The 72,089-nt window shown below is 32.5% G+C and overlaps 1 protein-coding gene across 2 annotated transcripts; it reads right to left on the bottom strand.

The window, feature by feature from the left end:
* Positions 1-19,790: 19,790 nt before the first annotated feature.
* LOC107909664 (nucleobase-ascorbate transporter 7) lies at positions 19,791-35,606 on the bottom strand. 2 transcript variants are annotated; one of them, XM_041088953.1, is made up of 14 exons: positions 34,538-35,606; positions 34,239-34,336; positions 33,940-34,116; positions 33,745-33,845; positions 33,532-33,607; positions 33,390-33,449; positions 33,063-33,247; positions 21,671-21,767; positions 21,303-21,389; positions 21,103-21,161; positions 20,933-21,024; positions 20,772-20,849; positions 20,522-20,682; positions 19,791-20,445 (listed from the first exon to the last, which is right to left on the bottom strand). In XM_041088953.1, exons 1-14 carry the CDS (start codon positions 34,692-34,694, stop codon positions 20,395-20,397), a joined length of 1,479 nt encoding a protein of 492 aa, XP_040944887.1. In that variant the 5' UTR covers positions 34,695-35,606; the 3' UTR covers positions 19,791-20,394. The 2 variants fall into 2 exon arrangements, with proteins under 2 accessions (XP_040944887.1, XP_016692769.1); XM_016837280.2 differs by having other exon boundaries at positions 19,791-20,407.
* Between the last annotated feature and the right edge of the window lie 36,483 nt (positions 35,607-72,089).

Below are 72,089 nucleotides of genomic sequence, written 5' to 3'. Positions count from 1 at the left end.
CCAAATGGGGTACACGCCCTCTTATTGCAAGGCTTGGATAGCTAAGCAGAAGGCGTTGGAGAAGATGCATAGTGGGTAGGACGCTTCATATAATGAAATATGGCAGTGGTGTTAAGTGCTAGAAAGATACATCCTTGGTTGCATAACAGACCTTGAAACAAAACATACGTACTATAACGACCGATTGCTCTGTGGATGCCAAGTGTTCAAACGTCTGTTCTGGACCTTTAAGCAATGCCGAGACACATTTTTATACTGCAAGTCATTGGTACAAATTGACAGTACCTTTATGCTTGGTAGATATACCCATCGGCTATTGCTAGCAGTGGCACAGGATAACAGTGAGAGAATTCTTCCAATTGCGTTTGTAATAACACCGGGGGAGTTAGCTAATGACTGAGATTTCTTTCTATCTAGGTTAATGAGGCATGTGTGCCCCCAACCTGATATCTGCGTTATTTCGGATCAGGGCACCGGAATACTAGCTGCAATTGAGCGACAAGGAAGCCTATGGTAGCGCACACACTATCGGTATTACCTAAGGCACATTGCTTCCAACTACTACAGGTAATATCCATCTAAAAGTGAACGACGACAAGTGACCAACATGGGTATTTAGTCTCTATTAATATAATTTCATTTGTCATTTTGAATTTATTACAAACGAAAGAGTGGTATGTAATATTAGAAATAACAAAATATATTCAAAAGTTATATTGTTAAGATATTCTCACAATAAGAAACAAAAGTCTGAGATGGCAGATTCTGCAACTGATTCTGCTGAAATATTTTCATCATATTTTGAAGCTGTAGCTAGAGTTCGTAATATTTTCTTATTGCCTCTGTTGCCCTTGTTGCTGCCTCTGCTTCCCTCGATGCTGCCTTTGCTTTAAGTTGAGCAATTTGCTCTACTGTGCTCGCTTGCATCTGAGCCATCTGGTCTTTTAACCTCTGAACTTCAGCTTGAGCCTGATTCGTCGAAGGCATGTATTGCTGCGAGCTGGATTGAAAATATTGGGTGGGGCTAACGAAAGATCCTTGAAATCGAACCCAACCATACCTTTCAGGACCCAAAACTTCAGTAATAAATTAGTTATCAATGTTGTCCAGATTAACAGAACTATCACTTGAAGCCATAGCTTCATATTCCGCCCTTTTATCCTTTAGTTTCTCCTAATAAATCAATTAAGGAGTTAGAAACGAAATATATAATCAAGCAAATGCAACATAACTTGGCATTATTTGCATTACAAACGACAAATTAAACCATTATAATTAAACATGATAAATATTTAAAATAATTCAAATTTTATTAAGTAAATATACCATAATTTTTGCAGCTTCAGTAGTCATAGGAGATCCATCTTTCTTTCTGTGTGTAATGTCAAAAAGCTGAAGGCATCTAACTTTTTGACCAGACGACAATTCGTACAATATAGTAGGAAAGATGTTATTTAGTAAAAGGTAATTAATATTTGACACAATTAATAAATTCAAAATACCTCATCATCAGCTACACAAGCAAAATTTTTCGACCCAGTAATGTGCGTGAATTTTTATTTTTGCCTACTTGTAGTTCCAACTCGCTCATGGTCCTACATTATTATTATGTATATAATAGATACTATAAACCGGAATAATTATAAGAGTTTGGAAGTACGTAATACCTCTTCTTTTTTTGAATTCTAAAATCTAACTGCATCTTCCCATTGGTACCTTAGCATTCCTGGCGGGACATTTCACAATTTCTCTTCGAAGCTTATATTTTTCTTAAAATATTCTTTTTTTAAAGTACTTGTATGGTCTCTTCAAATATTTGCTAATGCTTTCTTCACATAATTATCCAAGAGCTCTAAAGCAAATCTCTCTTGCAAATAACACAAGTTTAGAAAGTAAATATAAATGAAAATTAAGTCAAAGTATTATAAATTACATTCACATTATTACCTTAATATAATCCAGAGCATAATTTTTGTTACTATCAGGCATATGATGCCATGATTCGTAGTTGATTGGCAACAGATTGGCATTTCGTGCTATAATGTCCAAGTATCCTACTAAAACTCGAGCTTCAGATCTAATAGGTTGACCATGACTGTTTTGAGATACTTTGACATGCTCCACAGAATTTACATTGTATAAATCCTTTAATGGCGTACGTCCTCAAGTTTTGCGCGTCCCACCATTTTCAGCTAAAAAAATTGAATATGATAATATAAGAATTTGAAACAAAAATCAATAATAAAAGTCAACATACATGTAAATTAAAGTTAACATTACTTTGAATTTCTATAGGTTCGTCAACTGTATTCGGAACATCCGAAGATCCAATAGCAGTCTGTTGATCACTATTTGTTTCTTCCGAATTTGGAGGAATTTGAATAATATTTAGATATAGCAATCTTCTTCTAGGCATATTTTCTATAATACACATAAAATAGTTGAAATATTAGTAACTAATTACAACATTAATAGTAATGGATATATTTAACAAGATTAAGATTTAAATTATAACATTACATATAATTAAAAAATGTAATATCTTACTACATCATGATTCGTAAATATCTTCATCCATATCCTGGCGAACCCATTGAAATTGTGTACTAGTATTAGGAATAGTTTCATTTAAGTTTTGTTCTCGAAAAGACAAAGTTTTTGATCTTTTGTCGATGTCATTTTTACTTCCATTGCCCATATCAAACAAGTCTCTAGGGATGTTACGGAGTACAATGTACTAACCCACATTAGTTGGATCTTTCGAGTAAAAAACTTGTTTGACTTGAGAAGAAAATACATACGACTCGTCTATCAATTGTTGTCTAGTGTGAATTAATCGAGAGAAGTTCACCATTGTAAAACCAAATTGATCTTTTTTAACTCCGTGAGCAGTATTAACATCAGCCTAATCACATCTAAATAAGGCAACCTTCCATTTTCCATAGTAATCCAACTCAATAATGTCTGTAAAAAGTCCGTAATGCTCCACTTTTCCCTCAACAGGATTATTGTCTCTAGCACTAACATAACTTGTAATTGAAGAATTAACAACTATTCCACAATTTTGAGTCCTCCTCAATCTTTCGCGAGATTTTTTGTATGAAATCTTAATCCATTAATGAGGAAGACTGAATCAATTATTGAAGAAGACATTATATCTTTTTACTACTCTATTTGGACCTTGGGAAAGCCATTTAACTTTTTCATTGACGTCATTTCCACTCCAAACCTATTGAATTGAAAGTAAATTGATTAATTATAATGTTATACGAAAATATTATTATTTGTCATTGAAAGCTTCAGTTGCATACCGTTTTTCTTAACCATTCATTAAAAGATTCTGTGAATAACTTATAAATCTCTTGATGTTGTAATCTTTAGGAGCGTGAACGAGATCTCAAGACTTGTTTAAACTCGCTATGTTAAAAAATGGATTACTTGGTTAGAAAATAAACAAATGAAAAATATGAATATTTATCAAATTCTAAAACTTACTTGCCTAATGGTTCAATTGAATCGTGCTGAAAAAGAACATATCGATGTGTTTGTACCTAAGATCTATCATCTAAGTGTGCAATTTCAACTTTGCCGATTGGTTGTCCATAACTTCGAAATAGATAAGTTTTAGCTAAGTTATGATTAGTGAGCTCGACATTTCTACTTGGTCTATTCAGTCTTGTTTCAACATCTTCTAAATATCTAGAGCAGAAAGTCATACACTCCTCTACTAAGTAACCTTCAGCAATTGATCCTTCTAGATAATGCTTATTATTAAAATAAGACTTCAATTTGCATAGGAACCTAAACACGATATACAACATTATAAAAAGTTGTAATTAAAAGTATATTCATGAATGAATGAAAGCTTTGCTAATAAATTAGCACCTCTTTATAGGATACATCCACCAATAGAAAATCAGTCCACCAAGTTTTGCTTCATGAGGGAGATGGATTAGCAAGTGCATCATAATTGTGAAGAACGACGGTGGAAAGATCTTCTCTAAGTTGCATAAAGTCAAGGCGTCTCGATCTTGTACTTTCTCGAGTTCTTCAACAATCAAAACTTTGCCAGAAATAACTTCTATTATATTGGATAGTTCAATTATACAAGACGTCACCTTTTTTGACATACAATAACGTAAAGCAAATGGCAATAAATCTTGCATCAAGATGTGACAATCATGTGATTTTAGGGAATATAGTCTTCGATCTTTAAGAATCACACATCGAGATACATTTGATGCATACGCATCTGGAACCTTTATATCTTTCAACATCGAGTATAACACTTCTTTTTCTTTCTTTGATATTGCAAAAATAGGATGTGGCAACCAAGATTTTTCATTCGAAAGTAATTGGGGATGAAGATCACGTCGAATTCTCATGCCAACTAGATCAAGTTGACCCTTAAGATTGTCTTTCGATTTTCTATCGATATTGAGAATTGTCTCAATGATGTTCTCGCAAACAGTCTTTCCAATATGCATGACATCAAGATTGTGTCACAAAATGTGATGCTCCCTATAAGGCAACTCAAAAAAAATATTTTTTCCATAATTCCGCCTCATTAGGATTATCCTCTTCATCAGATTCATCATCACTCTACCAGTCAACATCGCCAATATACGCCTCCCTCGGTCTTTCTTTTTTTGCATGTTGAGTGGTTGATTCATCTTCCCATAACTGAAATTAATATCTTTTAACATAAACAAGATTTCAGATCCAATAGTCTGCTCATGAGCTTCTCTAAGCTCTTTAGTACCATCAAATAGAGTCATTGAAATCTAGATTTATGATTTCTATCTAACCACCGACGATACCCATATAAGAGAACTTTTTCCCATTATATAACCACTTCGAACATGTTTGCGCAACACAACAAGGACAAGCATAGCGTAAATAAATTGGCCTAAGCTGGGAAATCATTAATAGTCTATAATAAAGCTGTATGTAAAAAAAGTTCTCCTTTCTCAAAATATCATATGTTTCAACACCCGCCCATAACTGTTTCAACTCTTCAATAAGTGGTTGCATATAAATGTCAATATCATTCTCGAGACCTTTTTCTCCAAGGATAATCATAGATAAGATAAAAAAAGATTATTTCATGCAAATTCACGAAGGCAAATTGTAAGTAACAAGCACTATAGGCCAAGTATTGTACGAAGTATTCATGATTTTAAAATGACTAAATCCATCAGATGCTAGCCCAAGCCTCGCATTCCGAGGATCGCTTGCAAAGCTTGGAAATTTTCTGTCAAATGATTTCCAAGCTACAGAATCAGCAAGATGCCTCAATAATCCATCATTGATTCGTTCATCATGATGCCACCTCATAGACTCGGTTGTATTTGGCGACATGAAAAGCCTTTGAAGCTTTGGTATTAGTGAAAAATATCGTAAAATTTTACTAGCTTCTTTCTTGGTTGTGCCTCACCTTCATCTTTATTCACATCTTTTGCATTCCTATTCATCCAAAGAGATTTACTGCAAACATGACAAGATTGTTGGTTTTTCCGATCACCCCAATACAACATGCAGTCATTTAGGAAACTATGAATTTTGTCATACCCAAGGCTTAAATCCTTTATTAGTTTCTTCATATCTTTGCATGAATGAGGGATTTTTGCAAACAGAAACATAACTCTCAAAAACTCTAACAGTAGCGCAAAAGAGTTTCAGGTCCACCCTCCCAAACATTTTAAGTGAACAAGACAAATGTAGAAAGATAATTTTGAAAATTTCGATCCCTCATAAAATTCTTCATTCATTTCATTAACTTGTAGAACTTCGTCGCTTCTCTATTTGGCTCTTGATCAGGTGCACTTTTTCCCGTTTCGGTAACAGCATTTCCACCAGTATCACAATCATCAGATGCAATAATTTCAAGTGGAAACAATTGCAAACCATAACTGTGCATATTAAATGCATCCCGCAACATACCTTCCATGTCACATTCTCTAACAGACTAATGGTGAACATTATGAGGAAAAGCTGGATTAATCATTGAAGAGGTTCTATGAAGTGTACACTCTCCAATTAAAATCTATTTTTTATACCCCCGAATAAAGCCATCAACAATTAAATGTTCGTAGACAACTTCACTAATATGCCAATTGATGTTGCCACACTTTTACACGGGTAAAGAATTATATTCTCTTGGCTTGCATTTTGAAAATTTAGAAAAAGTTTGTACTCCATTTCGGTAGTCGTTGCTTACCCTTGATAAATCCATCCAGCTCTTATCCATTTCATAGTTCTTGAAGTCTAAAGTTGGCAATAAATTACTGTTACTTAAGTGTTCTAAATAGATTTAAATAAGTCATTGTACTACAATAGGTAATATATACCAAGTATCTAATTCGGTTGTTTTCTAATTCTCTTTTTCTAATTAAAACATATAAGTAATAAATTTACCACAACCAAATCAAATAAACAAGCAATTTAAAATTTTAATTCAATTAAATTAAAACATGTAAGTAATAAGAGGTACTTACAAATACAATTAAGGAGAGCTTAAAATGGAGTTGTTTGATTAGGCAATTCAAATGAGCCTATCGAATACTTCTTTTGTAGGGATCCAATTCACTGTTTCAATAAAAAAATAATAAATAAATGGAGTTGTCTTTAAGTCTCTGCCTCTATGTCTCTTTCCCAAATACAGACACAATCTTTATATGAAACTAAGACAGACTAGAAACACTAATAAAGATCCTCATTATAGGTTGAAAATGCAGGTTTAATCGAGGGGAATCTCATCCAAAATTCATGGAAGCTTTGCTAATCAAATAAAAACTCTCACAAAGGAAATACTAATTATGATTAAATAAAAAATAAAATAAAATCAACAAATCACAGTCCAAATCTTAAACATAAATTATAAAACAAATCACCACATAAAATTCCAACTAACTAGGTTATGTTTGCGTCTAAAAGATCTAACACTAATCAGTCATACAACAAAACAGCAATATACACCAACGCCAAAACAATAAAGAAAACAACTACTAACAAACGCTAAGGCAGCAGCATAACCGACTCCAAACAACACTGAAACAATAACCCAAAAACACGAAAAATAGCTGCTAAACCGACGTACGGCATAGCAGGAAACCAAAATGCATAGAGATTTCTAATAATTTTCAATTAAATTATAGAGTTAAAATTCAAATGTGTTAAAAATACTGACCTCATTTGTTGAAACCCGAACAAATCAAGTAGCGATGAACGGAGTAGAGGACTGTCAAGCTTCGAAACAAGAGTCAGACGAGCAAAGGACTGTTTAGCAACGATGGATAAAGTAGAGTTGACGAAGGAGATGGAGATCCATGGCAAATGTACTATCGACGGTGATGCAGCAGACGGATGACCGCACAGACGACCAACAGCAGACGGATGGGAAAAAAAAACTAAGTTAGAGATTTGGGGAAAACAATTTGAGGGAATAAGGGTTGGAGGTCAGCTATCAAAACAATGATGTTTCAATAAAAATTAAAAAATATTCGTGGTGTTTATGGGCGAAACGCCGTTATTGCTTTACCTTTAGCGGTGTTTATGAGAAAAATGTCGCTATCGTTTTTAACCTTTTGTGGTGTTTATGCAAAAAAGTTGCTATTGCTTTACCTTTTGTAGCATTTATGGGGAAAATGTCATTATTCTTGTTATACCTTTAGCGGCGTTTAGGGGAAAACGCCGCTATTTTTTTACCTTTCGTAACGTTTATGGGAAAAACGCCGCTAACACTGCTTCTATTTGGTGTACCTTTACGATGTGTAGCATAAAACGCTGCTAAATATGTATTATTTGCAGCACTATTTCCACAAACGCCATTACAGAACGACTTATTGTGGCATTTTTTTTTGTTAGCACCACTAATGGTATATATTTGTGGCGTTTTTCAATACAAACGCCGTTAAAAGTTTAACCTTTGCGGCGTTTTCAATCCAAAAGCCACTAAAAACGCCGTTAAAAGCTTAATTTGCTGTAGTGTCAATATAAAAAATTTCTAAAGATTAGTAAATTGTCAAATGTTATAAACATTATATATATAAAAAGGAACCCACTTCTCAATTGCATTTTTTCTTCCTATCATTCTTATATTTTTGTTATACTTACAATAGTGTTACGATATGTGGTAAGTTTAGAGGACACTTGAATAGTAAACCTATCACAGGAAAGCCAAGAGATCAATTTTGAAATCATCCTCCCGAGAAGACTACCACCTAGACAACGGATGGACTAGTCTTCATTAGGAACATGAAGTAATTTGGTCACCAAGCATCAAATGGGTTCAATTGCTTTATCCCATCAAAGTTAGAATGAACGATAGGATCTGTCTTATCACAAACATCCTCGTCCAATCGAAGACATCCCTTTCACGCATTCTGTAATGATGGCTAGATGGCAAGTCCAACACGTTAATACCATATTACACGGGACCCTTGTTTATAAATATCTCCAAGAACGATGAAGAGAAGATCAAATATAGAAGGATAGTAAGCCTACACACTCTCCATACTCAACCTTCTAACTCTCTCCACCTCCATTCTCCATAACCTCTAGCTCCCTACCCTGACCGGGTGAACCAACCTTCTCAGCAACCGTTCTTTTCTTTTCTGTACTCTCCCATTGTTGAACATAATATCAACAATTGGTGCATGAGCCTAGACAGCATGACTTCTCAATCACCCCAGTTGATCAAGCCAACCAAATCAACAACTTAGCTGACCAAGTCAACTCTTCCATTCCACTCAACACCTCCATACCACCTATCTCAGGTGTGTTTATTGGCTTGAACTCTACATAAACTCCTCCTTTTGGCTCCATTTTTATTGGAGCTCAATTGCATTATGCAAGTGTTCTTCTTCCCACATTAAAACAATTGGTAAAGGCCCTGAAAGCCCCTCTAGCCTCTAACTTTACCACTCTAATCTTCCTAGCAGGTACGACGCATTAGTCATAGCTTAGTGTAACTCCTTCTAGAGCTTTTGATCAGATAGCCCGTTACTTACAAGAAATTGTAACTTGTCTCACAATCACATCCCCTCTACCAACAATAACTTCTATTCTATTAGACTAGGTTTCCCATCAATAGGCATCAAGACTTTAGCCTCACGACTCAAAGACCCAAGAGAATTTGCGACACCTGAAAGAGCAGTCTTCTCAGCAAGAACACTACTTCAAGGAGAAATAAGAGCATTAGTGTATCCTTGATCAAAGGAACACTTAGATAGAAAATCTTATTGTGGAGTTGAAAGTTGCCCGAGGAGAAAAAACCTAGAGCATCGAGAGGAGGAAGCTTAATCTGCGTTCCACAAGAGGAGGTAACGGGCGTGATAATTTGGAAGGCCTTCACAGGCGCAGTGTTAACCTCCTAGTAGCATTACAACATTCTCAAGGAAACAAGAGTATCTCTGTGAAAGAATAGCTCAAGGCTTTCAAGGCAGATCTAATGCAAGAAGTAAAATGAGAAAGATCTGACGAACCTATTTAGAACTACTCCAATGAACAGTTGGCACCTAGAGTTCTAGAAAACCACATCTCCAATTCCTTCAAGTTCCCAAATTGATGACATCTCAATCTACTTAAAGCTTTCCTCTAAGGTTTGCAAAATTCACTCAACTAAATAACCATAGCAAGAATTAATTGCTATAAAGCACAATCTAACTGGTAATCAAAATACATCTAGATCTAGTGTTAAACTAAGTCTTATTGGACAATATGTTTTGATATAACAAATTAAAGTGTTTTTGAATAAAAGTAAAGTTGAACAATTTCATAAAATCAAGTTGAAATTATTTCAATTTGGTCAAACATTTTCAAATATGTTTTAATAATTTTCAAACAAGTTAGCATTGCTCCAGGACAAAAAGTATCGATACTTTTTGTCTAAGTATCGATATTCTATAAGATACCGATACCCCTATGTTAATTTATACCAATTTGGCATTCTGGAATTTGTAACCTAGCAGATATCTCTACTCCAACGGTCATTAAAATCAGCATTAATTACAAAAAATATTGATACCCTTTTAGTAGGTATCAATACTCATTGTTGTAGGTGAAGTTAATGACCTGGTATTTCATCCCCAACAGTTATATTCACTTCTGCAAACAATCACAATGGTTGGAAATCAATTAGAAGGTACAAATACCATCTTCTAAAGGTTTAGCAATAACAAAAGCAATGTGCAAAGCTTAAAGATAAATCAAAACAACCTAGAGCTTGTAAGGATTATTTCTTTGTTTGCTTATTTGTTTCTCTTTGAGAGAGGGTTAATTAAGGGAGATTGTAATGTTAAACCTTGTCCTCAAAGCTTGCCAAATTAGTGAATTTGGGAAAATCTTTAGTTGTGGTAAGCTAAGGTAGAGGAGTAGGCAATTGATAACCTATAAAAGTAACATATTTTAATCTCATTCTTAATGCGTTTTTGGATGATTAATTATGCAAATTAGTGAAATTGATGCTCCTAATCTTTTAAATTCATGTTTCTATACTTATGAGAGCATTTGGGAGCGAAAGGAGCGAAAAACGAGCCAAAATCGGAGAAATAGAGTTTTTTTCAGAAGCCACACGACCTGGGCATTTCTACACGGGCTGGACACACGCCCATGTGCCAGCCCGTGTCGATTTCACACGCTACTTTCAAAATACACGGAAAAACTCAATTTTTAGGCTTTCTGAGTATTTTAAAGTTTATAAATACCAATTAGAAGAAGACATAAAAGGGGTATCAGAGAAGATCGAAGAACACCATTGGAATTAACTCAAAAACAGATCCCCATCAAGATCGAATATATCCTTTTAATTTCTTTCGAAGTTTTATTGAGTTTCTTTATGTCTTTTAGTTATTCTAACTTTGAGATGTTTTTATTCAGGATTATGAACTAATTCTCTAGATACCTAGGGAGGATGAAACCTATGATGAATCCTTTTATTTAATTTATGTTTTTACGCGATAAATACATTATTCTTGTTCTCAATTATGTATATTATTTCTTGTTTTAATATTTTCGGGACATTAATTCATGTCCAATGTGCTTGTTTTAGTGGAGAAAAAGTCTCTCTTTAAGAGTAGATCTAACATAATTGAATGGAGTTGTATGCAATACTAGAAATAGGACGACATAAATCTACCGGATTAGAGTCAAATCTAATAAGAGAAACCATAGATCGAGTTAATGTGACAATAAGGGTTTTAATTAGAAAGAAATTTCAATTAATCAACCTAGAGTTAGTTGTTTTTACTCTCAAAAGAGATATTAACATAATTTAGGGATTTCTACGGATCAAGACACAAGTGAATAGATCGTTTAATTAGATTCATAATAATAGGTTAAGTCTAGGTGGATTCTTTCCTGGGTATTTTCTATCTCATTAGTAAATATTCGATTATTTCCTTGATTCATTATTTGTTGTGTTCTTAGTTAAATTAGTTTAGTAAATTTAGATTAAAACACATCACTCCAATTTTTCAGTTAAATAATAGAAAAACGGTAATTACTAATACTTTTAGTCCTCGTGGATACGATATTCTTTACTCACTATAGCTATACTATTGTTCGATAGGTGCGCTTGCCTGAACCACTATAAATCATTATGTTCTTTGTTGCACAATTTTTATTGCTTCCACCACAACATCTCAAAGGCCAATTCAACTTCCCTATCGGTGTTCTCGAGTTGGTCCTTCTGAGTTAACATCCAAATAGAATGAATTTTTACAAAGCCCACACATGGTGGGACATAAATCAAAATAAATATGAATTGAGAACTCATACATAGTTTACACAAAGTGAAACTCAAAGCTGGAATCTTAAAGTTTTAAAGTATTGACCTTACCATTAAGCTAAAGCCTCCTTAGTTGTAGAAAAAACTATTATAAATTATAATTATATTTTTGTCTTCATTTTTAATTTTCAATTTTTAAAATATATTTTTATAAAAATACGCATTAAATATTTAAAACATAATTCTAATTTAATTATATATATTAACTTTGTTATGAATTCATTTTTTTCCGTTTCTTTTCTTTTTTTAAAAATAAATTACATTTTAATCATTTTTTCATTAAAACCTTCTAAATAATGATAATTAATTTTATATAAAAAATTATTTAATGAATTCATTTCAAGGTTAATATATAACCGGATTAAATAAAATTTAAAATATTTAATTTTAATTGAAGTCAAATATAATCATTTTATAAATTAAATCAAATATATTTAATTTTATAGTATTTTAATATGTAGTCAAATCTTCATTATTTTGTAATTAAAATTGGGGAATGATTAACACAAACAGAAAATACATAGATAAATAATAAGGGTATATTTTTATTTTTATTTTTATTTTAATTGGCATAGTAAATAGATCTGAAGGGGGTATTTGAGAATTTTTTTTTGAAACCTGAAGGGTAGGTAGATATTCTTCAAGTTAGAGGGGTAGATGTATTTAAGCTCATAATGTTTATTCATATTCTCATTTTGGCATTAATTCTTTTTTTTTGTCCCTTAATTTTTAAAATTTATTCAAAGTGTTTTTTAACCAAAATAAATAATTGGATTGTTAAAGCTTTAATGACATTAATATGATAGCTCAGGTGGCAGTTAACGCGCACTTCATTAAAAATTCAAAAATGTTCATAAAAATTTTAAAAACTATTTATATCAACAATGAAATACATGTGGATTGGCACACAACCTACCATATTAATGCAATTAAAATTTTAATAGTTCAATCTTTTGTTTGTAATGAACAACTTGACTAAAATTTAAAAATTAAAAACCAAAATAATTAAAAAGAAATCAAAATAACAAAAGCCTAAATTTATTATTACAATTTCTTTAACCTTTTCCTTCTGTTTACAAAATTCGTTTGACATTTTTAAAAAAAAAAATCGTTTAAAGTTTAGGGTTTAGGGTTTAGAGTTCATCCATATATATTTGTAGGGCATAATAGTTTGTGCTAAATGCTAAGATTTTGGTATTTTAAGCTAACATATAAATTTGTCTTAATCATTTTTGTTCTTTTATATTTACAATTGTTAAATTAAATTATTTTTAAATTTCATATTTACATCTTAATAATTTATACATATATAATTGAGTTACATTTAATATATATTTTATAAAAAGTTAAATTTTAAACTAGAAATATATATAACATGAATAATAATTAATAAAAACACATCAAAACAATTAACAAGTGTTTAGAAAAAGTGAAAGTGAATTTCTTCCACAAGTATTTGGATTAAGTTCAAATTTTGAAGTCGACATTGTTGAGAGAATTTTACCTGAATACTATCTCCAACCTATAAAAGATTAGACTCAACCATAAAACAGACAAAGATATCTGATTTTATAAGAAAACACATCAATTCTATTAAATATTAATATAATAAAAATGATTTACTACCAACCTAATATATTTTAAAAAAAAAACACCTTAGTCTGTACCCAGGGGCACAATGACACAAGGACAATGCAGATGAAGAAACAAATTTGAGGTACATTCCCAACTAGTTAATGGAGTATCTTGAATTGATGTTTCCTACATTTAAGATAATGCAGAATCTTGGCAGCTCGGAAAACAAGCTTATAATTATTTATAATTACTAATTATTATAATTAAATCGATTGAGTCTTGATTGACGTGTATATTATTATCAATATAAGAGGATAAGGGTTTGAATGCGTGAAAATGTATTAATTTTTTATTTTAAAAAAAATTAAATATAATCAGAAGCTATAATAAAATTATTCAAACATAGGTATTAAATTAAATGTAATTTAATTATACTTTTCAATTCTTAAGCGTAAAAATTATTTATAATTATGTTAATAATTATAAATAATTATATTTAAATTTAATTATCCTATAACTTTTCAAATATAAGAATAACTTAAGTTTAAGAAGTTATTTGACACTACTATTTATAATTTTGAATATATATTGTTTTTAAATATAATTATATTTTATTTTGTTAATCTCGTTTAATAATTAGATAATTTTATTGTCAGGAGATAATTTTCTGTTTTTTTTACCTTTAAATAATTAAGTAAATTACATAATATTTATACAAAAGTTAATTAAACTGTTTAATTATTTATATTTGATTTAGGGTATATGTTTAATGTTAGAGAGATAATAATCTAACAAATATGGATAAAATTACATATGATGTTTATTTTTCTTGCTAATTCTATTAGTAATTAGATTGTCGAATACTTCCTCTAACTAATGTATTATATACCATGATTTGATTTTAAGTATTGTTATTAACTTGGAGAAAAGTTTTTTCAAGTATTATTAATAATTTTCATAAAAATTACTCTTTTTTTAAGTTTAAAATTATGTAATTAGAATTTATGTTTGATATAGAAACACCATAGTAAAAAACCTTTTTAACTTTGTATACCCATGGGTGTATGTGTTATGGAATGAAACCAAAAAAACTAAATATGTAACCAAACGAATGTCAATAGAGAATAGTGGAACTAATTAACAAAAAGGAAATCTATTCATCGCTTTCTTATAAATAAAGAAGTAAATAGGCATAGAGTTTATATAGTTGAAGATGTATTAAATTAAGGAAATAATCGGGATTTTAGCATTAAATTAAATAAAATGTGGGAATAAAATCTTATAATGTCATTAAAAATACTTATTATAGTTTTATTGTATATTTCTAGCAAAATATGACTCATTTATGCATTTCTGGACTCCAAATCGGAGCATTTTAGAAACGTTGAAATATGGAAATTCCTTAATTGATGCAAACTTTTTACACTTAAATAGAATTACATTCAACAACTTTATTTAATTTTTTTTCTTTTTTTAGAAGTTTCATCAGTTTACTGTGAACGTGGCAAATGGCGAACAAAGAAGTAATCCAACAATCTTAATTTCTCTTTTTGGGTTTAAACCATTATTATTACGCTAAAATACATCCCATATTCATACTTAATGTTTTCATTTTCCATCCATTACTATGTTACTTTTTTTTACCACATAGCAATTTATGACTGTGTCACGTCGCAATGATAATAGCGGTGTAAACATTTTAAATATATATTCTATATATCTAAAAAAAATTTACCAACATATTTTTAAATACAATTATAAATAAAACCTATCAATGAAAAACTTTATTACAACACGCAAGCATGTTGATGTGTCACACATAACATATCCACTTTTACAACCACAACTCATCATTAATTAAACTTGTTTATTCGTCTAAGTTTAAAAGTTTTTCTAAAATTTAAGAGGGTTTAACAAAAATAATAAGTTTAGAAATTGTCATGGATAAAATAATTAGGCCCATTTAAAATATAGGTCGGGTTTAGACTTGAACATTCAAGGTCTAATTCCCGCTTGGCTAGGCTTGTTTTTAAGTTTGTAATGTTTTATATCATGTTCTTTTTATATATTATATAATTTTTAACACATAAAAAATAAAAAAAATATTTATTTATAATGTAAACATTAAAAATATTAATATAGCTATATATAAAATTATTAACTATTAAATTAAAAATAATATAAATATATTTTTTTACTTTTTTTTTAAATAATATGGGCAAGTTTAAAATGAATTTAAGTTAGCCATTTACAAATATAAATGAACTTGGGCAAAATTTTAAACTCATATTTCTGGTCGGGTTTGGACAAGCATAAAATATGTTAATATATAGGCCTGACCAAAACCCAGCTCAACATGACCAATGGACACATCAATCACCAACTATAAGTTTCTTAAAAATACTCTTCTACCTTGCTTTATTTATAAATGTATATATATGGAGGGATTTACTTACATCAGTGTAGAACTTAAAATGTTTTACGCCTTTCTGTAACTTTTTATACAACTAATAGTTTAATAATCAAATCGTTGAACTTATTGATATATTTGTACTTGTTATACATGTAAAATTTTGATTCGATCCAATATTTTTATCATATTAATCTAAAATATTGTCTATAGTGATATATATATTTAATGGTTGGAATTTTTTTACATAAAACGAATAATTAGAAAATTTTAATTTATGATAAACTTGACATGCATGATCTACATGAATGGAGCATGAAATATGAAAATTAAATTGTTAAAATATTAATCGTATAAAAAATAAAAAATACTGTAAAATTATTTAATTTTTACACCAATATAAATAAATCATTCCAATGCATATTCATACAAAATAGAGACACTATAAATTCATATTGCAACAATTGATGGACCTCCTTGATTCACATGTCAACATTTTATAATATTAAAATAATAATTAAAACCCACTATTAATCACAATAAAAAAATGTTTTTGTCTGTTTTTGGAATTAATTTAATTTAATTATTTAATTTGGTAATAAAATCTTTTTAATTTTGGAATCATTTCTGCTAGGGTTTTTTTTCTTTTACATTATTATATTTAAATGAAAATCGTTCTAATATCAATGATCAAAAATTTAAAATTAAACATATATATTGTTGTATTTTAATTCTTAATTATATTAAAAGTTAAAAAAAAGTAATATATTTATGATATAAGATTTAATGCAATAAAAAAAATTTTGAAAATCAAACTCTTATGACAAGTGGCAAGTACGCTAATTATTTGGCCATGCAATATCAATTGTACAAAATTTTTTAAGCATAGTAGAACTAAAGTATAATCATTTAGGTTCAGCAGTAAAGAGTTAATGTTTGAGGTTTGAATTTGGTGGAAGAGTTTTATCCCTGTTTACAACTCACTCTGAATTTAATCAAACCCCACTTAGTTTTAAACTATAAATCTATACTAATGATTTAAATTTATGTCAATGAGTCAACTTAATCAATAAAATTACTCAAAAACTATATTTAAAAAAGTAATGAATATTAATATAGTGATGTTTTTGTCTCTTTTTTTTTTAATTTCTATATAAAACATTTAAATATCAAATGTCTAAAGATTCAACCCGAGATTGTTAAAATTTAGATAATAAGTAATTTATCACTTTAACTAAGATTCAATTGTTAAATAAATCTTTTATAAATATATTTTGGCATAAATATTGTTAAAAAGTCCTTGTTAAATAATTAAAAATAGGATTCAAGTGTTAAATAAATATTTTATAAATTTATTTTAACATAAATGCTAAAAATTTCTTGTAAAATAATTAAAAAAATTAATTCTCCAATAAAAACTGCACTCAATTGGGTTTTAATCAAAGTTAGGAAATATATTAAACCCTTAAAATTAATATTTTTTGGTCAAAACCCTTTACGATCCGTTAAAAAACAATTAAGAAATCAAATTAGTGCTGAAAACCATACTCATCTACCTTGTCACCATTTTCCACCTTAGTTGCACTTCAACAAGACAAATAATTTTAATGGCTTAATTGATTGTTAATTTTTTTTTATTTGAGTGTGATTTTCAATTAAAAATTAATTATTTTAGGAGATCTTTATTTTAACATTTAATCCATATTTTTAATATTAAGTTTTTCTTTTTATTAAATAGTTATTCAAGTTTTAACACGTTCTTATTCCAGCCAACAAATTATTTTTATTAATTTAGTCACTCCCATTAAGTCAATTTCACATTCTTGTCACTCCACCATAAAAATGTGTTTGGTCACTAAATGGAATAAAAAATTTAACCCTCAATATTGATCCATTTTGTGTAATTTAGTCCTAATTAAAAAAAAAATCAACAAATTTAATCTTCAATGTTTAGACATCCTATCAATTTGATCATATTCTAAAAATTAAAAGAAATATATAATTCAATATATTTGCATATACTCATACACAAACCCATCATATTTATATGAAAAATCTAAACAACAACAGTAATGTTAGATATATATGCATGATTAAAATTGATATCAACATTCCGTTGGACACATTTTTCTACACGTTATCTTAACCAATACCATTAAACACCGGCTAATTAAATTATTATTTTTACTGCAAAATTAATCTAGGGTTGTAGCCGGTATCTACTAGCAGCACCTCTGGATTTGTCTGGACACGAGCAAGAACTATAACTGCTGTCACAAAGTGAAACACCATAATAAAATTTCAACAACATTGATATTAACTCCATAATTGTGACATTATATAATATATGTGATTGAAAACAATGAAAGGTTTAAGGTTAGTCATTTACTTTTTTTGCTTTTGCTTTTCCGCTATTGCAACACCACCACCACCATTTTGTCTCTTAACTTTTATTGTTTTCCCCCAAACAAAGAAACACACATTCGATTGACGTTAACACCCAAATTCATGCATGTTCGAAAAAGATATCTTCATGCACCTTATTTATTTATTAATTAATTTCTTTTCAACATCCCCTTTTTGATGACTGATGATTGCCCTTGTTCCTTTGCATGCATTTGGAATTAGGAATATGAATTATTGAAATTGTTAGGCTAAGTGGCTAACCACAAAATGCCGACTGTGAAGAGAAATCAGGAATTGACACAACAGGATACATGGTGGTCTGCTTGTCACCTTCTTCTTCTTAATTGCATCAAATCAAACAATGCAGGTTGTCCCCTTTTTTTATAAAACACAAATAAATTATTATACGAGATAATCTATCTATTTCTTTTTTTTTTCATTTGAATTACAAAAAAGAAGAAGGAACAAAATAGCTTTTCTTTTATTAAATTAAATTAAACATATTGATGTGAGAAAAATCAGTTACATATAACCATGCTTAAACAATAATAATTATAAATATAATTAAAAGAACAAATTAAATCTCTATAAACTAAATGGTTTTTTTTAGAATAAAAAATACAGTGGCTTATAATTAAATAAAAAATCGAACGCAGAATGAGTTCTTTTCTTATGATTTGGAATTTGCTAGTAAAAAGTTTGTACATTATGTTGATCAAAGTGAGTACAACATGTCAACTAGCTCAAAAGAGTGTCGGAAAAAAAATTAGTGCCTTAGCGAAACATTGCAAGTAATCATTAAATTTACACAATAGTTGGCCGGACAAAAACAAAAAAAAAAAAAAAACAACTAGATAAATCTGGTCCTACCATGCAAAACATCCATACAAATGACTTTTTTTTTTCTTTTTTCTTTTTAATATAGTTTAAGAAAAACAATCTTTGATGGAGTATTAACTCAAATGGCAATCTTTTTATTATAATAATTAGGAAGACGGGATTTGAGCACGACTAAGTGCATAATTTTTTCAAAATTGTTAGATGTGCTAAAATTTAGGCTTAGTTGTTTCTTTAATAACTGGGAAAAGGGAATCTGAAATCTGAAACCATGTAGCCAGTACATATGAGATTGTTTTAGCATGATTTTTGGAAAGTTTTTTCCCCACATGAGAATTGTTATTACTTGTTAGGATCTGAATGCAGCTAAAAAGTTTGACAGTCTACCAATATCAATAAACAAATTGAGAAATTGGGTTTTGAATTTAATGTAGGCAAGAGACTAGAGATTAAGGCAACCGGAGAAATTATTGGAGCTTTAATTGTGTTTATACTTTATGGTACCATGGATGAATGACCTTATATTCTTTGGCCAAATGAGCAGTTCCTAGAATTGTGGGGGAACAATGGTCCTCACCCTTCTGTCTTTCCCACTTGTATCCTGTTAATAGTCTGTCAGAAAAAGACTGGGATCGCATCTTCAAATAATCCAATCTGCTCATCCTACAATCTCAACTTTTTCTTAAGCATTCGTATCTGTTCTGTTTGTATCAGATATGACTACACTCCATATAGATGCATAGGCAAGCTATGTTGGCGACAAGATGATGCGAATGGAAAAAACCAAACATCAAATATTGACCCGCAGGAGAAAACTACAAATAAATTTGAACCCAATAATCTGAAGGACGGTAGAGTTTGGAGATGGTTCATTGGGCCTTTATAAAAGTCCAATAATGGACATACGCACTATGTTATGTAAGATGTCCTAAATAATCTGCTTGTGAGTTGTAATGTAATAGCATTCACCATTTTGGATTTAAGGCGATATGGAAGTACCACTGAATGTACATATTTGTTTGCAGCACTACTTTGCACCAGCGTATGTTTGTTTTTCATCATGGAGTCGGGAATTGGTGAAAATGGGCAAAGATGGAGTTTCTAGTGATGGAAGCGTAGTATTGAGGTTGCATGCATGGCTTGAGCATCAAGCTTATAAGCTGTGTCCAACTTCACACTGATGGGAAGAACTTGTTGAGATTGAAAGGCAAGGCATAGAACTCCTCACTTCTTGCATCTTTTTTAAATGATTTGAACTTCTCCCACAAGTGCATGCCACGTTCCCTCTTAGTCGCATTTTCTTTCCCGTGCAACGTCACATCGAGAAACATCGCCAATGAACCCGCAACAAATGCTTCGGATGAGAACGGCACATTTATCATGTCGTTGAACTGCAAAATGAGAACAGCACATTTATCATGTCGTTGAACTGCAAAAAAGAGCAGGAATAACTATGTTTTCTGCTAGAGTTGTAAAAAGGGGGTAAAAGGGAAACAGATAGTTACCCATCTGGCGCCGGTGTGAACTGGACCGAAACCGTTAATTGCTGTGTACTCGTTGAAGTACTGCGGTATTGATAGTCCCATGAAAACAGAGAAACCTAATATGAACTTTATTTTGAAGTTGTTTAAGTTACAGAATTGAAGCAAGCTGAGACCCCCTGAACCTGAACCATGCAATTAGCACAAATTGTTGAATTATGGAAATCTTGAATGGAACAGTAATGGTATATAGCTTGATTCCAACCGAACTTACCAACGTATCCAAAGAAAAGACAATATAAAGCTGCAATGATTGGAGCTGGAATTGAAGCGAAAACAGCTCCGAATTTTCCTGATTTGCAGTGCATGTATACAAATATGATTAAGTGAGAGACAGATCAGAGAAAGACAGAGAGATTGGCATTTGAAACTGACCAAGGATGGAGAAGAAGATCATGAACCCTGCAGATATTTGGACAACTCTTCTACTTCCGACACGTGTCATTGCCAACAAACCGCCATTCTCGCTGCCACAGTTCACAAAGGAGTTAGATGAACAAATATTGTTTTACTTGTGTGCCACTAGTTTCAGGAAAGAATCTTACACTGAAACGGATGACCCATTCCCAGTTCCAAATATCCCAGAAAAGAGAATGCCAATACCCTAGGATTGAAGCAAAACAAGCCAAATTAAAAGGGGGATCGCAAAGAGATTAATACTGTACTCGTCATGTTAAAAAGTCCACCAAGCAAATTGATTTAAGTCCTAGCAATTTGCACAGAAATTTTATCAGTTTATCTTTACCTGCCAACCGATACCACGGCTAAGAATGGAAGGGGGCATTGGAGTTGCACTTGCATATCTTGCAACAGCAAGGAAGGTACCAGTAGACTGTTTAATCATAAGAGCATTACAGAAATGAACACTTCACACTAAACGATTATATGCAGTAGCTAAGAAAATGAAATCTTTCAAATTTAGCAGACAGTATCATCTTATACACCCAGATTGCATTGAGGTTTAAGATAGTAGCAGAAGCAATCCAAATTTCTGCCTATTCAATTAAATTATCATAGAATATTTACTATACAAACTGTAATCGTATGGTGCAACTGTACCAGGCATAAGATAAACATGATTAACAAACATGATTATAAACATGAGAAGCAAACCTCTACTAAAGCAACAAATGAAGCTGCCATCATAGCAAAAGCTTCTCCAGCATCGAATGTGGGAGCTCCCCATTGAAAAGGATATGGAACTCTTATCCTGTTCATGAAATGTAGTACAGTAAGATAGGGAAATAATCAATTAAATAAGCATTATCATTCTTATAAAGACAGTGAATCAACGAACTCAAGTATATTGACTAGCAAAACCAACTCATGGTCATCATTTGGTCAAGTATATTCTATTGCACATATATTTTAAATAAATTTTTAGTGGTTATTGTTGGGCCAAATTTAACTCTCTAAACAATTGAAAATGTAAGGAATCCCACACAGGAACAAGCAGATTTTTGCCTATATAATCAATTCTATTGCACAAATAAAATTTCTTAGAGGTCATTTTGGTCTTATTTTTTCTACTCAAAATGTAGTGAATCATACATTTCTAAGTTGTGCCAAGGGTTAACGGGCAAGAGAAAAGTTAAACTTGGTTCAATAACTACCAATAACAAAACAAATTATTTAAATTTACTGTGCAAAATGATAGTGTTGCTATGTCAACACACTCTCCTAAGACCAGCTTCCGTTTTATTCATCATGCCGAGGCGAGCCACCAAGAGTTTGTTGACACACAAGCCTCTTATGAAAATGATTATAACTCGATCTTCTTTCTTAATATGTTTCAACTTATTTTTTTCTTGCAAGATTTTTTCTTTTTTAAAATGCCAATGCACCTTCATATTTTTAGTTCTTTAATAAAAAAACTAAATTCTCTGCCAAATGTATTGTTAACAAGATATCAGGAATTGGAAACTCCGCTAGCTGAAGCAAGTCCTCAAATAGTTGCAAAAGCCAAGTGCTCTCTTGAGCTGCCATCATCGTTGCATGGTACTTTGCTTTTGTGGTTGACATAGACACTACTAGTTGTTTTTTGCTACACGAAGAAATTGTTCCAGAACAAAGCATAAATACGTATCCAGTGGGGTATCACGTGCACCTACAATAGTTAGTATCTCAATAGCCAACTAACTTGCAATCTCCACTTGTTTTTGTACATAATATTGTTCAAATTTCATTGAACTGCTTTCAAATGAGGTTTCTTTGGATTTTGCATGACAACTACAACAAAAAAAAATTCATCTTGTTATAGTTAAGTAGATAAGACTGCTTATCAATTGGCAATACATCATAGCATTTTGTAAATCTTTCCCTTCATTAGCACACACTTTTGGCATTTGATTCTATCGTCATAGAAATTGTCTTGCACTGGAGCATTCCAAACTTTTTTAATAAATGCTTCAAATGCTTTTGTTGGCGGAGAAAGAAAATCCCTTTTTAGTGCAATCAACCTTTAGACTAAGGAGTGTTTGAATTGTCCAAGTTCTTTCATATGTAAGCGAATTGATAAATTTATCTTAGTTTGAAGAATTTTTTCCTCATAATTTCCTAGGTTAAATTTTGCTATTAGTTCCTATACTTTTCAAATTTAAAATTTCAGTCCTCACCAAATTATAATCGTTAAATTCATTCAACTATGTTATTTTCAAAATGTGATACGACAAACATATTATCATATATATGTTATGCCATGTTAACTTGTTATTTCCACATATTACTCACTAAAAATCTAATTAATGGATTAACGCCCGTTATTTGCATCATGAGTGAAATTTCAAATTTTGAAAAGTATAGGGACTTAGAATGATACAATTGGAGAATATGGGCTAAATCTACAACTACACACATAGTACATGACTAGTATTTGAATTTTAATTGAACGGATTTAACTGTCACTATTTGGGTTAATACTAAATGTTCAAATTTTGAAAAGTACAGGGACTAAAATTGCTCAAATTAAAATACATGGGCTAAATCCATAACTTTTGCAAAGTACAAGGACTAATAACAAAATTTAACTTAATTTCCTATGATGATTAAATCATCTCATAGACTAGCACGATAGTTAGTTTTTCTCTATTCACTTTGCCGAACAAATTATATGCTACATGTGGCAGTAAATAACCATAATAACTAAAAAAAATTAACAATCTTGTCATACCAGACAAGTGGCACGCTAAGAAAATGGAAGATAAAACCAAGCAAGAAAATGTTTGCTTTAAAGACAATAATTGAGAAAGATGTGCTCTATATGGCAAAACCTTGAAGAAAGCTTGGGATACATTCACCAAGCTATTCTCTAAAATGGACCATATGAAGCTCCAACTTCTAGAGAGTGAGTTGCTGTGAGTGACACCATGCTTTCATAAAGTAAAGTCATTATGTCAAGAGGTTTTTAAGTTGGATCCAAAAGCTCCTATTGTTGATACTATGATGAGACGAATCATAATACATAGTCTGAAGCCAAAGTTTAGGAGTTCTGTTGTCGTTGTACAAGGATGACAAAAGTAGTCATCACTTGTATAATTCGAAAAATTGTTAGCCGATCAAGAATGCTTAGCTCAAGAAATGAGATGAGTCCCACTAAAGAATAAAAAGAGGCACTCTAAGCCGGTAGGGGGAATTTCAAGCAGTGTGACAATGGTGGGTTCAAGAAAAATGGTGACAATCTAAAAGGTTATGAAGGTGAAAGGAGACCTAGCGAAGGGGGAGGTTTGAAAAACCATAACAATTACAAGTGTGAAGGGAAGTGTTGTAATTGTGAGAAAAAAGGGTCGCATGACAAAAGCTTGCTAGTGGAAGAAAAAGTTTATAATGTTGTTACTTTTAATAATGAAGAATGAATGAGATGACAAACTTGTGGCATATGCGACTAAGCCACGTTAGCTATTCTAAGCTAGATGTGATGAATGGACTTTTAGAACTTGAAGTGAGAATAAACACAAAATGTGCAAGTTGTAAGTATGGAAAAGCATACCAATTATTGTACAAAAAGTCCAAATTTTAAATCAAAAGAACCATTAGAGTTAATGCACTCTAATGTGTTTTGGGTAGGTTAAACAAGCTTCCATTGGTGGGATGAAGTGCATAATGACCTTTATTGTTGATTTTTCAAATATTTGTGAGTTTATTTTGTGAAGGAAAGATTTGTGTGGTTCTTTCAAAGTTGAAAGAGTTTAAAGGGATTAGGAAACAAAGGTTAGTTAAAGGGCCTATTATCTACACATTGATAACAAGAGAGAGTATATTTCAAACGAAACTTCCTTCAAGAATGTCAATTCACATGTACTAGCACTCCACGGCAAATCGGCGTTCGTGGTGAAAAGGTAGGCACCTGATAGAAATACTCCAAAGTTTATGCTTCATGCAATGAATATTTCGACTAGTTTTTGGGTTGATGCAATGAAAACTATGACTTTCGTTATTAATAAGCTTCATCAACAAAGGTTATGCCTTCTTTGTCTTTTGAAAAATTGTGGAACATGAAACCTACCATTAGCTAATTTCAAGTATTTGGATGTGTATGCTATGTATTTACACCTGATCACTTACGTAGCAAAATGAACACAAAATTTGTTAAATTGTATTTTTGTAAGATATGATAGTCAAATAAAAGGGTGGAGATGTTGTGATCTTACAACTAAAAAATGATATATGACCCGAAATGTGGTGTTTAATGAAGCATCTTAATGGTGGTTATAAGACAAGAAATTATTGCCACACACAAATCCTCTCAAAGATGAATTGCAGTCTTTTTAATCCAGTTGAGTCTAGGAGAAACTGAAATTACAAATAATGGTGGAGATGTTGAAGGGGGAACTGTTGTTCACCACTGATCAATCAAAGATAGCAAATTAGAAGCACCAAATCCACTTAGAAGATCAAGAAGAGTTAGGAAGTCAAATATCAAATATGGTAATGTTGTCATAGTAGAAGAGGGAGATATGAAAGAACCAATGACATTTGAAGACACATTCTAGAAGTGAAAGTGGATTGAAGCAATAATAAAAGAGGTTGTTGCACTTGAAAGAAATCAGATGATCTGGGAGCTCGATATACCAAATCTAAGAAATGTGGAACTTATTTCTTACAAATGGATTTACGAGATGAAAAGTCACATTGATAGATGAATTGAGAAGCACAAGGCTCAGTTGGTAGCTTGAGTATTCTCTCAACAATATGGACTACCACTAACAACTAGCTAGGATTGGAACTTGTGGCAATTGGATGTGAAAAATGCATTTTTGTATAGGGAGCTAGGTTGGGAGATCTGCATAGACTAGTCCATGGGTTTTTAGAGTCGAGATCATCTTGAGTATGTGTCTGAGCTTCAAAAGGTGCTCTATGGATTAAAGCAAGCAACAAGTGCTAAGGATGGCAAGATTGTTGAATTTCTTACTCATAGTGGTTATTCAGTGACACCAGTAGGCTATAGTTTGTTTGTAAAAATGAATGGAGGAAAATTAACTGTTATGCTAGTATATGTAGATGACTTAAGGAGATTCTGAGGAAGAAATTCTTTGAATTAAAAAGAATTTATTAATTTGTTTTCATATTAAATAACTTGAACAACTCGAGCGCTTCCTTGGCTTAGAGGTTGATTACACTGAAGAAGACATTTTTCTCCACTCATAAAGTATATCCAAGCATTTATTAATAATTTTATAATGCTCAAGTGCAAGACAATTTCTACGCTGATATAACTAAATGCCAAAATGTGTGCTAATGAAGGAAAAATATTCAGAAGATGCTACCATGTATCAACAGTTGGTAAGTAGTGTTCCCTATTTAACTTTAACAAGACCATGTATTTCTTTTTGTTGAAGTTGGCCAGCATGCAGCAAACACTCGACAGCAAGCATGCCATGGAGATCAAGCTCTGCTGGAACTGATGCAAGAGCTGCTGAAACAAGCTTATTTTGTTCATTTTGTTATTTTTAGTTAATGAAATGTATCTTAGTTCATTTCTAACTAAGTTCGGCCTATGATTAATGTAATTAGCTAGAGTGTGAGCTGTAAACACAGCTTTGTACAAGCTTACAAGTTTAAGTTTCAAGTTTCTATGTAATTAGTGGAGGTAGGTAATGTTTAGGTGATTACTTGCTGTTTTTGACAAGCTTAGTGCTTGGTTTTATGTATTGGCATTATGCCATTATTCACTCATGAATGAAATTAGATTTTTTTGCATCAAACTATCTCCATTTTTCTTTAGCTTTTCTTTTTTTCTTCTTGCTCGAATCTGATTGTTTGCTTAGCAAGCATCGAGGCTTGTTGCACAAGACACAAGCTGAGCTTGTCTGTTTCTGCTCTAACACCAACAATTGGTATCTAGAGCCTGTTTCTTAAGGGGCCTGTTGTTTAAAGAATAACTTCATCAAACTTTTCACCAGCTGCACCACAAGTCTTCAATGGAGAAGGCTATCACATATGGGTGGTCAAAATGAAGACCTACCTGAAGGCTTTCAATCTGTGGGAGGTGGTCAACTCAGATGTTAAACCAGAGCCACTTAGAGCCAATCCAACAGTGGCTCAGATCAGGCAACATGCTGATGTGATTTTCAGCATCCAGAACTCAGTGTCAGATGTGATTTTCACAAGTATTATGGCCTGTGAATCACCAAAGCAGGCCTGGGGCAAATTGAAAGAGGAGTTTCAAGGGACAGAGAGAACAAGGCAGCAACAATTGTTGAATTTGAGGAGAGAATTTGAGAATTTAAAGATGAAGGAAGAAGAAATTATAAAGCAATACTCTGACAGGATTATGGCAGTGGTTAACAGCATTAGGCTCCTTGGTGAGCAGTTTAATGAAGCTAGGATAGTGGAGAAGGTTATTTCAACTTTGCCTGAAAGGTATGAGGCAAAAATCTCATCCCTACAAGACTCAAGCGACCTGTCCAGCATCTCTTTGACAGAGCTGATCAATGCTCTATATGCTCAAGAGCAGATGAGAGCTAGCAAACTAGAAGAGCACCAAGAAGGTGCCTTTTAGGCAAGAACAAATACTGCCTATAAAGGCAAGAAGGCCTGGAGAGATAAGCTAAGGTATGATGCTGCAAGAAAAAAGGGTCAGACTTGCAAGCGTTGCAAAAGGGCTGGTCATCTAGAAGAAAAATGTTGGTTTAGACCCGATGCTTTGTGTCAACATTGCAAAAAGAAGGGTCATGTTAAGAGAGCCTGTAAAAGCAAGGGTAAGCCAAGGCAGAACCATTCTCAACAAATGAAGGCTAAGGCTGGAGTAGCCAAGGAAGACAGTGACCAAGAGGAGCAAGTCTTTGCTGTGTCATGCTCAGCTGCTCAACAAAGAATCTCATCTGGTTGGCTCCTAGACAGTGGATGCACCAACCACATGACACCTGATGCTACTATCTTCAAGTCCTTAGACAAAAGTCAAGATAGGTAATGGCCACTTTATAAAAGCTGAAGGTAAGGGTGATGTGCTGATATGCACTCCCACAGGTGCCAAAGTGATTTCAAATGTGCTTTTGGTGCCTGAAATTGACAAAAATCTGCTCAACATAGCTCAATTGATGGAGAAAGGTTATTCTATTGTGTTCAAAGACAACCAGTGTCAAATCAGTGATCCAAATGGATCCAAGCTGATGGTAGTTCCTATGGCTGATAAAAGTTTTGTGGTTGACTAGACAAAGGAGTCAGACACTGCCTACACAGCTACAACAGATGAATCCAAGCTTTGGCATCAAAGACTTGGTCATGCCAACTTCAAATCGATGAAGCACATGTGCAGGAGTGGTTTGGCTGAAAATTTCATAAGCTCAGTTCAAAACCAGGAAGTATGTCAGCTAGACAAGCAGGCCAGACTTTTATTTCCCTCGAATCAAGCCTGGAGAGCCTCTAAAAGACTGCAACTGGTGCACACTGATGTGTGTGGCCCCATGAAGACTGAGTCATTAAGTGGAAACAGGTATTTCATACTGTTCATTGATGATTTCTCGAGATATTGTTGGCTTTACTTCTTAAAACAGAAATCAGAGGGGGCCTTTGTGTTTTGGAAATTCAAGACTACTGCTGAGACTGAAACATGTTGCAAGCTGAAGACCATAAGGTCTGATAATGGGACTGAGTACACCTCAGCTCAGTTCCAAGCCTTCTGTGATAAGGCAGGCATCAAACATCAGCGTACCAACACTTATACAACTCAGCAAAATGGTGTGAGTGAAAGAAAAAACAGGAGCCTGATGGACATGGCCAGGTGCTTGATGATTCAGAAGAATCTGCTTAAAGCTCTGTGGGCAGAGGCAGTTAACACTGCAGCCTACATTCAGAACAGGCTTCCAACCAAGACTTTAGCTCAGAATACTCCATTTGAGGCATAATTTGGATTCAAGCCATCACTGGCACACTTGAAGGTCTTTGGATGCATTTGATATGCACATGTACCTGCTGTTAAAAGGGACAAGTTGTCTAAAAGGGCTCGACCTGGTGTTCTGGTGGGCTACAGCACTGTCAAGAAGGGCTATAGGATCTTGGATCCTTCAACAAATAAGGTGTCAGTCAGCAGGGATATGGTGTTCGATGAAAAATCATGTTGGAACTGGGAAAGAAATGAACCAGAAGAAGTTTCTAAAGATCTTGCAACAAATCAAGCTGAGCCAGATCAGAATGGTCCTGAAATAGACATTGATGATGAACCAGTCAGGGGAACTAGACCATTGGCTGAGATTTATGAAAGGACTCATGTAGCTATAGCTAAACCAAGCAACTTTGAAGAAACTGAAGCTCAGCAAGGGTGGAAGCAAGCAATGGCTAAGGAGATCAGCATGATTGAGAAGAACTAGACTTGGGAATTGGTTGAAAGACCAGTTAAAAGGAAGGTTATTGGAGTGAAATGGGTGTACAAAGCCAACCAAAACGCTGATGGAAGCTTAAACAAACTGCAAGCAAGGTTAGTTGTCAAGGGATTCAGTTAGAAATATGGCCTAGACTACCTGGAGACCTTTGCACTAGTGGCCAAGCTCGATACCATCAGACTGCTGATTGCCTTAGCAGCACAGCTTGAATGGAAAATCCATCAACTCGATGTGAAGTTAGCTTTTCTCAATGGATTCCTTGATGAAGACATCTATGTTGAACAACCACAAGGGTTTGAAATAGCTGGAAAAGAGCACATTGTATACAAACTGAAAAAAGCCTTGTATGGCTTAAAACAGGCTCCAAGGGCCTGGTACAGCAGAATCGATGGCTACCTGGTTGATTTGGGATTCGATAGGAGTAAGAGTGAGCCAACACTGTATGTTAAGAAGGAATGGACATAAACACAGCTCATTGTGTCTCTGTATGTTGATGACTTGTTGGTGACAGGAGGAGATCAAGCAATGTTGGTCGATTTCAAGACCAAGATGCAGGAGATGTTTGAAATGTCTGATCTAGGGGAGATGTCCTATTTTCTTGGAATGGAGGTGTCACAAATGCAGAATGGGATATTTCTAAGTCAGAGAAGCTTTGCCTCGAAGATTTTAACCAAGTTCTCCATGCAAAACAGTAAGGCAACAAGAACTCCTGTTGCTGTTGGAGAGAAACTATCGAGCCAAGGTGATTTTGAAAAGGTTTGTGAAACAACCTATAGAAGTCTAGTTGGTTGCTTGTTATACCTAACTGCCACCAGGCCAGACATAATGTATGCTGTAAGTTTGCTCTCAAGATTCTTCATTGTTGCAATGAGAAGCATTTTCAAGCTGTAAAAAGAGTGCTCAGGTATGTCAAAGGCACTTTGAGCTATGGTTTGAGGTACAACAAAGAAGGAAATTTAAGGCTGGTTGGTTATACTGATAGTGACTAGGCAGGCTCAATAGATGATATGAAAAGCACCTCAGGGTATGCTTTCAATCTTGGTTCAGCCATGTTCTGCTGGAGCTCGAAGAAGCAAAGCCTGGTGGCTCAATCCACTGTTGAAGCAGAGTATGTGGCAGCAACAAGTGCTGTCAACCAAGCCATTTGGCTAAGGAAAATCTTGGCTGATTTGAATGTGCATAAAAGAGAAGCAACAAGGATCTTCTGTGACAACCAATCTGCTGTTGCAATCGTAAAAAATCCAGTGTTCCATGGTAGAACAAAGCATTTCAGCATTAAACTCCATGTTGTTCGAGAGATGGAGCAAGCATCAGAAGTAAAACTTATTCATTGTAACTCAAATGATCAACTTGCTGACATTCTGACTAAGGCTCTTAATGCTGCAAGATTCGAGTGTTTAAGAAGGAAATTAGGTGTTTGCACCATGCTAACCAAGGAGGAGTGTTGAAGTTGGCCAGCATGCAGCAAACACTCGACAGCAAGCATGCCATGGAGATCAAGCTATGCTGGAACTGATGCAAGAGCTGCTGAAACAAGCTTATTTTTGTTCATTTTGTTATTTTTAGTTAATGAAATATATCTTAGTTCATTTCTAACTAAGTTAGGCCTATGATTGATGTAATTAGCTAGAGTGTGAGTTGTAAACACAGCTTTGTATAAGCTTACAAGTTTAAGTTTCAAGTTTCTATGTAATTAGTGGAGGCAAGTAATGTTTAGGTGATTACTTGCTGTTTTTGACAAGCCTAGTGCTTGGTTTTATGTATTGGCATTATGCCATTATTCACTCATGAATGAAATCAGATTTTTTTTGCATCAAACTATCTCCATTTTTCTTTAGCTTTTCTTGTTTTCTTCTTGCTCGAATCTAATTGTTTGCTCAGCAAGCATCGAGGCTTGTTGCACAAGACACAAGCTGAGCTTGTCTGTTTCTGTTCTAACACCAACACTTTTGTAGTTTTTATTAGAGCTGAGGAAAAAAACCACTTTAACAAAGTATTTGGACGGGTTATAAAATGTAAGTTCAAAAGGCACGTAATAACGGAAGCGGCAGAAATCAGTGGATTCATGATAAGTTCCTCGCACCAAAATAAAGAAATGGTTAATGATACAATCATCCAATGAATTTTGACTTAATTATATTATTCCATCGCTAAGATTCAACCTGCCGAAGTAACTAAGAACTCCGAATGGAAGTGAGAAGATTATTGAACCGTCAGAACTATTTCGACATCTTTTTTTTAGGTCTTATCCACTAGATTTTTTTTGAATCCGCACATACTTTGTTCTTCCCTTTCTTTTGTCCAACCCATTCTTTGCTTTGAATTCTTCGTTTTTGTCTTTATTTTATTTATCTCTTTATTCGTTCAATTCAGAGTCAAAGACGAAACAGAGGAACTTCTATTCTTCTATTGGAATACCTATCGAAATCAAATTGAATTATGTTTTTTATTTAATTAATTTTAGTTTTTTATGATATAAAAAATAAATGTTTTATATTTAAAATGGTGAAAGTAATTTAAAAATTCTTGAAAATTTACTATATTTTAAAATTATTTATGAAAAAGACTTTAAAATTTTATCAAATAATATTCAAAAGCCATAAAACAAAGTTAATTTTTATCAAAATAAGCCTAAAAAATCAAAACAAAAAATTAATATAAAAAACCTAAAAACCAAACTGAACTGAATCAAATTATAATGGATGATTAAAAAAATCTAAAAAACCTGATCAAACGTAATCAATATATTTTTATTATGTGTTGATACATGCAAAATAAAAAAAAAAGAAGCAGTTTAATGAATTTTGAGACATATAAAGAGTACGTTTAGCTACGGTATTATGCATCAAAAAAAGTGGAGATTATAAATTAGTTGGCTATTGTGACGCTGACTATGTAGTTGAACGTGGCACCTAATCTTTTCACTTGGGACTAGAGTAATTTTTTAGTGTAGCAAAAGACAAGTGATAATGTGTTTGTTAACCACAGAGCAGTGTATGGTGTGGTGAGAGGATGGCACCTAAAGAGAGTACTTGACTTTTCCCAAATGTTGAAGGAATAGAGTTTCCAATTGCTTTATATTGTGACAAAGAATCTAGTTTTTTAATGCTTGAACTGGCATTATCATTTTATTAGAAATAAAATCGAAATTAAGTTAGAAACATATTAAGACAGAAGACCAAATTGTAGATTTATTCACGCGAGGCTTGTGCGGAAACAAATTTGAAAACTTTGATCGTAGGGTTGGCATGACAAACAAAATGAAAGCTAGTGTTGACGTAGCAACCCCATTATTTTGTCAACTTTATTGCATAATATATTTAAATAACTTGTTAATGGTAATTGTTGGATCAAGTATAACATTTTATCTTAATCTTTAGTCAACTAAAAAAGTTATATGAAAATAAAGAGCAAGAGCATTTTGTGTGTATAGACATCACTCATTTTCTCTATGTTAGGTGCACCAGCTCAATTATTGAGCTTTCTATTGACTTCCAAATTCTCTTATTTCTAACTAGTTAAATTTTGTTCAGTAAAGTATTCCATCTCAAGAATAATAGATGCCTGAGATAATAAAAATAAATTTACGCATTCAAGCTGAGATTAAGGGTGAAAATGCAAACCTTTCAGGAGATTGATAACATCTAGGGTCAATATCAGGATAAGAATGAAGAAAGAAAGAGCCTTACCAAGGAGAAGCACCTATAATCCCAGCGCGATCGGTCCGGCAGCTTATTTGAGTTTTTGGTCCACTGTTCTTATATGCTCCACCAACAGTCAGCAGGTGAGCATATATCCACACAATCACAACTGAGAATATGACAGCAAAGCGGTCAAACACTTGCCGCTCCCCACGTGTAATATGAGGTATATACTGCCAAAAAAAACCCTCATCGAGGTGATTGTTACAATTCAAAAACATTTTCTTGTATGGTCAAGCATTAACCATCTCTTTATGTCACTACTGCTTCAAAAAAACAACGTGGGTTATCTTTAAATAAAAAAATCTAAATTACCTGTGAAAAAACTAAGAGAAGAATGATCTCTGGTAACCCTATCTCTATGCATTTGGCAAGCTGCAAAAGTAATAACCAGGAAGTGAAAATGATGAATCAATTTTATAACAAATGTTCCAAACAAAAAATGTTGATGCCATACCACAGGAAATCCAAACTCATAGAGTCCAAAGCCAGAGAGAGCAACCAGGGGAACAGCTGACAGAGGACTTAAGAACCTACAAAAGCATTGAAATATATACCAATTAAACCCACTAGTCTAATAGACTTGGACCCTGCATTCAACCAATTAAATATAACAAGAAAAGCCCAAAAAGTTGCTTATAAAAGATTATTTAACCAACATCATACTTACCTTGCAACATTACGCCAAAGGCCACTAAATCCGAGGACAATCTGAAGGGTCGAGGCAACAATGAGGGCACCTTGGATTCCACGCATTATCTTCTCAAATTTCTGCATACTCAATAGAGGATCGACTCAATTCTGGGATTCTGTTAACATAAGTTACAAGAAAAAGAACAAAACTATAGGGTCTTAGTGAAGCTACCTCTTGAGGATTTACAATGTCAGTATAGCGGCCAGCCAAGATGATGGAAATGGTGGTTGGCATATAGGTATAGGAACCTCCAATCACTGCTGGTAAACGGGTACCAAACAATGTTTGAAGCAATGTGTTCACCCCAGCCACAAATAGCAATGTCTGAATCATCTTTGCTTTCTCTTCCTGATGCAAAGAATTGTACTTACAGGTAAACAACATGCAAAGCTTCTGACAAGATCCACATAAAAGAAACGACAAGCATGAAAAAAACTAATTGACTGTTACTGTCTCTGTGTCAAGCATACATTTCCGCCTCCCATCTGAGGAACTAGAGAGGTTGGTATGAGAACAGTTGTCCCAAGCATCACCAAGTAATGTTGAAATCCCAATAATATAGCCTCAGCTGCAAATGCAATGAGATACAAACCCACATACAGTTATCACATAGACATTCCAATACAAGACTTGAATGTATGAGGAATATTGTAACTAAATGAGAATTAACATCATTTTATATTAAAACATTGGAAAGGTGACGAGGTTGGGATTAATAACCAACAATAAGGAATCAAGATAAAATTGTTTTGAATTGATAGAAACTCACGCCAAGGAGGAGGACTAGTAATGCAATAAGCAACCCCAGGCAGCTGCTCCTTAACTGGATGCGGCTGTAATTCATCTTGCTTTGGTGGTGGTGCAGCTCCTCCGCCACCACCTCCTCCTCCTCCACCTCCTCCACCACCACCCCCTCCTCCTGCCATTTTTTCTCTTCCTTTTTCTTAGTTCAGACCTTCCTTAAAAACCAAAACTTTCTCTAAGCCCAAGCTAAAAAAACAACTCCTAATAGAAAATCTTTGAAAACCAGCAACAGAAGTTGAAACAAAAGAATCTGAAAACCAGAAAGGTGGTGAGAAACTGCACTGGGATGACAGTGAAAAAGAAGAAGAAAGAAAAAGGGAGTTACAAGAAGATGAGCATTAACAGTGAAAGAACTATTTTTTCAATATATAAAGAAAGTGTCATTGCATAAAAGGGAAACGCCAGAAAAATGCAATTAAGTACTGAATGGGGGATGAGGTTAGCCTTAAGGCCTAAGGTGGTGCGTTCTTCTTGTGCACCTATCCTATGACAGGAGATCAACTTGGGGAGAAAGAAGGAATCATAAGACAAAAGAGAATGAGAGAAAAGGCGTGAACTGTGAAGTGCGAACATGAATAAAGGCAAAAATTCCTCTCTGTCTGTGTGTGAAGTGTGAACCAAAGGAATCTCTTTCTTTGCCTTGATTTCTTTTTGATTTTCTAACAATTCTTTTTCATTTTCTTTTGATCACGTAAAGATAAAGTCTTTAACAACCTACATGATAAAAGCATCTCCGCCAGCCATCATCTTTACCAAAGCTACTTCAGATTCCCCCACTAATTCTTATTTAGTATATAAAAGAAAAAGAAAACGTTCAAATTTGGCAAAAATTAAATTTGAATAAAGCTCTGCTGACACCAAGCCAGAAGGAAAAGAAAGAAAAAAACCCTCTTTTCTCACGTCAATGTAAGCTCAAAGCTGGGATGCACCAAACTTTCTGCGTTGCATCCTCTCTTTGTCTTAGTAATGGCCTTTAATATATGATTGGTTAATGGTGTATGGAAATTCAAAAAGCGATGTAGCTGTAACACATTTTGCTCTGAGTATAGATTGGAAAGACACGGTTAACTTTATTTATTTATTATTACTATAAATTTCGTTGCGTTGCAGTGTTTGCTCTTAAGGTTCTGAATTCCGAGGAGTCCTTTTCCTTTGGCTTTTGGGGTTTATCAAACACCGGAAGAAAACGTCCTGTCTCATTGCGCGTCATTTTACATTAGAGATTGTTATATGTCGTGTTGCCTGCCTGTTGCTTGCAGTGTCTGCATGGACAGCATGGTTCAAAAACCTAACTAGCCAGTTTCTATTTTCCTGTCCCTGTCGATGTTCGATTCAGTATGTACCTATTAAAAAAATCAATATTTATTATACATCATATCAAATTAACAACAACGCTTTTAACGAGGTCAATAACTTTTTTCGAAGTTTTGTGTCAAAATATCTTAGCTATTTTAATTTTTGAAAAAGAATTTATTTTATATTTTAGGACCAGTTTATTTACATATAAAATATTTTACAGAAAATATTTTTATATTTTTATATTTTTCTGTGTTTGTTTTACAGAAAATAATTTAGTCAATAGAAAATAATTTACAGATCAATATAAAATAAGTTTTTTTTCTTGTAAAATAGCTTATCTTTTGAAAAACTTAAGTTATTTTTAAGAAAAAAGCTTCTCAATAGATAATTTTATTTTTATATAAAAATCAACTTAAATCAAGCTTAATATTATTATATTGATAATAAATTTTATTTTTATTTTTAAATATATTTAAAATTATTACAATATTATATTTTTTAATATTATTCAACATACATATTTAATTATTTATATTTAGTCATATAATAAATTATTAATATAGTAAATATAATTTATTATTTTAATAAATTATTTAATATTTCAATTTTATTTTAATAATAAATTTTAAAAATAATAATTTTAAATAATATTATTCACATATTATTGAAAATATTCAATATTAATATTTTAATAATAAATCTTTATAACAATTATAAATATATTAATAATAAATGTTTTGTAATATAAATGTCAAAATATGTCATAAGTCTGTATACACTTCACATATTTGCATTTTTAGTCTTTGTACTTTTATTTTCAAGAATTTAGTCACTTTACTTTTCAAATTTAAAAATCAAGTCTAATTGTTGACATTGTTAAATTTTTTGTTTGTCAATTTTGTTGATGCCACATTTTTAAATAAAAACACTCACTTGGTAGTCATGTAATTAAAAATAAATTAAATTAAACAATGAAAAAAGTAAGAAAATCTCAAATTTATGTTTGTTTCATTGAAAATAATTTTTGTGAAATATTTTTAAGAAATCTACCAAATAACATAAAATATTTTACACAGATTCATCCAAACACCAAAAAATATTAGCTTTTCCAGAAAAGTAAATCATTTTCTAGAAGTCATTTTCAGTGAAACAAACAGAGACTTAATTTAATTATCCACCTCTTTTAGTCTTTAAAATTTGAGTTAAATATAAAATTAATACATGAATTTGTCCACTTCTTCCAGATTGGTACTTATGATTTTTTTATCTTAGATTGATGTTCGAATTTTTTTTCCGTCCACTATATTGGTACCTAACACTAACATCATTAATTTTTTGTTGACGTGGTAGTGCTGGCTAATCGTGCATTGCCACGTGACGTCCTATTATACCTCCTTGCCTTTTTATTTTCCCTCATCTTCCTTTTTTTCGTTTCTTTTCTTCTTTTTTTTGGTTTTTTTGGGTTTGTAGAAGCCCAATTTCGTCTGGCCCAATAAAAAATAATAAAAGCCCATTAAATAGTCCATATTACAAGCCCAAATACAAAAAAATTAAAAGCCCCAAAAAATCCTAAACCCAAAGCTCACTATCTAAACCGAAACAGAAAAAACCCTAATCCCCTAAGACTTCACCGCCGCCACCGCTCCTCCACTTTGCCACGTCAGCGGGCATGTCTCCCAAAGTCTCCACACCCCAATGTCTACCTCCTCTGCCACCATTTCCCCAAAATGGCAAGGGGCGTGCCTCTCCACTGCTGTTGACTCATCCCCTTGCCATGAAAAACCTGCAAAAAAGACAGACACACAGAAGCAGAAAAGCAGGAACAGCATAAACAAAAAGGAGAAAACAAAAAACAAAAAAATAATATCTTGTAATCTATTCGATTATAAAAACCGAAACCATTGTAACAAAAGTGATGGAATACAAAAAAATGAAGTTAAAAAAAGTTCATTTTATTTACTTTTTTTTTTAATTTCAAAAAAATAAGAATAAAATCAAAGTTTAGATTTTTACCTGTTAAGAGCTGTCGTCGAGAACCACCTCTGATTTGAGAAGTCTCAAAACCCCTTAGGGTTCCATTGAGGGCCTCGCCAGAGAGGGAAGAATCGAATGGTCTCTTCTTCCTTTTTCTTTTTTCACTGATCTTAGCCTTTTTTGGGTGTTTTGTCCCTAGATCTAACTCTAGGGTTTCGAAAGGATTTAAAAAAAGGTTTTTTATTTTTCGACCAGCAGGGGCGGTGGTTGCCGGCGCCGATAACTGGTGGCCGCGGTGGCGTGCGACGACCTTGTGGCCGGAAGGGGAAAGAGAGAGTTAAGAGAAAAAAAAGGATAAGGGAATTTTTTTTAATAGAGAAGAGAAATGATTTTTTAGGGTTTTTAACTTAAATAGTCCCTCAAAACGACGTCGTTTTGGTCTTGGCTTCAGACGCCCCAAAACGGCGTTGTTTTGAAGCAGACCCGGATGAAAGGGATATTTGCTATTTTGGCCCTTCCACTAACTATTCTTAACATGGGATATTTGCTATTCTTGTATTGAATCCGCTTGTTCTTGAAGGAAGGGGATATTTGCTATTTTGGCCCTTCCACTTTTTAGCCTGTTTTTAAATTCGTATTGCATATTTTTATTTTATTTAATTTTTACCCCATTATTTTAATTTCCTTGCGATTCGGTCCTTTGACCCACTGTCGACCTAAGGGAATGACATGAGTTAGGAAAAATAACCTTTTGCTTCCTCGTACATTTCTATTTTATTTTAATTTGATCCTTTATCTTTTTTGTTTTTATGATTTATGCTTTAAATTTTCTTACATAGTCAATTCAGTCCCCAGACTATCGACCCTTTGGGAATGACATGTATTGGATCTGGGATTATTTTCATTTTGAGTCCCTGTGTTGTTTTTCTGTTTTATTTTACTTTAATATTTTATTTTTGAATTTTTCATAATTTATCCTTTAAAATTTATCACAATTTTGATTAGGTCCTTTATTTAATTTAACTTATTTATTTTTAATGTATTTTTTTCTTAGGATTTTTAATTTTGTTATTTTCATTCTTGACCTTTAAATTAAACAATTTTTACTTTTATCTTTGATTTATTATCATTATTATTTAATTTTTTTCATTATTAAATATGGCATTAACCACGTCATTATCGTTATTATTATTGTTTTTATCATCAATTTGTGTTATTATTATAGTTGTTTTATTGCTATTTGATTATAGTAATTACCGTTATTTTTGTTTTTATATTATTTTACTATGTTCATTTCAAATTTTTATTTATGTTTTATTTCTTTTTTTTACTTTTTTTCTCGTGCAGTTATTTTATTTTTATTTTGGTCATTACCATGTTATCCATTATGCTTAGATACATTTATTCATTCCCGTATTACGCTCAATTGTATATCATATCAAGTGATGCATTCATTTTTACACAACGCATAAGAAGAAATTAAAACCAAGGTGATATTCTTTATTTTGAGGATTCGAGAGATTGTGCCCTTAACTTACGAGGTACGATATTCTCCTTGAACCGAAATAATTAAATGTCCCTTCTCTTTTTTTAAAAAAATATACAATTAAAAAATATAAGATTTGGGCAATTATTAAACGGCAAGCGTTCTTATTTTTGAGAATTTGAGATTTTGTGCCCCAACTTACGGGACATGATTTTTCATCTTGATTGACCCGAAATGAGAAAACCTCCTAGTTAAAAGGACTTTTTCAATTCCATCAAATAACATCGCGCGAAAGGGATTGCATTTTAAATTCTCTTTGGATTCTCAATTTTTGACATCAAGACATTAAGTAATCAACTAGATACCAATTTTGGGCGTTATGAGGGTGCTAATCCTTCCTCACATGTAACCGACTCCCGAACCTATTTCCTAGATTTTGTAGACCGAAAATCATCATTTTAGTAAATCTAACATTTTATTAAAATGACCAAGTTTTGAGGTGATCCAATCACACCTAAATAAGAAGGATTGGTGGCGACTCCATTTTCATTTTAAAATAAAAATTCGATTAAAAAAAGAGTTTCCACAGATTGACGACTCCACTAGGGACCAAATGAAAGAATCGAGCCGCATGTTGATTAATTTTTAGTCTTTTTGTCGATAATTGATAATTTGGTTTAAATTAACGATCCCTTCCTTGCATTTCATCCTTTATGTTTTATTTTAGTGGTAAATAATGTCTTTGTTATCTCGAGTTACATAGCGATCTAATACATCTGTTTTATTGGTTTAAGAGTTTCTCTTTATGTTGTCACATATTGCATGACATAATCGTTCCATTCTACCCTTCTTAAGTGGGAGTGGTAAGTTATTTCTTCGTGAAGTCTTCACTTCCGTATAGGATAGTGGGCCACTTCCGAGATACATCCGTACCTATGTCTTCATGAGGTTTTCACCTCCGCACGGACATAGAGAAATGTACTCCCCTGAACTGAACTCGGTCCATATGAGCCTATAATAGGTGAGGATCGAGGAATCTGCCGATTCGGGTACCCTTACTTTAGAACCAAACTACATGTAGTGAACCCTAAGAGTCAGCCCTAGGAATAACCATGTCAAACCTTTAGCAGTTACCCGAATAGATTCCAAATAAGAGACATTTTAATTGTTATTCTTTGCTTTGTATTCAAGCTTTATATAAAATGTACTGACTTGTTTCATTTTGTTTTGATTGTGGTTGCATTGCATTTTCATCTTAGAGGAAAGGTGTTGATTTATGTTCAATTGCTAAATAGAGAGCTTGTCATGGAAAAGGGGTTTCTTGATAAAGTGGAAGTATCCGTTTTATGTAAAGAAACCCGTTTTCTAGTAAAGTTGTTCTATTTAAATTAAACTAGAATCAATGCCTTTTTGCAAGTATATTTTCCATTCATTAACATTACATTTCATTACATGTAATAAATTTCATGAAATCCAAAAGTGTACCGAGTTTAGAAATCTAGTACAGAGCCTGATGGAAAACAAATAATACATTGAAGACATTGAGATTCAGAAGGGGAAAATGTTTGTGGCTCTAAAGAGGGAACTGAGGAAGGGAACTTATCAAAAATTCGTCCTTATATCCTCAAAAATATTCTGAACAACTGGACTGTGGAGGAGATCCCTGTAGTATTTAAGACTATTTCAGAGTAATGTTCAAGAACACACCTGTTGCTCTGAGCCTAGAAGTAATAGGGATATTTTTTGTGAAAATGTGCATGTTCATTATCTTTATTTCAATGAAAATAATGCATTTTTATGTCCCACTTAGCAAATATTCTACTTTATTTTTCTATTTTTTCTCATACTCATACCACGCATTTAATCATTCTTAAATTCATTTGTTCCTTTGGTCTCCTTTTATTCCTATAATAGGTCTCTAGATATTAATGACATGAGCGATGTTGCTATTAACTCGGAGTCTCCTTTTGAGTAGGATATGTGTCTAGAAGAACCTTAGGACTTTGAAGATGATCGAGATTGTAACTTGTCTCCTGATTTGTTAAGGATGGTAGAGCAAGATGAGGAACATATCCTACCTCAGAAAGAGTCTGTGGAAATTGTGAGATTAGGGGATGGAACAGAAAAGAAAGAGGTGAAAATCAAAACTTGCATCATTGTAAAGACAAGGCGAGACCTCGTTGAGTTACTCCATGAATTAAAAAAGTTGATGTATCAAGACATACGTGGTCTAAGTACTGATATTATGGTACACCGGCTTCCCATAAAGAATGCAAGCTAGTTCAGCAGAAACTTCAAAGGATGAGGCTTGACGTACTGTTGAAAATAAAAGAAAAGATTAAGAAACAATTTGACACTGGTTTCCTACAAGTGGTCAAATATTCGGAGTGGGTGAATGTATGTAGACCACAGAGATTTAAACAAGGCTAGCCCAAAGGACAATTTCCCACTGCCTTACATTGATACCCTAGTAGACAACACGGCAGGTCATTCACTATTTTCCTTCATAGATGGTTTCTTTAGATACAACCAGATAAAGATGCATCCTGAAGATATGGAGAAGACCACATTCGTGACAATGTGGGGAACATTTTGTTATAAAGTGATGTCATTCGAATTGAAAAATGTTGGGGCAACATATTAAAGAGCCATGGAAACTTTGTTTCATGATCTGATGCACAAAGAAATTGAGGTTTATATTGATGATATGATCGCAAAATCTCGAACAAAAAAAGAAGATGTGAAAGTCTTGAGGGAACTATTTTTGAGGTTGAAGAAATTACAGCTAAAGTTGAATCCAGCAAAATGCACCTTCGGGGCTATGTCGGGAAATTGTTGGGATTTGTAGTCAGCGAGAAAGGGATTGAGATTAACCTGGATAAAGTCAAGGCTATACAGGAGTTACCACCACTGCATACTCAAAAAGAGGTTCGAGGTTTCTTAGGGAGATTAAATTACATTTCCCGGTTCGTTTCACAACTAACTAAGAAGTGTGAACTCATATTTCGTCTCATTAAGAAACGAGACCCAGGTGTATGGGATGAGGAATGCTAGAAGGCCTCCGGCAAGGTTAAACATTACTTGTCCAATGCCCTAGTGCTGATGCCACCTAGCCCAGATAAACTATTGATACTATACTTGGCAGTATTTGGAAATTTCATGGGATGCGTACTAGGCCAACAAGATGTGTCGGGGAGGAAAGAAAGAGCAATCTATTACCTCAGCAAGAAGTTCACTGAATGCGAGGCAAGATATTCGCCAATCAAGAAGCTGTGTTGTGCCTTAGTTTGGACTACCTGGAGGCTGAGACAGTACATATTGTACCATACAACTTGGCTCATCTAAAAAATGGACGCTCTAAAGTACATAATAGAGTCAACCGCATTGAATGGCTCGATGGCAAATTTTGCTATTTGAATTTGATATAATCTATGTAAATTAAAAGACAGTAAAGAGGAGTGCAATAGTAGATTTCCTAACTAGTAGAGCTCTAGAGGATTACGAACCTATAAATTTTGATTTCCCAAATGAGGATCTAATGTATGTTGCAACCACTAAAGAAGGTGCTCCAAGAGAATATCCCTGAAAACTAAATTTTGACGATGCTATGGGTAAAGAAATTGGGGCAGTCCTGGTATCCTTAGATGGAGATCAATATCCTTTCATATGTAAACCTGATTTTGATTGCACAAATAATATGGCAAAATACGAGGCGTGCATCATGGGTATCCGTGCAGCTATAGAATGCAAGATTAAGGTACTGGAGGTATTTGGGATTCTGCACTAGTAATCTATCAACCTAAAGGTGAATGGGAAATGAAAGATCATAAGTTGATTGATTATCGGAAGCTGGTTCTCAAGTTAATTGAGGAGTTTGATAGTATCACCTTCTGCTACCTCCCACAATATGAAAATCAGATGGTCGATGCCTTGGCTACCTTAGTTTCCATGATCAAAGTGAGCAAACAAGAGGATGTAAAACCTATCCAGATAAACATTTATGAGGCCCCGACCCATTGTTACAACATCGAGGAAGAGAAAAAAGATGATCACCCTTAGTACCATGACATATTGCGATATGGAAAGAACTGTGAATACCCTGAGCAGGCAACCAAAAATGATAAAAGGATTCTAAAAAGGTTGGCCAATGAGTGTGTCTTAGATAGGGAGATCTTATACAAAAGAAGAAATGACCAAGTGTTACTAAGGTGTGTAGATGCTATTAAGGCAAAAAAATCCTAAAAGAAGTTCATGAGGGTATTTACGAAACACATGTTAATGGTTTTACGATGGCTAGGAAAATAATGAGATTCAGATATTATTGGTCCACCATGGAAGGAGATTGTATCAATTATACCAAGAGATGTCATAAATGTCAAATTTATGGAGACAAAATTCATGTGCCTCCCTCATCTCTTCATGTTATGACTTTTCCATGGCCTTTCTCTATGTGGGGCATGGATGTCATTGGGCCGATTTTGCCAAAAGCTTCCAATAGACATCAATTTATCTTTGTGGTCATCCATTACTTCACTAAATGGGTAGAAGTCGCTTCTTATGCCAATGTCACAAAGTTAACAGTTAGAAAATTCTTGAAGAAAGAGATCATATGTCGACATAGGATGTCAGAAATGATCATATCTGAAAATGTATTGAATTTGAACAACAGCACGATATCGGAAGTTCGCAGTCAATTTAAGATTAAACATCACAACTCATCACCATATTGCCCAAAAATGAATGGTATAGTGGAGGCAACCAATAAGAACATTAAGAAGATCATGGGGAAAATGATAGAGACTTATAAAGATTGGCATGAAAAGTTACCATTTACTCTCTATGCTTATTGAACGTCTGTCAGATCCTCCACCGGGGCAACACCTTTCTCATTGGTTTATGAAATGGAGGCTATTTTTCCATTAAAGTCGAGATTTTTTCTCTCCAAGTTTTATCAGAGTTAAAGTTAGATGAATAAGAATGAATCAAATATCGATATGAACTTGATCAAAGAGAAAAGGCTGAAAGCTATCCATTATTATCAAATGTACCAAAAACGAATGATACGAGCTTATAAAAAAAAGGTCATCTCTAGAGAATTCCATGAGAGGGACTTAGTGTTGAAAAAGATCTTGACCATACAAGAAGACTTTAAAGGAAAATGGATGCCGAATTGGGAAGGACCTTATGTGTTGAAGAAAGCCTTTTCTGGAGAAGCGTTGATTTTGACCGAGATGGATGATAGAGATTTGCCCAACCCTGTGAATTCAAATTCAATCAAGAGGTATTTCACCTAAAAAAAGAAAAGAAAAAAAAGGAACAAATGAGATGCTAAGGCAAAAACCTGCAAAAGGTGTCTTGAGAACAAAGGAGTTTTGAGTTGAAAACTCGAAAATGGAGGCTCAAATTTTGACCAAATAATGGGCATAAAATAGTCGTTTCCCTGCAGAGGTAACAAGGAAGAGAAACTTTACATCTTGAGGCGTCAAAAAAGTATTTTAGACCTCCTAAACACATATCAGGCTTGGAATGGGCCTCAACAAGTTTTCTCAAAGAAGCACATACTGTGGTATTCGGGGCACCTGATTTCATTTTCACGCACTTTGTGTTTTTGCAATGTTTGCCATTTTGAATAATCTTTTCATTAAGGGCTTTGCCCCCAATAAATTTTAGTCTTGTCCATTATTACGACCTTGTTCAAGCATTTTTTGCATTGAAATAATAATTGATGGACTAACAATATTAAAGTAAAAAGATTTTTGCATATCGCTCTGAAATATTTCTAAATAGTACAAGGACTTGAAACAGGACCACTACTTGGAAGTAACCAAAATTTGAAAATTGGAAAGATCCTAGAATGAGTAGCTCAGATTGTGATCATCTTTTCAGGTTCCCTATCAAAGATACCAAACTCAATTAGAAGGCATGGTAAAATACGGACGAACCACAAGCCACATCCCAAACGTTAAAAGACAAAAACCATTCTAAAAAATGACATGTCGCATTCATCATTCATATACATCTAATTAGGAGCATTTGATTCATTCTAATCATAACATCCTAATTTCTTGGCAAAAAATAAGCATATAGATTCTACAGGTCTTGTTCCCTAGAAAAGCGGTGTAACAGACCAATAAAACAGTACAAATTCTATACCTTTAAAGTTGTAGTGGGTCGGATTGAAGTTACCATAACGAATCTTATCTCCTTGAAGTTGTAGTAGAGCAAGATGAAGCTACAAATCCTATACCCCTGAAGCAGCAATGTATCAGATTGAAGCTACAATTCCTATACCCTGAAGTTGCAGTGGGTTGGAATGAAGCTACAACTATAAATCTTACACCCCTAAAGTTGCAGTAGGCCGAGTCTACCATAGCATATCTATCTCCCTGAAGTTGTAGTGGAGTAAGATGAAGCTACAAATCCTACATCCCTGAAGTTTTAGTGGATCAGATTGAAGCTACAATTTCTATACCCCTGAAGTTGCAATAGGTTGGAATAAAGTTGCAACTACAAATCATATACCCTTGAAGTTGCAGTGGGTTGAATTGAAACTACCATAGCGAATATTATCTCCTTGAAGTTGCAATGGAACATATTGAAGCTACAAATCCTATACCCCTGAAGTTGCAGTAAGTCGGATTGAATCTACCATAACAAATCTTATCTTTCTAAAGTTGCAGTGGAGCAAGATGAAGCTACAAATCCTATATCCCTGAAGTTGTAGTTGATTTGATTGAAGCTACAATTCCTATACCCCTGAAGTTGCAGTGGGTCAGAATACAAACTACAATGACGAATCTTATCTCATTGAGGTTGCAATGGAGCAAGATGAAGCTACAAATCCTGTGCCCCTGAAGTTGCAGTGTGTCAGATTGAAGCTACCATAGCGAATCTTACCTCCCTAAAGTTGCAGTAGAGCAAAATGAAGATACAAATCCTATATCCCTGAAGTTGCAGTGGGTTGGAATGAAACTACAACAGCAAATCTTATCTCCTTGAAGTTGCAATAGAGCAATATGAAACTGTGCCACTAAATCCTACCTTCCTAAAGTTGTAGCGAAGCAGATATTGTGGAGTAGAGTAACCAATGGGATGAAAGAATAAGCTACTTGAAAAAGAGGAGCATTAAAGAAGTTGAGATTCGATAGGACTGGATAAAATTCTCCCTCATTAAAGTCTTTGTTCCATTCTCGTTACACGATAATGAGCAAAAAGAGGCAGCTATGGAAGCCCAATTTCGTCCAGCCCAATAAAAAAACAATAATAATAAAAGTCCATTAAATAGTCCATATTACAAGCCCAAATATAAAAACAACTAAAAGTTAAAAAAAACCCTAAAGCCCAAAACCCACTATCTAAACCTAAACAGAAAGAAACCCTAATCCCCTAAGACTTCACCAGCCACCGTCGCTCCTCCGCTTTGTCACATCAGCAAGTATGCCTCTCGAAGCCCCTATGCCCCGATGTCTACCTCCTTTGCCACCATTTCACCAATATGGCAAGGGGCGTACCTCTCCACTGCCATTGAATTAACCCCTTGCTATAAAAAACCTACAAAAAAGACAAAAACACAGAAATAGAAAAGTAGGAACAACAGAATTAAAAAAGGAGAAAAGAAAAAAAAACTAATATCTTGTTTCACTAATCTCGGCATTTTTTGGGTGTTTTATCCCTAGATCTAACTCTAGGGTTTCGAAAGGATTTTTAAAAAGTTCATTTTTTTTATTTTTCGACCATCGGAGGCAGTGGTCATCGACGCTAGTGACTGGTGGTCGCCGGTGCTGATGACCGGTGGCCGCGGCGGCGTGCGGCGGCCTTGTGGCCGGAAGGGTTAGAGAAAAAAGAAAAACAGAAATTTTTAATAGAGAAGGGAAATTATTTTTTAAGGTTTTTAACTTAAATAGGCCATCAAAATGACGTCGTTTTGGTCTTAGCTTCAGACTCCCCAAAACGACGTCGTTTTGAAGCAGACCCAAACGATTGATCCGTTCTCTTCCTAGGATCCGTAGTTTTTGAAGGGAGGGGATATTTGCAATTTTGGCCCTTTCGCTTTTCAGCCTATTTTTAAATTCGTCTTGCATATTTTTATTTTATTTCATTTTTACCCCATTATTTTAATTCCCTTTCGATTCGGTCCTTTGACCCACTGTCGACCTAAGGGAATGACATGGGTTAGGGAAAATAACCTTATGAGTCCTTGTTCATTTCTATTTTATTTTAATTTGATCCTTTATATTCTTTTTTTATTTGTATGATTTATGCTTTAAATTTTCTTACATATTCAATTCAATCCCTAGACTATCGACCTTTGGGATGACACGTACTGGATTTGGGATTATTTGCGTTTTGAGTCCCTGTGTTTTTCTATTTTATTTTACTTTAATATTTTATTTTTGAATATTTTATAATTTATCCTTTAAATTTTACCACAGTTTTGATTAGGTCCTTTATTTAATTTAACTCGTTTATTTTTAATGTATTTTTTTTTTAATTTTGTTATTTGCATTCTTGACCTTTAAATTAAACAATTTTTACTTTTATCTTTGATTTATTATCATTATTGTTTGATTTTTTTCATTATTAAATATGGCATTAACCACGTCATTATCGTTATTATTATTGTTATTATCACCGATTTGTGTTATTATTATTATAGTTACTTTATTGCTATTTGATTATAGTAATTACCGTTATTTTTGTTTTTATATTATTATTTTACTATGGTCATTTCAAATTTTTTATTTATGTTTTATTTCTTTTCTTATTTTTTTTTTCTCGTGTAGTTATTTTATTTTATTTTGGTCATTATCATGTTATCCATTATGCTTAGATACATTTATTCATTCTCGTATTATGCTCAATTGCGTATCATATCAAGTGAAGCATTCGTTTTTACACAACGCATAAGAAGAAATTAAAACCAAGGCGATATTCTTTATTTCGAGGATTCGAGAGGTTGTGCCATTAACTTACAAGGTACGATATTCTCCTTGAACCAAAATAATTGAACGTGCCTTCTCTTTTTTAAAAAAAATTAAAAAATATAATATTTGGGCAATGATTAAATGGTAAGCGTTCTTATTTTCGAGAATTTGAGATTTTGTGCCCCAACTTATAGGACATAATTTTTTGTCTTGATCGACCCGAACTGAGAAAACCTTCTGATTAAAAATTCAATTTAGTTAGGGACTTTTTTAATACCATCAAATAACATCGCGCGAAAGGGATTGAATTTTAAATTCTCTTCGGATTCTCAATTTTTGACATCAAGACATTAAGTAATCAACTAGGTACCAATTTTGGGCATTATGAGGGTTTTAATCCTTCCTCATACGTAACCGACTCCCGAACCCATTTCCTGGGTTTTGTAGACCGAAAATCATCATTTTAGTAAATCTAGCATTTTATTAAAATGACCAAGTTTTGAGGTGATCCAATCACACCTAAATAAAAAGGATTGGTGGCGACTCCATTTTCATTTTAAAATAAAATGTCAATTAAAAAAAAAGAGTTTCGACAAGTTTGTTTTTACATTTCTTCAATTTCTTCTTTCTTTTTTCTGTCAAAAACCCTTTTTTTCTTAAAATGCTTTCCCTTTTAAAATTCCCATTTGCTTCTTCTTTTGCCTCTCCTTACAATCTCCATCATTGAAGAAGAAGATCAAGGAACCTTAATTTCTCTAGTTCATTTCATTGCTTCATTTTCCTTTAATCCCAATCCTACAAAAACTCTAATACAACAACAAGAAAAGAATACAAAAATCCCAACACAACAGCAAGCAAAAAACACAACAACAATAAGATCCAACGATTGAGGTAAGATTTTGATATTCGAAGCCAAAATTGAAATCAATTTAAGTGAGAGCTTAGTCGATTTGTCAGACCAATTTCTTCCTGTACTTCTTCTTGCACAAATAATTGGTTTTTGGATATTGATTTTGGGTGAAGGAAAAGAAGAAACAATGAGAAGGGAAAGAGAAATGGTGGATTCGAGAAATGGGTTTAAGAAAATATTGGTGCTATAATGAAGGATTTGTGATTTGAATTGATTGCTACTCTCCATTGTTCTTGAAAATGGATTCGTAAAACAAAAAGTAAAATGAAATTTTGAAAATGAAAATGGAACTTATAACTTAATCTTTTATATTCATTTTCGATTTTTTTAGATGAAATGAATGATTGTTTGGTTTTAATCACAATCTTTTTGGGATCCTTTCCTTTTGTTGCTACAACTGCAGATTATACTAACTTGGTGTTTAAGGGTTGTGCTAACCAGAAATTTCAAGACCCATCTGGTGTTTACTTACAGAACATCAAAAATCTAATGCAAGATTTGGTTTCACAATCATTACAGAGAACTTGCTCCATTGTAGCCTTTGGTGAATACACTAATGCAATCAATGGACTTTATCATTATAGAGGGGACCTATCGACAAGCCAGTGTTATAGCTGTGTGAACAAGATCCTGAAAATAAGTGATAAAGTTTGTGGGAAAGCAGTAGCAGCCAGGGTCCTTCTGATTGGATGTTACTTAAGGTCGAGATAGTTGGGTTCTAACAGGTTCCTGAAATAGAGTTTTTGTACAAGGTGTATGGGTCATCATTAAGTGGAAAAACTGAGTTTGAGAATAGAAGAGGGAGAAGTTTCAACATGGCGAAAGAAAAGGTGAAAAGTGGTAGCAGCTTGGTTCTTAAAAAGTCAAGAAAAAAACCCAAGAATCTGGCACCGGTTCTTCGTTGCAATTGGCCTTTAAACTAGGAGATTCAAAAGAGTGAAGAAGAAAAATAAAGAAGACTTTGGTAGTAAAAAGAAAAAGTAAATGAAGAAAATAAAAACAAAAAGAAAGATGTATGAACATTGGGAAAATTTTGGGGGGTTTGATCGAAGAAAGATAAAGTGTAAAAGCAGACCCAAAAAAAGAAAAAAAAAGAAGAGAAATAAGGGAAGAGAATGAGAGAAAATAAAAAAGAAAAAGAAAAATGAGGTACAGGAAGACGCCACATGGCAACGTGCGATGGGCCAATGCTGTCACGTCAAAAACAATTAACGGCGCTAGTGTCAGGTACCAATATAGTGGCAAAAAAAAATCGGGTACCAATCTAGGACAAAAAAATCATAAGTACCAATATGGGAGAAGTGGCCAAGTTCGGGTACCAATTTTATATTTAACCTTAATTTTTTTTTTTTGCAAATCACCTAATGTTAACATTTATTAATTTTATTGATGTGGCATACACATGGATTCCACGTCAGCAATTAATTTGTTTTTTTTAATTTTAAAAAAATATATATCATTAAATAAAATATAAGTAAATAAGCGGGTTTTTTACAAAAATATTATAAAAAATAAAAATTTACCAAAGTATAATCCCTTTTTTTATTTACTAAAATATTATAAATTTTTTTATTTACCAAAATATATTAAAAAAACAAAACAAAACAAAACAAAACAAAACTGACACAGCCTGATCGGGCCAATGCCATTGGCGGCACCAATGTGCCAAAGGACTAAAATGTGACCACTTGTAGTTTCAAGGACCTGACATGCAAATTTACCATTTTGAATTTTGAAAGTTAATTGCTGCTGTTGTGCGTACTAAAAGTGAAATGTGGCTAATTGCCTTCTAAGCCCTCCTTATTTTGTTATTTACTTTTTATTCCCTTCAACTCACTTTTTTATTTAATAAACAAGCCATTAACCTATTTTTGTAGTTAAATAAGCTCTTAATCTATGATTTTTACTCATAAAAGCCATTTATTTTATTATTAAAGTAAATATATTTTACCTAAAGTAAAGCTATTTAAAAAAGTATAAACTAATTCGCATTTTATGTATTATTTTCGTAATTTGATGAGAATAGTTTATTTAAAAAATTTACTAAATTTGATGAGAATAGTTTATAATTATACTTTATTTTTTCTATTTGGGTTACATTTATAGGTGATCAGTTTTATTATTACTTCTGGTTTTTCAATAAGGCATGCCTAGTATTTCTATTAATTTAAAATATAGTTATTAAATGAGAATAGTTTATTAAATTAAAATAGAGTTATTACTTAATTAGAATTCTAAGTATCTTAATTATCACTTAACTATAAGTAATAATAAAACTGATCACCTATAAATGTAACCCAAATAGAAAAAATAAAGTATAATTATAAACTATTCTCATCAAATTTAGTAAATTTTTTAAATAAACTATTCTCATCAAATTACGAAAATAATACATAAAATGCGAATTAGTTTATACTTTTTAAATAGCTTTACTTTAGGTAAAATATATTTACTTTAATAATAAAATTAATGGCTTTTATGAGTAAAAATCATAGATTAAGAGCTTATTTAACTACAAAAATAGGTTGAGGGCTTGTTTATTAAATAAAAAAGTGAGTTGAAGGGAATAAAAAGTAAATAATAAATAAGGAGAGCTTAGAAGGCAATTAGCCACATTTCACTTTTAGTGCGCACAACAGCAGCAATTCACTTTCAAAATTTAAAATGGTAAATTTGCATGTCAGGTCCTTGAAACTACAAGTGGTCACATTTTAGTCCTTTGGCACATTGGTGCCGCCAATGGCATTGGCACCATTGGTGCCGCCAATGGCATTGGCCTGATCAGGCTGTGTCAGTTTTTTTTTTCGGTTTTTTTGGTATATTTTGGTAAATAAAAAAAATATAATATTTTATTAAATAAAAAAAGGGATTATATTTTGGTAAATTTTTATTTTTTATAATATTTTTGTAAAAAACCCGTAAATAAGCATGCTAATAAAACATTTAAATACATCCACGAATAGGGTAAATTTTATTAAAGACAATTCAACCAAGTTGCTAATTTTCAAGCTTAAAAAATTAATTAGCTTGTGACAAATTTTTGGTTAAGATCCAGACAATTATATGTTGGAAAAAACCTGATTCGAAAATAGCTTTCTATCATAAAAGAAAAATAGAATTTTGAAAATTGAGCTGGTTTATTATATTTATAACAATAAAATTTTTCCAAAATATACTTGTGCTTTGAGCGAGATGGATCATTTTTGTTCCCGGCTTTCAATTGAATAACCTTCTACGCTATTCTCATATCACAAATTGTTTTGAGTGTGGGCTCGAACAAATTCGAATCAAACAGAGAACCAAAAATATTTTCCTTACTTTCAGTGGGAAAGTAAATCTCTCTCAATAGATTCCCAGAAAATATAATTCCTTCAACAATAGTATCATGACTGAGCTTTCCCCAATTACATATCATTACGAAAGCTACTCGATCATTACTCGTCCAGTGACCTTGTCATAAGTGTATTACCCTCAAAAGATATCCTTAATCTCTTCAGGATAAATCTATTCTCCCAATATGATCCTATTTTATTTCATGGTAACTATTGCATCTTCTTTCATGAAAAGTCAATTACTATCATATAATTAAGTCATTCATCACAAAGATAAACGACCAGTGACCACATTTACATTTCATCTATCATGTAATGCCAATGAGAGGATATCATTTACCCTGTCTTGGGCTATGAATTCCACTAGTGTGAATGACGCTACATACTGCAAAAGTCGAATACCCAATGCACCAGCTTTTGGTTCCTTATCTATTCGAACTCAGGCTTTTACATACATCAAATTATATCAATCACACATACATAGTCTATCCTATCAGGATTAATGTGTCCCACACTATGAACGTCACAAGTGATTAGATCCACAAACGGATTCATGATATATTCTACTTGAGTCTTGTTCGATGTACTGTCAGTCTAGTTAGTCACATTTATGTCTCTATCTTTTGGGAGTTATCTATGTCTCTTAAGTTTAGTATTTTTGTCTATGTACACTTATAATTTTTTCAAACAGGTTGGTTAATAAAATAATTCATGAATTACATTAATACACTTTGTTTAATATCCTCATATGGTTTTTTCATGCAAAGCAAAGTAGAAACAAATATTAGCTCATTAGTTGTCTAATGTTTAAATTAATCTTAAACGGTATTACGTGGTCAGATCGTGATACAAAAAGACAACTTATATTAGTAGACGAACCTAAACATGCCATTGGTCTAATCAGAAATGAGCAAGTCGATTAAAAGACTAGTATGCCATCTATCAAGTCCAATTACAGATATGTCTTATCTTGGGCATCAGAACGGATGACTCCCAGAAGATAAAGACATAGATGTGACTGATTGAACTTACAATACATCTGACTGGACCCAAAAAAATAGATCCTAAATTTGTTTATGTATTTATTTACTTATGACAGTTAAAGTGTGACATACCTTAATCCTGAGTGGATGACAGACTCTGTATGTGTGACTCATATACTTTGATGTAAGTAAAAGCCTAAGTTCAAATTGATAAGGAACTGAAAGTTGATGTGTTAGGTATACAACTTCTGTAGTATGTAATGTCATTCAAAATAGTGGAATTCATAGCTCGAGATATGGGTAAATGATATCCTCTCATTGGCATTACATGGTAGATGAAAAGTAAAAATAGTCAAGGGTGGTTTGTCTTTGTGATGAATGACTTGAGTACTATTTGATAGTAATTGATTTTTCATGAAGGAATTTGTAATGGTTACCATGAGATAAAATAGGAACATATTGGGAGAACTAATTTATCCCAAAGAGATTAAGAATATCTTATGAGGGTAACACACTTATGATAAGTTCATTAGACAAGCATTAATCGAATTGCTTTTGTAATGGTATGTCATTGGGGGAAGCTCAGTCACGATACTATAGTGGAATGACTTCATGACTAAATGAGTTTGTAATTAATAGGAGAAAAGATAGAAATTAATTATAAATCATTTGAGCACTAATTGCATATGTCCAATCGGCTCCTCTGCTAGCTCATTGAAACAAGAAATAGATTGCAAGTTGAATCAAATGAAAAGAAATGGATAGAAATGATAAATTTAGAGAAATGTGAAACATTTGGAAATGAATGAGGTTTTCTTTAAATGGAAATGACTTGAAAAATGAATTTATGGTTTTGAAATTATTATTTAATTTAGGATTAAATAACTGAAGTTTGAAAATAGAAATAAACTTATTGGTTATGGTGAATCCATTGAATGTAGAAATATTAAATATATTTTCTCATACTCTTTTATGCTAAAGTCGTCATGATTTTAATTGAATTAGAATTCAGTTGAAAAAATTATTTAATTAATAAATTAATTTAATATGTTTATTTTTTGAAATAGTAAAACAAATATCGGGTTGGATTGAATTATAAAGTATTGGGTTAAAAGTCTAGGAAGTACTTGTAATTGAACCTGATATGGGAGAGACCCAAAAGCCCTTCATGTTTAATGCTAGGGACAACAAACCCTAGTTCGTTTGACTAGGGTTGTCGCCGCACCTAATCCTAGTTAAACTAGGAGTTCATTTTTCTATTGAAATAAACTTCTATAATTCAACAAGAGTTTCACGTCTTCTCCCTATAAATAGATGACTAATCTGTCATAATTTGATTTTTTAAATTAGGCTTCCCCGTTAAACTTAAGGAGCTTGTTTTCAAGTATTTTTTATGTCTTTTTTGTAATTTTTAGTAGGTTTTAAGTTTCGATGGAATAATTGAAAATTGCCTCGTTTTTTATACCTAAATTGGTAAATGGTGCCATTGGGGACCCTAACCTTCGTCTAAGTGTTGTTGGTACTTTATGGAGGCCCAAAATCATGTGAAAACATCACTGAAGCAAGGGTATCACGACATTAAGGTATTGGAATCACAATACCCCCATTAGGCTCGGGACTAAGGCATAAAGAAGTAGTATCGTGATATCCCCCTAGGGTATCAAGATACCTAGGTGACAAGAAGACCTTTCATTTCAAGACTAATGACGATATCGCGATACCCAGCCCTTAGTATCACGATATCACTATCGTTAAGGGACAAAAAATGACACTATGAGCAATGTTTGTGATAAGTGCTAAAAGTAACATGTTTTAATCATGTTCTTAATGCATGTTTAGATGACTATTTGATGTAAAATAGTGAATTTTATGCTCCTAATCATTTAAATTCATGTTTCTATACTTAGGAGAGCATTTGGGAGCAAAATGAGCAAAAAACAAGTGAAAATCGAAAAATAGGAGCAAGGTACAGGGCCCACACAATCTGGACCCTCCCACACAGGCTGGGCACACGACCGTGTGAGCCACATGGGCTGCCATATGGCCATGTGACAAACTATGTGGAAATCACGAATCGTGCTCTAAATACGCAGAAAAACATAATTTTTAGGTTTGACGGGCATTCTAAGACCTATATGTACCAAATATAAGAAGAGGGGAAGAAGTTGTTAGAGAATATTGAAGAAAACAACTCTAAAAACACCATTGAAGCCAACTTTGAAGCAAATTTCCATCAAGATTGAAGATCTTCTTTTGATTTTTTTGAAGTTTATTATGAGTTTCTTTATTTCTTATGGTTATGCTGTATTTGAGATGTTTTTATTTGTAATTATGAACTAATTTTCTAAATTCCTAAGGAGATGAACCCTAGTATGAATTCTATTATTTGATTTCTATTTTTACACAATTAATACTTGGATGTTGTTATCAATTTTGTGCATTTAATTCTTGGTTTAAGACTTCTAGACTATTAATCCATGTTTGATGTGCTTGAATCAGAGAAGGAATATACCTTGTTTAAGAGTAGATCTAGCATAATTGAGTGGTGTTACATGCAATACTAGAAATAGGACGACATAAATCTACTGGATTAGAGTCAAATCTAATAGGAGAATCCATAGATCGAGTTAATGCGATAATAGATGTTTTAATTAGAAAGAAATTTCAATTAATTAACCTGGAGTCAATTGCTCTTAGTCTTGGAGAGAGATATTAACATAATTTAGGGATTTCTACGGATCAACATACTAAGTGAAGAAATTGCGTAATTTAGATTGATAATGACAAATGAAGTCTAGGTGGATTCTTTCCTGGGTATTGTCTCGCTTCTTAGTTGTTAATCGTTTATTTTTCTGATTTGTTCTTTTTCATGTTCTTTAGTTAATTAATTTAGTTAATTTTAGTTTTAATCAATCACTCCAATTTATCGATTAAATAATAGAAAAGCGATAATTACTAGTACTTTTAGTCTTTGTGGGAATGATATCTGTGCTCACCATAGCTATACTATTAATTGATAGGTGCATTTGCCTTAGTTAAATTTTTAGTTGTTTACGACGGCATCACTTTGTCCAACCGAAGCACCAATCAGGAGAGACCCGTTTAAGGGCTTTTTGGTCACAATTGCTGCTAAAATTAGCCAAAATTGGCTGAGAAGAGAGAATGTCACAATTAGGATAGTTTTTACTTTAGTTTTCTTAGGTTTTCTCTTCTTATTTTCCAGGGTTTCATATTTTCTACCTTCTTCCTTAGCTATAGACTTTAAATTCATACAATTTTCTTCTTGTTCTTATTGTTCTTAGTGTTAGTAAAGTTACTTATTACTGTAGTTAGGGTTTATTTACACTTTCAGTCCACTTCTTCTCTTGTAATAACGTTTCCATCTTTATTTAATGCATTTTTAGTTTTCTTTAGTTTTAGTTGTTAAAGCTTTCAGCTTTAATGTTCTTTGCTTCTTATATTACTGTTATGTGTTATTTTTTACTTTGCTTTTAAGTTTTTTCCATTAAAAATCCTAATTTTCTCATTTTTCTTAAGTTTTACTTTAATGGTTGTTATGTTTCTTTCTTTTATGCTTGTTAGTTTAGTTTTTATCATAAGTAACTAAACTCCTAAAGGGGTTGGTTGATGGAGATATGGGTAAACTAATTTTTGGCTAAGGGACTAAATTGCAACAACTTGGACTAAATTGAATGAAACTAAAAACTTAGGATTGACAACCATAAGGGAATATTTAGGCAAATGAGACTAAGAGGAGATCCTGTTGAGCACTGATTCTTTACTCCCAGGTTAGCCGGTAAGATCAAGAGATAAACCAGACTAATTTGTCTAACTTGATAAAGTTGAGACTGAGAGGTAGAATGAAGCCAATTTGGGAGATTAAGCAATTTAAAACATTAATTAAATGATTAGTGAACCACATCGAAGTCAACCAATCACCGCTTGTTAGTTATTTGTGAATTTCATATTTTACAATCTTTACAATTTAGTCTTTTAGGTAGTTAATCGATAGTTTAGTTTAATCACTCTTCATTTTATGATTTATCGTAATATAACCTTTAGCGATTAGTTGTTTAGACTCCTTCCTTTCCATGCTTTTAGCTTGGAATTGCTCAACTGCCATCCTCCCTTGGGTTCAACTCTTTGGAATATTTCGTGTTCCATCAGAACTAGAGAAAAGAATAAGGAAGTTTCGACATGCAAGAGGGAGATGAGAATTATACATATAAACTCATCTAACTGGTTGTCAATTTCTTTTAGGTGCATTTTTTTTTGCTTTATTAAGGGTAATTTAGTTTATTTTAGTCATTAAAACTTAACATTAATGGTTGCAATCATTTGTGAATTTATTCCAAAGTTTCTTTCTCATTGAAATGGAACATTAATGGTACATGATGTTACATGCCTTAGAAACACTGCATATATATTAGGTAACCTAAAGACTTTACAAAATACACATTGATGTGATTCAATAATGAATCATAGGACAAAAAAGAAACAATTTTAAAAAGTATAATAATAAAATGCCATATGCTTTTATGGTAAGTGGACAGAAAGAGACGACACAATTCTCATCTCCCTCTTGCATGCCTAATTAGTCAAATTTTCATAATGAATACATGAGGTTTCATGCCTTAGAAACACCGTATATATATTAGGTAACCTAAAGGTTTTACATAAATTTAGCGTTTCCAACTAAGAAATCAAAAACACCTTTAGACACATCAAACCAAAGCAATAAATTTTAGTACATAGTTTTGTACTCAAAATGTGGATCTTATTTTCAATTGATAATATATTTGTAAATTGAAATCACATGAAAAAAGGAAACAATATCAAATATTTACAAGAGTATATAGTTGTAACAACCTTATTTTCAGTGGTGTCAAAAACAGTGGTTTGAAACCATAAAATCTGACGATTAAGCTCGTAAATTTTATTATTTAGTATTTACGAGTTACATGTGAATTTAGAAAGATTTTTGAATTAGTGATTTGTGTTTTAGAAAGATTTATTAGGTTAATTGGTTTCAAAAATGAGGTATCGAGACCTTGATTCTATAAATCAAGCCGTAAATATTTTAACGTTTCGATAGCTAATTAAATAAAAAGGACTAAATTGAAAAAGGTGTAAAAATTGCTAATTAAAGAAATAGTGATTACATAGCCCAAATAGTAAATAAGGAGGATTTAAAGAGTAATTGGGCCTAAGTGAATTGGCTGAGGCGGCATAGGCATAGAAAAATGACAAATATGATGTGATTAAAAGGGCAAAATTGGAAATAATGAAATTTAAAATATCTAATTGAAAAACCTAAAAGTTTCTAGACATTTTCTTCATCAATTTTTCTATCAAAAACACCATTGAAAAGCTCTCAAGGCTGGATTTCATATTTTAGCTTCATTTAAGTTTAATTCTTGCCTTTTCTTGGAATTTTCATGTTTTTAAGACTTTTACAATTAGGTCCAACTATCTATTTCATTAGTTTTTAATTTTATTGGAAATTTTAAAAGTTACCATTGATGAATGCTGGATTTTTTTGATGAATAACATGGATTTAGAGCTTTAATTTTTTTTATATGATGATTTTATAAAGTGAATTTGATAGATATTGATTTTAGGATTAAATTGTGAAAAGACTAAATATTAGGGTTTGGTATTAAATTATGTTTATCAAGGGATTTATGATGGCCTAGAATATTTAGATAATTTTTCAATTGAGAAAAATTAGCTCATTTGATAGACTAATTAGTAAGGGACTAAATTGAAAAAATTGTAAAATTTGGGGTAATTGTGTAATTTCAAAAATTGAGGGGTATTAATTGTGAAGAAAATTGAAAAAAAATATATGCTAATGAATGGACAATTTTATATTTTAGATCAAGAGCCCGTAGACAATTGTGAAAAAGGGAAATTAACAAAATAGTCCCTGAACTACTACAAATCTTACAAATTAACTCAGGTAAGTTCGTATGGTTAAAATTTAACGTTTATATATTAAATTGATGAATGGTATTATGTATTTATTCATATCTATTATTGAAAATAAAAATTTACTGTTAAAATTAATAAATTGAATTGAATGTTCAAAACGAATGGAATACGAGATTTAGTACGATCGTTCTACGGCAATCAACAAAGGAAGAATGGATGGCAAATTATCCAAGTAAATCGAGGTTCAGCATTTTTTGCGAACTTTCGTGTTTACCTTCCGTTTAGCTCTCACGAGCTTCTGTTTAACTCATATGAGTTTCTGTTAAACCTTAATGGGTTTCCTTTCAGCTCTATTGAGCTTCTGTTTAACCCTTACGGGTTTCTATTCAGCTCTTATGAGCTTCCGTTCAACCCTTATGGGTTTCTGTTTAGCACTTTGTGATTTTGTTCAGCCTTCGGGCTTCTGAAAACGATGTACTCATATCCATAAGCCGTTCTCCGATTTGGTAAGATTTGGTAAGTGACTTATGTAATTGAAATTGGGAGACTTATTGTTATTATTGATGTTGGTTTGAAATAAGCATATTCATCGATTGAATTTGTGGTTGACAGGGAGTTTTCATTGAATGAATTTATTTAATTGATTTATTATAGTAGGTTCGGTAAGATCTATGTTTAACCCATTGAACTTACTAAACTTCATTAAGCTTACTCGTGTTATTTAATGTCTTTGTAGATTTTCGTGAGGTCAGAAGATCGGATCAGCACATCAAGTCACATTATCCAGCTTATTTCGGTAATTTTTAAAGTGTTCAACGTGGTTTATATGGCATGTATAGGGATTGGTGTGGATTAGATTTAAGTTGGCATGTTTAAATGTTATGAATGATGTTTTGTTTACATAATCAACCTAGATATATATATATTTTAGTTTAGAAATGAAGTAAATTATGACATGGTTATGATGGATATATATGCTTATAGGTATTTATTTAGTAGTAATCCCTTAGTAAAATTTGTTAAATAGACTAAATAGGTAAGTTTAAGCATTTAAGGTGTAAGTGATAATATATTGTATATAATACTTGATTTTGGCTTGTTTTGAATGTTTGGTTGTGGTATTTTGATGTGTTAAAATGTTGTATATAGGTTGAAATCTAAATGGGTGAGAAAAGTGGCATTGAAATGGCCAATTTTTTTCCACGCGGGCAGAGACATGGGCGTGTGTCTCAGCCGTGTGTGATACATTGCCAAGTACATGGGCATGTGGTCTGGTCATGTGTCCTCTGCATCCTTAAAATTTAGAAACAAAATGCACAGGTTTTTGCACACGGCCTAGCACACGGGTGTGTGGCTTGGCCGTGTAACCCAAGTCAGAGAGTTACAGGGCATGAACACGGGTTGGGACACGGCCGTGTGCCTCATTTTGAATGCCCACACGGCCTAAGACACGGGCGTGTCTCTTAGCCTGTGAACTATACGGAGGCGTGTCCTCTGCACTTAAGGAAAATTTTGAAATTTTGGGAAAAATTTTGAGTTTTCGGTTTAGTCTCGATTTACTTCTAATGCATATTTTGGACCTCGAAGGCTTATACAAGGGACAATATGAGTGATTTATGATGGTTTCTAATATGTATATAAAATGTTATGAAATGTTCATATTTGAATTTGAAAAGTCTGGTAATGCTTCGTAACCCTATTTCGGCGACGGATAAGGGTTAGGGGTGTTACAATAGTAATAGTAGGCTCTATCATAAATTTCTTTTACTAGAGATATATAGTTAACAATACAAACCAAATCCAGGTGATACAATACTAAAACAGTCTATAAGATCCAACATACATTTTCAATTAAGTCCGATAACATCCTAATTATCAACAAATTCAACATGAAGCATATATATTAGGTAACCTAAATACTTTATAAAATACATAGTAATGTGATTCATTAATGAATCATAGGGCCAAAATGAAACAATATAAAATATTTACAAGCAAGAGTATATAGTAATAGTAGGCTCTATCATAAATTTCTTTTACTAGAGATATATAGTTAACAATACAAACCAAATCCAGTTGATACAATACTAAAACAATCTGTAAAATCCAACATACATTTTCAATGAGGTCTAAAACATCCTAATTATTAACAAATTCAACATGAAACATATATATTAGGTAACCTAAAGACTTTACAAAATACACATTAATATGATTCATTAATGAATCACATGACAAAAAGGAAACAATATCAAATATTTACAAGAAAAAGTGTATATTAACAGTTCAAAATGCAGTAAAAGCCTGAACTTGATGATGATTACCCCAAGCCAACACATTTGTTGGAAAAATATGAGAACCCAATTCAAGCCCTTTTGTTGCTCGTAGAGGAGGAGCAGTATCTTGTGTTGAAGCAAAAACAAACCAACATCGGTGGCGTAGAGCTAAAAGAAGTGTTTGTTTCTTGATGCACCACCAAAGGCAAAGGAAGAGCATGAAAAAATATAAAATATGAACAATGAAATGATCAATGCTAGTATGTTAACTCCATACACATGGTTGTACAAGTTTCCATACCCGAAAGCTCCTCTTGCAAAATCAGTGTTAGTGGGTTGGAGTGTTTTGTTGAGTATGAAATGTGAAATTAGGAGAATGAGGGGAAAGCACATACCCATGGTGTCGAAAGCACCAAAACCACCATAGAAGGTAGCCACCTTACTTCTCATCTACAAATAAGTTATTAGAATCATAATGCACAAACAAGACTAATAGATTATATATACAATCAATCACTTAGTCATTGATATTTTGGCTAGAAAATGAAATCCATATGAAGTATGTAATGACTTGAAATTCAATGGTGTCGAAAAATGTGGTTTTAGAACCTCATTTCTGTAAACCATGTTTGTCAATATTAAATATTAATATTAAGGTACAAGGACTAAATTGTAAAACTGATAAAAATTCAATTATTAGAGAATTTTTAATTAGAAATAAAGATTAAGGACTCATGTGCCAATATTCCCACCTTAAGAATTAAAGTGGACGGTGGCTTATGATTTTGTAAGGTTAAGTTATAAATTTTTTAATTAAAAGTATAAGTTTAATAAAATTTCATATGCTTTTATGGTGAGCAGGGAGATAGAAGACACAATTCTCATCTCCTTCTTGCATGCCGAATTAAGAGAAAAGAAGAAGGAAGTTTTGGCATGCAAAAAGGAGATGAGAATTGTAAATATAAACTAATTTTCTCTGCTCTATTAAAGGTAATTTAGTTTATTTTAGTCATTAAAACGGAACATTAAGGGTTGTGTTTATCATGGCTAAGAGTAGTCATAGTGCCGCACAGAATCGTGTTGTTTAGGTCAGGGGACGAGCAGTCTGTGACACACTGGTAGTTAATCCGGTGGTGCCATGTGGTAGCTTCTCAATGTGGCACATTGTGAGCATAAATTAAAAAAATTAAAAACATATAAATTACTAAAAGCACATCTAGAATAAATTTGGGCAAATGAATGTCGAGATATTTGTATTTGTCTAGGTTAATTCTTGATATTAAAAATATAAAACACATTAGGATGAATTTGGATGTCGAGATTCATTCTTGATGTGAAAAATTAAATTTTTTTATTATTTTATAAATTTTTGAATATTTTTAAAAGTATTAAATTAATGCTTGCCATGTGGCATACTAAGAGACTATTATGTGGTACCATTGAATTGACTAGTAGTGTCATGTCAATAAAAACGGTGCTAATACGGGCATATTAACCTAGTTAATGAAATATGAGTTCAAGTACCAACTAAATAATAATAATAATAAACATCAATTAAATACTAATGAACGGGCAAAATATATATTAATCCTAATTAAAATGCGAGTTTAAAATGTTGGTTCAATTTTGGAGGCTAAATGGTCATTTAACCTCACCCCATGCTTAATCCAATATGTATAGCCTTCGATAGATTAAGCCTTTCGTTTTTGTTTTTTTTTTTTTGACAATTAAGCCTCTGTCTTTAAGATTAATTAGATTTATATATTTATTTATTTATAAATAAGGCTTCGCTTATTGGTTAAGAGTGAAAATTTGGGGTGTTTAAGTATTCAAATTTGAGTTTTATTGTATGTGTATATCATTTGTGGTGGTTTTTTTTTTTAGTCTGATTTTTTTTTCAATTGTTCACGTCTCATGTTAGTCTATTTTATATTATAGATTGTTGAACATATATTTATACTTGTACTTATATAATGTAGGGGAATAAAACTCGATTTGATTTAAAAAATTAAAAAAATTAAAATTTGAGTTAATCGAATTATCGAGTCAATCGAATAAGTAATTCGAGTTTCGAGTTTGAACCGAGTTGAATTTTACAATTCGAATAACAGATTGGTTTAAATACTTTTTTGGTCCCTGTCAAGTTTGAAAATAAGAAAATTGGTCTCTCTCTCAACAAAAATTACAAAAAAAAAATTCAAAATAATTTTTAAAATTCCAAAATTTATATTTTTTAAAAAACTTATAAAAATTTCAAAAAAATATAAAAATATATATAAAGAAAGTTAAAAAAATTAAAAGAATTCTAGAATAATAATTTTGGGACCTAAATAAGTTAATTAATGATTCAAGTTTATCATACTGAAGTATTTTTTTATTATTTCGCTTTGAAAAAAGTTTTCAAATATATATGGTTTCAAATTTATGTTCTCCAACATAGAATTAGTTATATTGTAACAAATTTTAATTTGACATGTTAAATTTTTGAATTTAACTCGAACATTTCACTCGATTTGACTCTATTCAAATTTCATTTCACTCGACTTGATTCGAGAAAAATTCAAATCGAGTTAGGATGATAAAATAGGACTTGTAAACTCGATTAACTCGAAAATTTTCACTTGATTCGATCGAACGCTCACCCCTATATACGTGTAATAGTGAACCTCTCAAAAAAATTATATTTTATTTTTAAATAAATTTTCATAATCAAAATAGAATAGAATTATTTTAAATTGGACCTAACTAGTACCTAAACTTCAATTCCATCACACATTTTGATACCTCGGTAATAACACCGTTAAAATATGTTGACATGACATTAAAGGTCAATAACATGGTGATACGTGGCAACCGTATATTTTTACATGTGGCAAAAATAAAAATAAAAATAAAATATAATTTTTTTTTACACATAGAGAATGAATCTTGATAAATGGTTGTCCAAGTTAAATCTATACAACATTTTTAGTATTTTATGTATTTTTAATTTTTTATAAAATTTCATATTTTTATATTGTTATTTTGAAATTTACAATATATAAAATTCAAAATAATCATATATAAATTTATAAAAGTATTTTGGTGTTAGAATAAACTTGGACAACTGATTCTCTAAAAACATTTCAACCTGGACATTTTTTATATTTTATTTTCAAAAACTATTATATTTTTACATTATTATTAAATTAAAATACAATTAGATAGTTACTATTCACACTCAAGTTACTATTTACACTCACACTGACACGGAATGGATATAATCACACCACACATGTATATACTATGTTTAAAGGGAACTATCCAAATAAAGGTTTACCAGTTCAAACTCGAGCGGGTTCTATTAATGAACAACCCCTGACCCCTAGGCCAAACATGAGAGTTTAAGGGGATGCCAAGTTTTAAAATATTTTAATTTTAAATTTTTCCATGTGTCAAAATATAGAGATGTCACATTTCGTTGTGTTATTCGCCGTTAATTCCATGCCAACATATTTTAATGGGGTTATTATTGAGGTACCAAAATGTGTGATAGAATTGAAGTTTAGATACCAATTAGATCCAAAAAAGAATTTAAGTACTAGTTAAGTCCAAATGGCCAAGTTCAAGGAGCAAATATATATTAACCCATTTTAAATTTTTGAAATTTGAATTTTTATTTTTCAATATTTTTATAATTTTAAAATTATTTGTTAACGTGACATGTAAAATAAATAATATCATGTCAACATAAAGTACACATAGATTGTCATGCAGGTTATCACGTTAACATTGTTAAATTTAATGTTTTAGTGATTTAACTTTTTTTTTAAGAGTAATAGTTAAATTTAACAAAAAAATTTAACAAGAAAATGTAAATATTGAAGATTAAATTACCACTATGACTGATTTCATACAAATAGTTGTGCTCATAAATAAATCTATTTCATAATTCTTTTATTATTTTAATATAAAAAAATTGGCTCTTAATTGTTGAAAAATTAAACAACGAAAAGCAGATATACAAGTGAAAATATTTAACTAAAATTTATTCCATTATTGACAGATCTCAGTAACGATGAAGTGCTTTGACAAATTGGTTTTTGCCAAAGACATATTTTAATAATGGATTCGGTTTAAATTAATTTTGAAATGATAAAATTTTAAATTTAAAGAATATTAATATTAATATTGATATGAAATAATTTTTTATTGTTATAATAGGCAAGGGGAGGGGTATGACAAAATTTAATTTTAGATCATTAAGGTGTTAGAAAAATTCTAAATAAATAAAAAATAAAAAATAAAAATATAATATAAAAATAATTGTTATATATATTTAGAGATTTAGTAATGACTCCACCTCTAACAATGAATCATTTTGACATATAATTTATTCCCTTAAATACTTCTTCAAACCATTTTAGGCACCCTCTTTCTTCTCCCTTGTTAGTTAAGCTTCATCGGAGCTTTTCATAATCTCTCCTCTCTTAATTCAATTATTCAATCACATCACATTTTTATATCAACAAAACTTAGTCTAAACATATACAACTTATTTGGTATAAAAGAAGTTTTGATTTTGTGTCGGTGGCCGAAACATACATTAGTGTTGTTGGCTTTTGATAATTAGCTACGACGAAACGAAGTATGAAAAGAAAAACGTGTTTATTTGTAAATGAGTGGAAAAATTTTGTCCTTATCAAGGCCAGCCAATATGTTTTTAACATTGAATCTGCTTCCTTTTCTTTTCCTCATCAGCCACAAGTTCCAACGATATTTAAGATCCACATTAATTAAGTATACCCAAGATTATTTGATGTTTGAGTGAAGAGTTGATGGAGTCGGTGGGGACTGTTTTTGGTTGTTTAAGGAAACGGACGATACGAAATCATTGACATTTGTATCCTCCACCACCATAGTCACGTTGAAAAAGGAAACGTGAAACAGATAATTACAATATGCATTAAAGTTATTTTATTATTAATGAATACTAAATTGATAAAACAAAGCATAAATGCCTATATTTATATGCTTACAAAGAATCTACTTTAACACAAAAATAGCTAACAACTTATTCAATTAAACTGAAAATCTGGAACTAACAAAGATTCTACCGAGATACTTGGTCAACTAAACAACCTATTACTTTGAATTAATTCTCAACACTCTCCCTTAATTCAAAGTTGCAGACACCAAGTAGACTTCTAAAATAGCTAAACTTCTCCTTTGATAAAGCCTTTGTTAACACATCTGCTAGCTGCTCTTGGGTGATGCAATACTCCAAAGATATCTCCTCTTTTGCTACCAAATCATGAATGAAATGATAACGAATATTGATGTGCTTTGTTCTACTATGAAATGTTGGATTCTTTGTTATGGAGATAGTTGATTTGTTGTCACAAAATATCTCTGTTGCACATTTATGCTCTTGTTGAAGATCGACTAACACTCTCCGTAGCCAAATAGCTTGACAAGCTGCTATAGTTTCTGCTACATACTCAGCCTCTGAGGTTGACAATGTTGTTGTGGCTTACTTCTTAGAACTCCAAGTGATCACCCCTGAACCTAGAGTGAAAATATTTGCTGATACATTTCTTCTATCATCTAAAGAACTTGCCCAATCACTGTCTGTGAACCCACACAATCTGAAATTTGAAGTTTTTGAGTACCAAATGGCATACTCCAAAGTTCTAGCAATGTACCACAATGCCCGTTTTGCTTCTCCACAACGAACCTTTGAAGTTTGTTGCATAAACCTAAAAAAAACACCAATAGGAAATGCAATATCGAGCCTAGTGTGAGTCAAATAAATTAAACCTCCAACCAAGCTTCTAAACCTCCTTGCATCTGCCATTTCTTCTCCATCTTCTAACTGTAATTTCTAATTGATATTCATGGGTGTAGTTGTAGGCTTGCAATTAAGCATGCCAAAATTACTAACAAGATCCTTGGCATATTTTCTTTGTGAGATAAAAATTCTATCTTCAGCTTGATGAACTTCAAGACCAATGAAATAATGCAATAAACCCATATTCAACATCTTGAATTCATTCATCATTTGAGACTTAAACTCATCAATAAGAAAGTTAGAAGAACTAGTATAAATGATATCATCAACGTAAAGACAAATAATGATGAAATCATTTTTACCTTCCTTTTCACATACAAGGTGGGCTCATTCTCACTTCTCATGTACCCTTTCTTCTTAAAATACCCATCGATCTTGTTGTACCATACTTGAGGGTCCGCTTCAATTCATATAATGCCTTTTTTCAACTTGTACACCTTTGTTTCGTTGCCCTTCTCTATGAAACTTTCTAGTTGTGCTACATAAACCTCCTCTTATAGATCTCCATTGAGGAATGCTGATTTGACATCAAATTGATAAACAGGCCACTGCAATTGTGCAGCCAATGTTAGAACAAGCCTCGTTGTTTCAAACCAAGCTACCGGAGAGAAGGTTTCTTTAAAATCAACACCATATTGTTGTGCATAACCATTCGCCACAAGACGAGCTTTGTGCTTTTGAATGCTTCCATCTGCACCAAAATTTTTCTTGAACACCCATTTCAAACCAATTACATTTTTATCTTCCGACAAGTCGACCATCTCTCAAGTTCCATTCTTTTCGATGGATTTCATCTCCTCCATCATCGCCTTTTGCCATTCTTCCTTATTAGCAGCTTCTTCATAATACAGAGGATTTGAAATAGCTAGAGCAAATTGACAGGATGTATAAGTGTCATCAGTATATTTCAGATTCTGCTTTCTGACCCTTGTTGATCTCCTTAGTGGAATTGGTTCTTCAAAAGACTCTTCAAGTGTTGTAGATGTTGTTAGTGCCAACTCTTATTTTTCATCTGGAGAATCATCAATGGGAAAAGAAATCTCCAGTTGTACATGCTCTACAGTCATATCCCAGCTTGCATTTTCATTAAACACTACATCTCTTCTACTTGAAAAATTTCCACTATGAGGGTTATACAATCTATATGCTTTGGATTGAGTACAATAACCAATAAAAATATATTTTTTAGATTTTTCATCAAGTTTTTTATGAGCATGAGAATTTACCAAAGCATAAGCAACACACCCAAAATTTCTTAAATGACTTACATTGGGTTTCCTACGACACCAAGCTTCATATGGAGTTTTGTTCATGACAGCCCTTGTTGGCGAGAGATCCAGTAGATAGACTGATGTTGCCACAGCTTCTGCCCAAAACTGATTTGAGAGTCCCTTTGCTTGTAACATGCTTCTCGCCATCTCCATAATAGTTCGATTCTTTCACTCAGCAACATCGCTCTACTCTGGAGTGTAAGGAATTGTTAACTCCTTACAAATGCCATTGTCTTCACAAAACAAATTGAACTCTTTCGACACAAACTCTCCTTGATCCGTGCGAAGAACTTTGATATGGCAGCCGCTATGGTTCTCCACCATAGCCTTGAATTTCTGGAACTTTTAATAAGTTTCTGACTTGTTTTCCAAAAAAATGCACCCAACTCATGTGGCTATAATCATCAGTGAACAACAAGAAGTAATGGCTCCCACCCAATGACTCGTTTTGTATAGGACCACATAGATCAGCATGAATTAATTATAAACATTTAGTAGCTCTCCATGCTTTTCCAATAGGAAATGGCTTCCTAGCTTGCTTTCCATAAATGCACCCCTCACATAAATCAAGAGAGCTAATTTTTGGTAGTCCAAGAACCATACCTTTATCACTTAGCAATTTCAAGCTTTTAATATTAAGATGTCCATACCTCAAATGCCATAGCTTCGAGTCATCCTTTACATTTGCAGCAAGAACAAAGTTCTCTATATATGAAACATCCAATGGAAATATCTTGTTTGGAGTCATATAGATATGGTCTTGTTTACCTAACTTTTTGTTTTTGGTGATACATGCATCATCATCAAATATGACAGAATATCCACTAGCCATTAGTTGCCAACACACAATAAATTGTATCCTAAATCAGGAACAAATTGAACATTGTCCAAAATTTTTCCTTTTCCATGACTAGTAAAAAATTTCACCGTGCCTTTTCCTTCAACTTGCATCTCCCTTTTGTTCCTAAGCTGCACCTTTTATCTTTTGTGACTCATCAAGCACCTTGAACAAGGATTTGGTGCCTGTCATATCATTCGAACAGTCGCTGTCCACAAATCATAAATCACTTGGCTTATGGTTAGCATCAATACAAGCCATAAAAAGCTTGTTTTCCTCATCGCTTTCTGCTGCAAAGTTATTTTTTTTATCCTTATACTAGCAATCAACTTTATATGCCCATATCTATTGTAATGTTAACATTGTATGCCATATTTTATGTTACCCTGCTCATTGTATTGCCTCTGTCCATCATTCCTTCCTCTACCTCTGCCTCTACCATAACCACGGTCACGACCACCACGAAATCCTCCTCTTCCTCGATCATTGTTTATTGAACGGTTATTGTAGCCTTTATTTGTGAATGTCTCCTTCAATTGAAGTGCTTGCTCTTCATTCTTTTCTACTGATTTGTTGATTCTCGCCTCATGAGATTGAAGAGACCTCATCAGTTGATCAACGGAGAGAACTGGCAAATCTTTAGATTCTTCTATAGCAGCAGCAACATGATTAAAATTTTTCGTTAAGCTTCACAAAACTTTCGCTACAATTATCTCATCTAAAGTTTGTTCGCCGTAAGAGCGTAATTGGCTGACTATTGTCCTTGTTCGTGACAAAAAAATAGTAATCGATTCACCATTCTTCATCATCAAGGTTTCAAAATCACGTTGTAGTGATTGCAATTTTGACACTATAACCTTTGAATCACCTTAATACTCTTTCTGCAAAATTGACCATGCTTCATTCAATGTGGTTGCTGCAGCAATTCGTGAGAAAATAGAGTCATGAACTACTTGTTGGATAATGAACAATACCTTGGCATTGTTTTCCTTGGTTTCTTTCAATCTCTTTTCTTCTTCTTCATTAGGTTCAAGTATGTTAGCAAACCTGTACTCAACCAAGTCCCATAGCTCTTGTGATTTGAGTAATGTCTTCACCTTGGTGCTCTACCACTCATATTTCTCACCATTGAAAATGGGTATGAGTGGTTGAGAGGAAGAAAAACCAGCTGATGCCATTCCAAGAACACACACTCTCTTCTCTCGTATTTTCCAAAGACCCAAAAAGGTTTTTCTCTCAAATGCCCAGTGGACCCAAACCTAACTTTCACTCAATTGCCTAAAAGATCGAACCTTGCTCCGATGCCAAATTTGTTGAAGAAGGAAACATGAAAGAGACAATTACAATATGCATCAAAGTTCTATTATTGATGAACATTGAATTGATAAAACAAAACATAAATGCCTATATTTATAGGCTTACAAAGAAACTACCTTAACACAAAAATAGCTAAAAACTTATTCAATTAAATTGGAAATCTGGAACTAACAAAAATTCTACCGAGATACTTAGTCAACTAAACAACCCACTACTTTGAATTAATTCTCAACAAGTCAACCCAATCTATATATGCTTAACCTGTATTTTATGACTTCAAAAGTTGTCAAAATTGTGAGTTATTATTACCTACTGGAATAAAAAAAATTTCACAGATATTATCAAGTGCAAGTGTACAGCGCCAAGAAAAATAACATTCACAAGAAAATTCAATTACAAAGTAAGGCGGTAGATAAAATGTTGGAAATAGGAGGAGCAATTTAATATGCAAGGCCTAAAATCGAGAATTTTAAGATTTCAGACCTAAGATACATTGGTTTCAATGGTCCATGAATTAATTGATGAGGATAAGAGGTGTTGGCAAATACGTCTTCTTCAACAACTCTTCACCTAACGGAAAGTCAAAGCCATTCGAGTGATTTCGATTAAAAATTCTGCAAATTGAGGACTCTCTCTCTTTCAGCAAAACGCGAGGGATGGTAGATGCAATGTTAAGTGTGGTTATTATTTACTCATGAATGTGTCAGGAGTAGGATAATCTAATTAAACATTTAGAAGAATAGGCCTACAGTAATCTGTTTGAAATCTCAACACCATACACCGAGCTAAAGATTGTTTTATATGGTGTATATGTCAGATTATGTGTGTTTGGTGTAGCAATTTAACCATAAATTACAGTAATATTTCCAACTTATTCATAATAAAAGTATTTACACGTTATTCGTTGTTTTATGTATGTATGAACTCATTTTATTTTACATGACAAGAAAATATTGATTCATTAATTATATAAGGTTTAACTAATATCAAATTACATCACAAAGATTATTTTATAATGGTCAAGAAAACTTATATTACTATGTAATCTAAATAATCCGTAGTCCATAGGGTTATGATGAGTAAGTGACTCATGTTAATATTCTTATGTTGTCTAAAAAGTTAAAATAAAGAGATAACTTATCT

Source organism: Gossypium hirsutum, chromosome D02, assembly GCF_007990345.1.
Source record: "Gossypium hirsutum isolate 1008001.06 chromosome D02, Gossypium_hirsutum_v2.1, whole genome shotgun sequence".
Lineage (NCBI taxonomy): Eukaryota > Viridiplantae > Streptophyta > Magnoliopsida > Malvales > Malvaceae > Gossypium > Gossypium hirsutum.
The sequence above is the reverse complement of the archived record's forward strand: the minus strand, read 5'-3'. Positions and strand labels throughout refer to the sequence as shown.

Bases quoted from the DNA above. Each gene is read 5' to 3' on its own strand.
- LOC107909664 (XM_016837280.2), bottom strand. From the start codon at position 34,694: ATGGCAGGAGGAGGGGGTGGTGGTGGAGGAGGTGGAGGAGGAGGAGGT. The intron at 33,846-33,939 runs GTAGCTTCACTA...TTGAGTATGCAG, and splicing joins ACATTGTAAATCCTCAAGAG to AAATTTGAGAAGATAATGCG. The intron at 21,768-33,062 runs GTAAGGCTCTTT...TTTCATGAACAG, and splicing joins ATTATAGGTGCTTCTCCTTG to GATAAGAGTTCCATATCCTT.